A 66,924-nucleotide genomic window follows, 5' to 3' on the forward strand; every position below is an offset into this window, starting at 1 on the left:
TTTGTTGAACAATTATATTTTGTTTTTTGAAATGTATATTTTTTGTATTAGGAATGCATATTGGTGTTTTTTTGTCAGAAACTAATTAGTCAAAAGTATTTATTCTGTCCCCAGTCCTACAGAAAACTGCATTTGTTCTCTTTATTATTTTATACACATATCTTTATTGAAAATCGGTATTTAATTAATTTTTTCACATTTTTTAAAATTGAAAAAGTTGAAAACGCATCATTTTCTTCATTATGTGCTAATAATTATTCAGGTGAAATTTAGGGAGAAATAAGTTTTCCATCAACGATAACATCATAATGAATCTACTATCATTTGAATTTCTACACTAAGAACCTAAGCTCATAATCCTCTCGTATTTTATAAGTTTTTAATACCTCGTATACTAACATTCTCCAAAATCAAAAAAAAAAGGGTTTTCCATTATTTTCATTCAAAAAAGTAGGAATTAGTATGTAATATCTTTCTTTACAAAATGATATCTTTTGATCTATGACATCTTATCAATTACTTATTTTAAATTATATTCTTTTAATTTTACAAAAGTTATTCCCATTTTCCAAAATTATTCAGTTTATTCTGCAATTTATAAAAGAACTTCAATAATTTTAACATAAGATTTTCCTTGATTGATGCACACTAAAATATTTTTCTAATTTTTCTGAATAGAAAATCCCTCTTACCCACTGGCAAAACTGGGTCAATGTTCATTTTACTGACTGTAAAATATGAATTTGAAAGTCAAAAGACTGCTGTACAAAAATGCACAATGTAATCAAGATATACGACATTTAATTCATCATCAAAATATCTTTTAAAAAAATTGTTTGTTATCTCCCAGAACTGAACATATATGATAAATTTTGATATACGTACTATCTACATGGCTATCTCTTCTACCTGTCAAAATAGTAAAAAAACATTTCAGGAAGTTATTTTAAAAGTCTGGGATATATTGATGATATATTAAAAGATTGAATTATCATGAAAAGAAGCCTTTTGAGTATTTAAAGGAATTTGATTTTGTATTGAAATCGGAATTATCATGGGGTTCTAAAATCTTTTAATGTGAGCAATGCCCATTATAATCATTCTTTGCTTGTTTTAAAATGAATATCACCATTGGAGAAAATATCATGAGAGAAAGAGCTGATCGGTACTTCGGATTACAAAACTATTTAAATTTTAGATATTTAATCAATCACAATTATATGCACGCATGAAGTCTCTAGAATGAGACAATTTGTTGAACAATTATATTTCATTTTTTGAATTGTATATTTTTTATATTAGGAATGCATCTAGGTGTTTTTTTTTTGTCAGAAACTTATTAGTCAAAAGTATTTATTCTGTTCCCAGTCCTACAGAAAACTGCATTTGTTCTCTTTCTTATTTTATACACATATCTTTATTGAAAATCGGTATTTAATTAATTTTTTCACATTTTTTTAAATTGAAAAAGTTGAAAACGCATCATTTTCTTCATTATGTGCTAATAATTATTCAGGTAAAATTTAGGGAGAAATAAGTTTTTCATCAATGATAACATCATAATGAATCTACCATCATTTGAATTTCTACACTAAGAACCTAAGCTCATAATCCTCTCTTATTTTATAAGTTTTTAATACCTCGTATACTAACATTCTGGAAAATCAAAAAAAAAAAAGTTTTCCATTATTTTCATTCAAAAAAAGTAAGAAATTCAATTAGTATGTAATATCTTTCTTTACAAATTGATATCTTTTGATCTTTGACATCTTATCAATTACTTATTTTAAATTATATACTTTTAATTTACAAAAGTTATTCCCATTTTCCAAAATTATTCAGTTTATTCTGCAATTTAAAAAAGAACTTCAATAATTTTAACATAAGACTCTCCTTGATTGATGCACACTTAAATATTTTTTCTAATTTTTCTGAATAGAAAATCCCTCTTACCCACTGGCAAAACTGGGTCAATGTTCGTTTTACTGACTGTAAAATATAAATTTGAAAGTCAAAAGACTGCTGTGCAAAAATGCAAAATATAATCGAGATATACGACATTTAATTCATCATCAAAATATCTTAAAATAAAAAAAATGGTTCGTTATCTCCCAGGACTGAACATATATGATAAATTTTGATATACGTACTATCTACATGGCTATCTCTTCTACCTGTCAAAACAGTAAAAAAACATTTCATGAAGTTATTTCAAAACTCAGGGATATATTGATGATATATTAAAAGATTGAATTATCATGAAAAGAAGCCTTTTGAGTATTTAAAGGAATTTGATTTTGTATTGAAATCGGAATTATCATGGGGTTCTAAAATCTTTTAATGTGAGCAATGCCCATTATAATCATTCTTTGCTTGTTTTAAAATGAATATCACCATTGGAGAAAATATCATGAGAGAAAGAGCTGATCGGTACTTCGGATTACAAAACTATTTAAATTTTAGATATTTAATCAATCACAATTATATGCACGCATGAAGTCTCTAGAATGAGACAATTTGTTGAACAATTATATTTCATTTTTTGAATTGTATATTTTTTATATTAGGAATGCATCTAGGTGTTTTTTTTTTTGTCAGAAACTTATTAGTCAAAAGTATTTATTCTGTTCCCAGTCCTACAGAAAACTGCATTTGTTCTCTTTCTTATTTTATACACATATCTTTATTGAAAATCGGTATTTAATTAATTTTTTCACATTTTTTTAAATTGAAAAAGTTGAAAACGCATCATTTTCTTCATTATGTGCTAATAATTATTCAGGTAAAATTTAGGGAGAAATAAGTTTTTCATCAATGATAACATCATAATGAATCTACCATCATTTGAATTTCTACACTAAGAACCTAAGCTCATAATCCTCTCTTATTTTATAAGTTTTTAATACCTCGTATACTAACATTCTGGAAAATCAAAAAAAAAAAGTTTTCCATTATTTTCATTCAAAAAAAGTAAGAAATTCAATTAGTATGTAATATCTTTCTTTACAAATTGATATCTTTTGATCTTTGACATCTTATCAATTACTTATTTTAAATTATATACTTTTAATTTACAAAAGTTATTCCCATTTTCCAAAATTATTCAGTTTATTCTGCAATTTAAAAAAGAACTTCAATAATTTTAACATAAGACTCTCCTTGATTGATGCACACTTAAATATTTTTCTAATTTTTCTGAATAGAAAATCCCTCTTACCCACTGGCAAAACTGGGTCAATGTTCGTTTTACTGACTGTAAAATATAAATTTGAAAGTCAAAAGACTGCTGTGCAAAAATGCAAAATATAATCGAGATATACGACATTTAATTCATCATCAAAATATCTTAAAATAAAAAAAATGGTTCGTTATCTCCCAGGACTGAACATATATGATAAATTTTGATATACGTACTATCTACATGGCTATCTCTTCTACCTGTCAAAACAGTAAAAAAACATTTCATGAAGTTATTTCAAAACTCAGGGATATATTGATGATATATTAAAAGATTGAATTATCATGAAAAGAAGCCTTTTGAGTATTTAAAGGAATTTGATTTTGTATTGAAATCGGAATTATCATGGGGTTCTAAAATCTTTTAATGTGAGCAATGCCCATTATAATCATTCTTTGCTTGTTTTAAAATGAATATCACCATTGGAGAAAATATCATGAGAGAAAGAGCTGATCGGTACTTCGGATTAAAAAACTATTTAAATTTTAGATATTTAATCAATCACAATTATATGCATGCATGAAGTATCTAGAATAAGACAATTTGTTGAACAATTATATTTTGTTTTTTGAATGTATATTTTTTATATTAGGAATGCATCTAGGTGTTTTTTTTGTCAGAAACTAATTAGTCAAAAGTATTTATTCTGTCCCCAGTCCTACAGAAAACTGCATTTGTTCTCTTTATTATTTTATACACATATCTTTATTGAAAATCGGTATTTAATTAATTTTTTCACATTTTTTAAATTGAAAAAGTTGAAAACGCATCATTTTCCTCATTATGTGCTAATAATTATTCAGGTAAAATTAAGGGAGAAATAAGTTTTTGTCAATGATAACATCATAATGAATCTACCATCATTTGAATTTCTACACTAAGATCCTAAGCTCATAATCCTCTCGTATTTTATAAGTTTTTAATACCTCGTATACAAACATTCTCCAAAATAAAAAAAAAAGTTTTCCATTATTTTCATTCAAACAAGAGGCCCATGGGTCACATCGCTCACCTGTAGGACTACAGGTAGTATTAAAAGGCTTTTTATTGTAAAGTTTAAATCCAAAAGTAGTCCCATGACCAATCATGGATTTGCTATTTTTTAAAAAATGATTGAGAAGAAGATTTTTAAAGAATTTTCCTATATATTTGTATGTAAAACTTTGGTCGGCCATTTTGGCCCTACCCTCGGGGGTCACGATTTGAACAAACTTGAATCTACACTACCGGGGCATGTTTCCATATTAATATGATGAATTATGGCTTTGTCATTCTTGAGAAGAAGATTTTTAAAGAAATTTCCTATATATTTCTATGTAAAACTTTGGTCGGCCATTTTGGCCCCGCCCTACCCTCGGGGGTCACGATTTGAACAAACTTGAATCTACACTACCGGAGCATGTTTCCATATAAATATGATGAATTTTGGCTTTGTCATTCTTGAGAAGAAGATATTTAAAGAATTTTCCTATATATTTCTATGTAAAACTTTGGTCGGCAATTTTGGCCCCGCTCTACCACTTGGGGTCATGATTTGAACAAAACTGAATCTACACTACGTGAACATGCTTCCATATAAATATGATGAATAATGGCTTTGTCATTCTTGAGAAAAAGATTTTTAAAGAATTTTCCTATATATTTCTATGTAAAACTTTGGTCGGCCATTTTGGCCCCGCCCTACTCCCGGGGGTCATGATTTGAACAAACTTGAATCTACACTACCTGAGCATGCTTCCATATAGATATGATGAATTATGGCTTTGTCATTCTTGTGATGTAGATTTTTATAGAATTTTCCTATATATTTCTATGTAAAACTTTGGTCGGACATTTTGGCCCCGCCCTACCCCCGGGGGTCACGATTTGAACAAACTTGAATCTACACTACCTGAGCATGCTCCCATATAAATATGATGAATTATGGCTTTGTCATTCTTGAGAAGAAGATTTTTAAAGAAATTTCCTATATATTTCTATGTAAAACTTTGGTCGGCCATTTTGGCCCCGCCCTACCCCCGGGGGTCATGATTTGAACAAACTTGAATCTACACTACCTGAGGATGTTTCCCCATAAGTTTCATCTTTCCTGGCACGGTGGTTCTTGAGAAGAAGATTTTTAAAATATACCACTAAATTTTCATTAATTTCGAATTATATCCCCTTGAATAAGGGCGTGGCCCTTCATTTGAACAAACTTGGATCCCCTTCACCCAAGGATACTTTGTGGCAAGTTTGGTTGAAATTGGCCCAGTGGTTCTTGAGAAGAAGTCGAAAATGTGAAAAGTTTACAGACAGACAGACGGACAGACGGACAGACATACAGTTGAGAGGTACATTGTGCATTTTACGGAAGGTGCAGGGTTATCATTTTGCTTTGTGGGGTTATTAATAGTACAGTGGTGACTTGAGAGGTTTCATTAGGAATTCAAACAAATGGTATATTGTGGGGTTAAAGGTCTATATTTGTGGGGTTAAAGATCTATATTTGTGGGGTTAAAGATCTATATTTGTGGGGTTAAAAATTAATTATTTAATATCAAGTCAACTTTACAGGCAACTGATTATAAGTACTTAAAATTGTTACTGTTTATCTGAAGAACTTAGAACGGATATAGCAATAACATTTTTCAACTACTGCATAGCAGTAACAATGCAAAAAAAATGTTTTTATTTGAGGATAACTGTTGCATCAAAGTAAATTAACCCATCATGTTTTCACATGAAGATGATAGACAAGAATATCCCAGAAAGTGTTAAACAAACAACCCCACTATTCTATATAGATATCAGACAACACTAACCCCACAAATTATAAGACAAACAACCCCACTATGTACTCTCATAAAGATAATAGACAACACTAACCCCATTAAGCGCTTGGATAGCAACCCCACTATGTACTCTCATAAAGATAATAGACAACACTAACCCCATAAAGTGTTTGGACAGCAACCACACTATGTACTCTCATAAACAAAATAGACAACACTAACCCCATAAAGTGTTTGGACAGCAACCCCACTATGTACTCTCATAAAGATAATAGGCAACACTAATCCCATAAAGCGTTAGGACAACTACCCCACTATGTACTCTCATAAAGATAATAGACAACACTAACCCCATAAAGTGTAACAACCCCATTATGTTCTTATATAGATAAATGATAACATTAACCCAACAAAGTGTTAGACAAGAACCACAATATGTTCTAATAGAAAATATAAGACATCTTAGTAACCTCAGAGTGTTAAACAAACAACCCCGCTGTGTTCTCATATAACAGATACCAGTAACCATATGAATTTAAGTGTTTGAAAACCCCAGTATGTTCTAATATCAAAAAACTCTACCAGGGACTGGTAATAAAAGAACAAGTACCCCCACTATGTTCAATCGCAACTTCTCGAGCCTTTCTGACTAGCTGACAAACGACCTCGAATGTATTAGGTAGACGCCATGGCAACAACCCCCCTTTTCATGATCTTCGAAATAAATGCACGAAGACCTTTTATATGTGGAATATGGAGTTTAACTTTATTCAATGCTATGATATTACATAAAATATACAATAAAAAGGACTTCTTACTTCCTCTATCCTATATTTGAAAAAAACAAGAAAAGCATAACCTTTAACATCAGGTGATGTTAATACATTCGAGGTTGTTTTTCCGAACTCTGACGGAAAGACCCTGAGTGAGATGATGCAATTGCCAGTACGTCATATCCTTTTTTTTTACTATTAAAAATACCAAACAATACTCATAATACTTTTTCCTATTTTGATAACATACTCGAAAATTTGTTTTAAATATTTTTCAAACTATTTTTAATTGGATAATCTCTTTATCTTTACTGCTTATTTCTAATGAGAATTTTTCCTTTGAATCTGCTGGTGCATGAATTTGAAGTGTACATTATGCATCAAAAGCATACATGATTTCATTGTAAATTAAAGATAATAAATAAAAGCGATAATCCTGATTTTTAAAAAAAAAAATTAATTAAACTTTTCAGTTACTCGACAAGTTGAACACAGATAAGAAACATGTCAATAAATGTAGAACACAGAAAAAAACCCTAAAAATTTGAGACAATCTTCATAGATGTAAAAAAAAAAAACCAAAGTATATAGTGAGTTGTCAAATAACTCTAAAACTTGAATGTTATTGCTACTTATTTTAAACAAAATATATAAATTCAAATGAAGTCTAAAAAAAAAAGTGTAGTCTAGTATCTCATCATTTTGCATTTTAAAATTGATCTTAAAACAAAAATAACGATGTACATCCTTTTGGAAAATATACTCAAACTTACACCTGCACCCCCACTCCCATCCCTTAAAATAAAAAAAAAAAAAAACCAACAAGCAATTGATTTTTAATTTTCAAAAAAATAAAAATCAAACAACATAAATGTACATTTCGGTTTAATAATTAATTCTCACATTTAAAATGAGATCGCTAATTAAAAAAGACGAAAACTATGACAGTTAATAAATAGAAATTCGCCATACCGAATGCAATGTTCATAAAAGATCCTTTTGTCTTAAACATGTTAAAGCTGAACACTACTCAGAAACATAAGTAATCAGAGATTACATAGCTCAATTCAAAAAATGATTACTTCAAGTAAGACACGGTCTCACATTTAACTAATAATCAAGAAGTTAATTTAAGGTTTGCAGTAACTTGAGAATAGACATCCAAATACTTGAAACTCGTTGCCCATCAAGAAAATGTAATTCAAATCCACGACCCATGTAAATGTTATCTTTTTTAGATCAACTTTCAAAAATCGATTCATCTTCTTTTTCTGAAAAGTAAGTCAGGCCTGGGGGCCATAAAACTTAAATGAGCTCACTTTTGATCTAAGTCTCACTTTTCCACTATATATTCCTTTTGTAAAAGTGAGACTGAGATCAAAAGTGAGCTCGTCTAAGTTCTATGGCCCCCAGGCCAGGTCCTGAATGTCGCCGTCTGGAGAAGGCAATGGCAAGAATGAATCGGGATTGTGCTTGTTCTTCTGAAAAGTCTTTAACTCATACTTCATGTATACCTGTCAAAAAAAATACAGTAAAATATATTTTTTAATGATAATGTAGAATTTTTTTAAAGGTTATGTTTTAATTTATTGTAAAATAATATTGTTGTCTTGATTTTATGGCACTTATAACATGTACTAACCATTGATCTGGATGTCTTTAATAGTTGCTTTCCTTAAATTTGTGAACTATATTCAGATCACAAATTGTGTGTTCAAGTCATAGGTTTGTTCTTTCAACTTTATGAATGTCCGACGCCTGCTGGTGTTGCTGCAACAATAGAGTGGCCTAGATCATCAAAGTTCCACTGATGTTCACTTTCAGTGGTATCTGAACTCTACAAAGGAATACAGAAGCAAATGTTTATTTATAACACATACAAAAATTCCGAGTTACTAATTAAAATTCATCGAAATTTATTTATAGCATAGTTGTCATGTACTTTGAACTACTTTCTTATATTGGTAAAAGGTGAAAAAGTACAGTCAAACTTGTTTTAAGCTTTGGGAAGTCCGGAAACTAGTTACTTAAGACAGGTGGCCTCTTATTCCAGTTTGCCCAAGAAGTAGCCAGTCGGTCAATAAATAAACAGCAATAACCACTAGAGTTCATTTAATTAAACATGTCAATTTCACAAAACCTTTGTATGTGTGTATATATATATTAATCCATGCTTATTTAAAAAAATATCAAATTAAAGAATTCCAAAGCTTTAAGGTTTTGTGCATGTTTCTGTTCCTACAAAACATTTAAACTTCATACATTCATGAGTGTTCTTTTGTTACATTCAAATATATGATAATTGAATTACAGTATCATTCAAGAAGAAATACATGTGCCTTACTACTATCTATTTTTTTAATAAGAAAAAATACACAAGCTTTAATTAAAAGACAGTTTAATGGTGAATTAAATAAAGTAAAAAAAAATATTTCAGTAAGTGTCAATAAAATCCATCTAATAACTTCACTATCATATGTTCAGGTAATGATCAGCAGTGTAACCCCCCCCCCTTCAATTAATCCTCGATCAACTAGTTTGCTGAAGTTTTTAAAGTCTGGTAAATTTTTGATATTATTTTTAGCTGTCAGAATTTCTATCTAACATTCAGACACACACAAAAAATTATTCAATTGACCGAAGATTTGTATTTACGCAGTTTAAAATCATTCTACTACAACACAGGTGTAAAGTGCAGTAGAGCGTAACTAATCCCTATCGATCGTCTCCTGATAGTGAAATTCACGAAATAATCATGCTATACAAAACATTTGTTTTGACAAGAGTTGCAATTAGAGCTTCTACACGGAATCAAAATCTAACAGGTGTGAAAATACTGATAGCCCTGTATTAGCTAAGTCACATACTCTCACTGTAAATATTCAAAGTAATGATGAATTAATATAGTAAATTACAAAATGTAGCTTTAAGCTTGAATTTCTTTAAGTTTAGGTATGGAAAAACTATTAATTGTGATTCAATTCTTTTAAATTTTCAATCGTCGATCTTGAAAAATAAGTACAAATTGATCTTACGGGACAATTATATTTTTTTCATTAAAACAAACAGAGTTATATATACGTATCTAAAGGTAATTTGTTTAATTTCTTTAATAGGTGAATTTAATTATCGGGCACATAATTATACAAGCGAATGTGTAAAAAATGTGACATATTGGGTAATTTAACAACTGGTTAAAATGGCCTGCACTCATTTATAAACATTGATTGTCATTTATCAAATTGATATACATGTACCACTAAATTTTACAACCCCATGTTGATTCCTACGAAGCCTACTTGCTGTGAAAATTTATTGCAGTGACATTGTTAATTCCATTTTTCCATTCTGATTTTCTCTCTGTAGATTAAGGTACAATTACAAGTACATGTAAACAAATGTGTGAAGAGTAGATAAACAATTGGTACGTATCTAGAATGAATTCAAAGAGAGAGAGAGAGAGAGAGAGAGAGAGAGAGAGAGCAATTATGCAATTATACTACGAAACAGGATAAAATTAAAGCCAAAAATATTCAATTTGAAAAAAATTAAACACGGAAGATTTAAAAATTAATTGGGAGGGGTGGAAGAGGGGTGAAAAATCCAGAGATTTTGTCTACCGTAGGAAGAATCACATGTATTTATGTTATGAGATATCTGCACATATTTACCATATGTATAGAGAAAATTCAAATTAAGAAAAAAACACTATCGTTTTTGGAAGTAAATAAGCGAAGTAGTACTCCAACACGCATTAAATTATGGAGATTTTTTGACAGTTGGAGCATGTTATATAGAAAATTTAAATGGTTTGGATTTTTTTAGCAAAAAACGAGTGAAAATACGTACCAGGTGTGCTTTGCATGTATTGCATGTGTATAAATAATATAATCTTTTTTACTGGCCAATGGGGCGACCTACTTGCAGAAAACCACTAGCCCGACCCCCGGGTATCGGTCGATTTTCATTGCAGACCTCTGATTAAAAAAAGAACTATCAGTGCATTCATTATTATTTTTTTTTTTTTTACAAAAGCCCGTTTTCAATAGGTATGTGTTTATGTGGATTACAGATTTCCTTTCCTTGACTTTAAATAAATTCTACAACTGCATAATGTACGTATGAAGCATGTCAAACAACTTACAAAGATTTTTCTCAATGTGGTGCAACAAAATAGTAAGACTTCAGGTATTCGGAACTCCTCGATTCAATTACCGAACTCCTCTAAACAGCAGATTTCTGAATGTCTGAGCGTTTTGGGCTAAGGACATGTCCAAAATTTGGACAAAGTCTTTGTGAGGTTAAATCTAATTTTAGGTTTTTCGACCTCATAGAGTAATTTTGAACGTTAATAGATCTCTTCATCATGGGGTTAACCCCACAGTACCAAAAAAACCCACACTGCTGGAAAATACGTTCATTTTACCCCACAATGTACCTCTCGTAAGAACAGACGGACAGACAGACGGACAGACGGATCAAAAAAAAAAGTTTTCACTTATTTTCATTCAAAAAAAAAAAAAAAGAAATTCAATTAGTATGTAATATCTTTCTTTACAAAATGATAACTTTTGATCTATGACATCTTATCAATTACTTATTTTAAATTATATTCTTTAAATTTACAAATGTTTTTCCCATTTTCCAAAATTATTCAGTTTATTCTGCAATTTAAAAAAGAACTTCAATAATTTTAACATAAGATTCTCCTTGATTGATGCACACTTAAATATTTTTCTAATTTTTCTGAATAGAAAATCCCTCTTACCCACTGGCAAAACTGGGTCGATGTTTGTTTTACTGACTGTAAAATATAAATTTGAAAGTCAAAAGACTGCTGTGCAAAAATGCACAATAAAATCGAGATATACGACATTTAATTCATCATCAAAATATCTTTAAAAAAATGGTTTGTTATCTCCCAGAACTGAACATATATGATAAATTTTGATATACGTACTATCTACATGGCTATCTCTTCTACCTGTCAAAACAGTAAAAAAAAAAAAAACATTTCATGAAGTTATTTCAAAACTCAGGGATATATTGATGATATATTAAAAGATTGAATTATCATGAAAAGAAGCCTTTTGAGTATTTAAAGGAATTTGATTTTGTATTGAAATCGGAATTATCATGGGGTTCTAAAATCTTTTAGTGTGATTAATTAACATTATAATCATTCTTTGCTTGTTTTAAAATGAATATCACCATTGGAGAAGATATCACGAGAGAAAGAGCCGGTCGGTACTTCGGATTAAAAAACTATTTAAATTTTAGATATTTAATCAATCACAATTATATGCTTTCATGAAGTATCTAGAATAAGACAATTTGTTGAACAATTATATATTTTTTTTCAATTGTATATTTTTTATATTAAGAATGCATCTAGGTGTTTTTTTCTTTTGTCAGAAACTAATTAGTCAAAAGTATTTATTCTGTCCCAAGTCCTACAGAAAACTGCATTTTCCTCTTTGTTATTTTATACATATATCTTTATTGAAAATCGATATTTAATTAATATTTTCACATTTATCAAAATTGAAAAAGTTGAAAACGCATCATTTTCTTCATTATGTGCTAATAATTATTCAGGTGAAATTAAGGGAGAAAGGTTTTTCATCATTGATAACATCATAATGAATCTACCATCATTTGAATTTCTACAGTAAGAACCTTAGCTCATAATCCTCTCGTATTTTATAAGATTTTAATACCTCGTATACTAACATTCTCCAAAATCAAAAAAAAAAAAGTGTTCCATTATTTTCATTCAAAAAAGTAAGAAATTCAATTAGTATGTAATATCTTTCTTTACAAATTGATATCTTTTGATCTATGACATCTTATCAATTACTTATTTTAAATTATATTCTTTAAATTTACAATTGTTATTCCCATTTTCCAAAATTATTCAGTTTATTCTGCAATTTAAAAAAGAACTTCAATAATTTTAACATAAGATTCTCCTTGATTGATGCACACTTAAATATTTTTCTAATTTTTCTGAATAGAAAATCCCTCTTACCCACTGGCAAAACTGGGTCAATGTTCGTTTTACTGACTGTAAAATATAAATTTGAAAGTCAAAAGACTGCTGTGCAAAAATGCACAATATAATCGAGATATACGACATTTAATTCATCATCAAAATATCTTTATAATAAAAAAAATGGTTTGTTACCTCCCAGAACTGAACATATATGATAAATTTTGATATACGTACTATCTACATGGCTATCTCTTCTACCTGTCAAAACAGTAAAAAAACATTTCATGAAGTTATTTCAAAACTCAGGGATATATTGATGATATATTAAAAGATTGAATTATCATGAAAAGAAGCCTTTTGAGTATTTAAAGGAATTTGATTTTGTATTGAAATCGGAATTATCATGGGGTTCTAAAATCTTTTAATGTGAGCAATGCCCATTATAATCATTCTTTGCTTGTTTTAAAATGAATATCACCATTGGAGAAAATATCATGAGAGAAAGAGCTGATCGGTACTTCGGATTAAAAAACTATTTAAATTTTAGATATTTAATCAATCACAATTATATGCACGCATGAAGTCTCTAGAATGAGACAATTTGTTGAACAATTATATTTCATTTTTTGAATTGTATATTTTTTATATTAGGAATGCATCGAGGTGTTTTTTTTTTTTTTTTGTCAGAAACTTATTAGTCAAAAGTATTTATTCTGTCCCCAGTCCAACAGAAAATTGCATTTGTTCTCTTTATTATTTTATACACATATCTTTATTGAAAATCGGTATTTAATTAATTTTTTCACATTTTTTTAAATTGAAAAAGTTGAAAACGCATCATTTTCTTCATTATGTGCTAATAATTATTCAGGTAAAATTTAGGGAGAAATAAGTTTTTCATCAATGATAACATCATAATGAATCTACCATCATTTGAATTTCTACACTAAGAACCTAAGCTCATAATCCTCTCGTATTTTATAAGTTTTTAATACCTCGTATACTAACATTCTCCAAAATGAAAAAAAAAGTTTTCCATTATTTTCATTCAAAAAAAGTAAGAAATTCAATTAGTATGTAATATCTTTCTTTACAAATTGATATCTTTTGATCTTTGACATCTTATCAATTACTTATTTTAAATTATATACTTTTAATTTACAAAAGTTATTCCCATTTTCCAAAATTATTCAGTTTATTCTGCAATTTAAAAAAGAACTTCAATAATTTTAACATAAGACTCTCCTTGATTGATGCACACTTAAATATTTTTCTAATTTTTCTGAATAGAAAATCCCTCTTACCCACTGGCAAAACTGGGTCAATGTTCGTTTTACTGACTGTAAAATATAAATTTGAAAGTCAAAAGACTGCTGTGCAAAAATGCAAAATATAATCGAGATATACGACATTTAATTCATCATCAAAATATCTTAAAATAAAAAAAATGGTTTGTTATCTCCCAGAACTGAACATATATGATAAATTTTGATATACGTACTATCTACATGGCTATCTCTTCTACCTGTCAAAACAGTAAAAAAACATTTCATGAAGTTATTTCAAAACTCAGGGATATATTGATGATATATTAAAAGATTGAATTATCATGAAAAGAAGCCTTTTGAGTATTTAAAGGAATTTGATTTTGTATTGAAATCGGAATTATCATGGGGTTCTAAAATCTTTTAATGTGAGCAATGCCCATTATAATCATTCTTTGCTTGTTTTAAAATGAATATCACCATTGGAGAAAATATCATGAGAGAAAGAGCTGATCGGTACTTCGGATTACAAAACTATTTAAATTTTAGATATTTAATCAATCACAATTATATGCACGCATGAAGTCTCTAGAATGAGACAATTTGTTGAACAATTATATTTCATTTTTTGAATTGTATATTTTTTATATTAGGAATGCATCTAGGTGTTTTTTTTTTTGTCAGAAACTTATTAGTCAAAAGTATTTATTCTGTTCCCAGTCCTACAGAAAACTGCATTTGTTCTCTTTCTTATTTTATACACATATCTTTATTGAAAATCGGTATTTAATTAATTTTTTCACATTTTTTTAAATTGAAAAAGTTGAAAACGCATCATTTTCTTCATTATGTGCTAATAATTATTCAGGTAAAATTTAGGGAGAAATAAGTTTTTCATCAATGATAACATCATAATGAATCTACCATCATTTGAATTTCTACACTAAGAACCTAAGCTCATAATCCTCTCTTATTTTATAAGTTTTTAATACCTCGTATACTAACATTCTGGAAAATCAAAAAAAAAAAGTTTTCCATTATTTTCATTCAAAAAAAGTAAGAAATTCAATTAGTATGTAATATCTTTCTTTACAAATTGATATCTTTTGATCTTTGACATCTTATCAATTACTTATTTTAAATTATATACTTTTAATTTACAAAAGTTATTCCCATTTTCCAAAATTATTCAGTTTATTCTGCAATTTAAAAAAGAACTTCAATAATTTTAACATAAGACTCTCCTTGATTGATGCACACTTAAATATTTTTCTAATTTTTCTGAATAGAAAATCCCTCTTACCCACTGGCAAAACTGGGTCAATGTTCGTTTTACTGACTGTAAAATATAAATTTGAAAGTCAAAAGACTGCTGTGCAAAAATGCAAAATATAATCGAGATATACGACATTTAATTCATCATCAAAATATCTTAAAATAAAAAAAATGGTTTGTTATCTCCCAGAACTGAACATATATGATAAATTTTGATATACGTACTATCTACATGGCTATCTCTTCTACCTGTCAAAACAGTAAAAAAACATTTCATGAAGTTATTTCAAAACTCAGGGATATATTGATGATATATTAAAAGATTGAATTATCATGAAAAGAAGCCTTTTGAGTATTTAAAGGAATTTGATTTTGTATTGAAATCGGAATTATCATGGGGTTCTAAAATCTTTTAATGTGAGCAATGCCCATTATAATCATTCTTTGCTTGTTTTAAAATGAATATCACCATTGGAGAAAATATCATGAGAGAAAGAGCTGATCGGTACTTCGGATTAAAAAACTATTTAAATTTTAGATATTTAATCAATCACAATTATATGCACGCATGAAGTCTCTAGAATGAGACAATTTGTTGAACAATTATATTTCATTTTTTGAATTGTATATTTTTTATATTAGGAATGCATCTAGGTGTTTTTTTTTGTCAGAAACTTATTAGTCAAAAGTATTTATTCTGTTCCCAGTCCTACAGAAAACTGCATTTGTTCTCTTTCTTATTTTATACACATATCTTTATTGAAAATCGGTATTTAATTAATTTTTTCACATTTTTTTAAATTGAAAAAGTTGAAAACGCATCATTTTCTTCATTATGTGCTAATAATTATTCAGGTAAAATTTAGGGAGAAATAAGTTTTTCATCAATGATAACATCATAATGAATCTACCATCATTTGAATTTCTACACTAAGAACCTAAGCTCATAATCCTCTCTTATTTTATAAGTTTTTAATACCTCGTATACTAACATTCTGGAAAATCAAAAAAAAAAAAGTTTTCCATTATTTTCATTCAAAAAAAGTAAGAAATTCAATTAGTAATGTAATATCTTTCTTTACAAATTGATATCTTTTGATCTTTGACATCTTATCAATTACTTATTTTAAATTATATACTTTTAATTTACAAAAGTTATTCCCATTTTCCAAAATTATTCAGTTTATTCTGCAATTTAAAAAAGAACTTCAATAATTTTAACATAAGACTCTCCTTGATTGATGCACACTTAAATATTTTTCTAATTTTTCTGAATAGAAAATCCCTCTTACCCACTGGCAAAACTGGGTCAATGTTCGTTTTACTGACTGTAAAATATAAATTTGAAAGTCAAAAGACTGCTGTGCAAAAATGCAAAATATAATCGAGATATACGACATTTAATTCATCATCAAAATATCTTAAAATAAAAAAAATGGCTCGTTATCTCCCAGAACTGAACATATATGATAAATTTTGATATACGTACTATCTACATCGCTACCTCTTCTACTTGTCAAAACAGTAAAAAAACATTTGATGAAGTTATTTCAAAACTCAGAAATCGGAATTATCATTATCGCCTCTACAGAGATTGATGATATATTAAAAGATTGAATTAAAAGAAGCCTTTTGAGTATTTAAAGGAATTTGATTTTGTATTGAAATCGGAATTCAGGGGTTCTTGTTTTAGGGTGGGGCTCTAATGATTATATAGTGAATTGCATGAATTCTTTGAACATCTTATCCTTTGCTCCTGGTTAATATGCTAATGATCTAATTACATATCTAAGGCCAGGATTTATTTTATTTTCAGTTGTACAAAGCCTCTGCTCAAGGTTTTGAATTTTCAGAAAAAAATAAAAAAAATTTCTTTTCGATGTCAAATATGAGTCGGGATCGAGATTTCAAATTTACGAACTCGCACTTCCGGCTTAAAGATGAAACGGCGGGTAAATAAAGCTACATCTGAGAAGATAGCTCGGTTTAGTGTAAAATTCATCGATACCAGTGCCATTCAAAACGTTTCACCAGTTCAAAGGACAAATAAAATGCTGACAACTTTGTTGCACAATGACATGCTGGTGAGATAATTATGTATTCGTTTCAAAAGTTTCTGTCTGTAAATTGTTTTCCTCCCCCAGGTTTTAAACTGCCCGTGGTAGCTATTGCATATTGCCAGGGACATTGTTTAGGTCTTTGTTATAGCTTACATTCTAAGCATCATTCTTCAGATAAGGGTTGCTTATGCATCAGAGGTAATGAATAAAACTATGGGAGAAGTTAAGTCCATTTGAGGAAGAAATGAACAATAACCTGAAGAAATAAAAAAAAAAATTAACTATTAAAAGGCAAGAATATACAAATATATACAGGCATGTAGTATCATTTGTATCAGCCAGAGAAATTATTTTACACTTAATTGAAAAAATGTTCACCGTACTCCCCAATACTCCCTGTCTGTTTTATGATAGGAATTATAATTTTAGGCATCAATTAAATTTTAGAACAATGTCTACACATTCACCTAACACATATTAAAAAAATGAAGATATATTGAAAGACTTTTAAAGAATTGATTTTTTAAAATATGTTTTGACCAACATCACAAAATTTATATAACTGGCCCAAACTGGCAGATGATGAAATAAGCAATTAAATGTTCTACTTTCCTATTTGTAAGCATTATGTGTCCAGTGGTAAGGAGCCTATTAGAATAGCATAAAAAAGAATGTACAATTGATTTATCAATTATTTTTTTTATTTCCTTTTCCTTCGGGACTTTTTTATTCTCATGTTCATAACTAAACCTAAACAAAAAAAAAATGCTGGCCTTATAATGAAGAGAGGGGCCTCTTTCAAAATAGATAATTTCAGGGCCACTGGGTCAGGGGTACCATGGGGGTACTTTGACTAAAAATAAATTAATGCTTTGAAATCTGCCCTTTGATAAGCAATGGTGCCTCTTTCAAAATGTGTGAATTTCCTGACTTTTTGATTTAAACACTAACCAAATACGATCGCTGGAAAGTTGTTACATGATACTCAGGTGACCTATAAGGCCCGTGGGCCTCTTGTTTTATAGATAGGTTTTACAATGCCTATTAGCCATTCTCTGGTTCTATCCCAGAGTCAAAGATAAAATTAAATAATTTCTTGTATTTAGACAGGAACAAAGAAATGGTGGTACTAATATGTTCATTTAGAATATGATCGCTTCCGGGAATTTTGTTGTGAAGTCTCTAGAGTAGGACAATTTGTTGAACAATTATGTTTGATTTTTGGAATTGTATTTTTATATTAGGCATGAATCTAGGTGTTTTCGTCTGAAATAAATAAGTTAAAATTATTCATTCTATCCCCAGTCTTTCAGAAAACTGCATTTCTTTTCTTTATTATTTTATACAATATATCTTAATTCAAAATTGGTATCTAACTTATTTTTTCACCTGATTTAGAATTTAGATAATTAAAGCGAATTATTTTCTTTTTTATGTGCTGATAATTAGTGTAATTAAGGGAGAAATAAGTTTTTATCTATGATAACTTCATAATAAATCTTCCATCTTTTGAATCTCTTTACTATGAAATAAAGCTCATTATCCTCTCGTATTTTTGGAGTTTTAATATTATATATACCAGAATTCTCCAAATACAAATTACGCTTTCCCTTATTTTCATGTAAAAAAGTAGAAATTAATATGTGATAATATTTTTTTCTACAAAATGATATCTTTTGATCTGTGAAATCTTATCAATTGATTATTTTAATTGTATTCATTAAATTTACAAATATTATTTCCAATTTCCAAAATTAATCAGTGTATTCTGCACTTTGAAAGGAACATCAATTATTTTAGCATAAATTTCCCCTTGACTGATGTCAACATTAATACTTTTCTTAATATTTTCCAGGGTTTTCCAATAGGGGTTTTACCATGGTGACCCACCATGATAAGGTTAATCGAGCTGCACCATGGTTTAAATCAGCAGCCTCCATGATTAAAATCTATTGAAATTCAGACCTAAGCCAGTTTTTTCATGAATTGAGTACATGTAGTTAATGGTCTTTATACTAAGACTACCATACACCTTGAGTGAAAGTCGGGTCGTGCTTAAACAAACAGTGTCGTTAATTGGCGGTTATGATGTGAAGTGTGACAATAGAGAGTCAATCAGCTGATGATTTAATTTTTGAGAGTTAATTTTCCTCTACATACGAGGGTTGTCCAAATGACGTTTTAGTAAAAATAAATTGTTCTATATGCATCTATTATTTATCAAAATATTTCTTACGAAAAATCATGTTAGAAAGGTTTAATTTTTATTGATGGAACTTAATATTTTTTGTAAAAATCAAGGTCTTTAAACATCGCAAATTGCGCGTACGGACCAGTCTGACGTTAAGCTAATTTCATTATAACGTCAAACATTTGGATTTTGGCTTAACACATGTTCATGGACACACACTAAATTTCTTTTTTAAGGCGCAATGCACTTCCAAGTGCTAGCGTTAGTCATAATGTATAGATTATAATTTATTTAATTTTTAAAAATAAAAAAATAAAAAAAATTACAAAAAATTACGAGCGTCATCTTAATTAACAGTTCGTTTACTCAAACTGCACAGCCAACTCCGACGCTGCGCTAGCTTTATAACAACGTCATAGATTTTCAGTATATTTCACGTGGTTTTAAATTCTTGTAGTGTCATCGAATTTGTACACACCCTTGAAAAATCGTATATACCAAACTGAAATTGATCCACTAAATATATTTCAATAATTTTGATTTGTTTTAAGAAATATTTTGTCTTTTACGTCGTTTCAAAGGTATAAAAACTTATTTTTTTTAATCGGACGCTGCCCCATGCGAACGGCTGACGTCACTTTTTTGTCGAGTTTTGACACATATTTGTTAGGGTTTTTGTTTAGTATTTGTACTGTCCATATAGTAAGCGATACTGGAGATATCATAAAATGATTATAGACTCTTTATTTGTGTTACATTTAATTTTGTATTAATTTTTGACTTGTCTTTTATAGAAAAAAATCATTTTAATCCGAACACTTTATATCAGAGTTTATGTCGTTTTAACCTTGGTCCGTGCGCACTATCCCCGACCTTTAAAGAACCTATTTTTTAAAAAAAAAATATTAAGTTCCATCAATAAAATTATGTCATTTTGATTTGTTTTTTCATCAGAAATGTTTTAATATATAACAGATTTATAGAACCATTTATTTTCACAAAAACGTCATTGTCCACGAACTTTTTGGACAACCCTCGTAAGTAAATATTTTTGGGAAACGTCAACATGTTCACTTCATGATTAGGTTTTGATAACGAGTGTATAAAAGACATGCATCCGATTCAAGTTTGTGTGCCAGAAAAAAAAATACTCTTTAAAAATTTCACATTCCTCTGTATTTGATTAATTTCCTATGCTCTGGTTTTAAAGTTTGTAATACTTGGGTACGCCCTAGATATTGCGAAACACTCAAGAACACATGTGTACTCTGGATGCTGATATTTCTATTCTGTAAGATGATATTCATACGCATACACAAAGCATGTGGAATAACGGCGGGAAATTAGAAAGTTATTAGGTTGAACATTACACAATAAGAAGTAGTTCCATTAGAATAGTAACAATACTGTAAATTAATAATATGAAGTTATTACAAAGTTGAACTAATTATCTTTCTGATAAAATGTGCACACTGTACATAAGTGTCAATCGCACTTACATGTAGTTTTCGAGTTACTTCCTGATTTTAGGAAACGTTGCGTGGTGCTTTTTTAGCTATAGGGAGGTGGAGAAGTAAACAAAGTGGTAATTTTGGTGAAAATGTAATATTTAGAAAAACAGAACGTTTAAAAAAAGGAACACTGGTCCAAATCTTCGTATGTGTCTTTATAAAATACTAATAATTAATGACATTTTGTGATACCTAAAAAGAACGTAGCAAGCTAACAGCTTTAAAATTAATAGTTTATGAAACATATTGCCATGGTTACTGTTTCAAAAGCTTTTCTATAAATTCCTCTAAAAAGTTATAAAAGTTTTGGTTAATTTTTTTTGTACATCTATAAAGTAAGACACATAATCCTTAAAATTTTTATCTCAATTTAATATTTTTTTTTTTTTTTTTTGCTTTAAAAATGTTGATTATTCAATATTATTATACTTCTGTTAAAATGTTTCCTTTATAAAGTTCAAAAGGTAAAATAACTATCTTTTATAGTTCAAGCATAGCAAAGCTATATCCCGGGGTTAGTTTTTGCTATCCACCTTCGGAAACTTTTCATGCAATTCTTGCCTCCAATTTTGATTTCCAGCGATAAATCTATTGACTGATGATGTCATAATGACTTCAGTAGAATTGTGACGTCATCAGGATTTCAGATTATTCTTGCAGTATTATCTTACTCCAAAAATTCAAACCTCAGAAATTATATTATACATCAGTATAATAAAACGCTTATCCACTGGTTGTGAGTGGGATAGCTCTTTTATCAAACCCTTGACAGGAACTATTCCCCTCGGGCAAGCCCTTGGGGAATAGTTCCCTGTCGCGGGTTTGATAAAAGAGCTATCCCACTCACAACCAGTAGATAAGAGTATACTGTATTTGACTATTTTTTACTGCGGAGATAAAACAGATACCCTATGATACAAATAGTCGCAATATTCACATCTTTAGATGATATAAAATTCCAAAAGTCTCTTGGTATTTAGAGCCTCCCTAAGGCAAGCGTTTTGGATAATTCTGCGCATTTTAATTTTTCATACCAGGTATGGATTTAGAAGTTTTTGTCCATATAAAATTAATCAAATGTATCTTATCTGTCTTTAGATTTTTCATATTTTTCACTTAATTAACTTACTGTGTTTTTTCCCAAGAAGTCCGTCGGTAAGTTTCAAACACCTGTGCCCTATATAGATAAAAAATACAATGCATGTTCTTATTAGAAGAAAATGGATGATTATGTAAATTTTATTTTGATTTCATGAACATTTAATTATGGCTTTACAAAAAGTTGTTCTCGTCCTTATTTCAGTTCTTTCATATTTATTTTTTTGCTGTTAATATATTAATTTAAAAAACATCTGATTTACAATTCATTATGATTATACTGTAAAGACAGAAAAAAATATTATGCAAATGGTTTTACAAAGTTAAAAAAATCTTATGATTCTAAATTCATTATGAATGAAATCACCTGTGAATGCAATCGTAATCAACAGGATACTATACACTTTGACCTGCATTTTCCCTTTGAAAATAAAATAATTCAGATATAGTTATTTTGAAGATTATGTTCAAAACATATTTAGAAAAAATGCAGTATATAATGTTACACACGAAGAGTAATACATGGAAATATCTGTACCACACCCCATGTCAACCCGAGACTCCGATATTAAGCCGAGGACCAAATTTAAATAGTTTACAATGTGACATCGTTTATGATTATGAGAAATTTGTAATTGTGTGTTCAAATAAAAACAACATCTTGAATATGTTCTGGATAGTATATTTTATTTAAATAAACTTCATAATCAAAAAGAAAAGAAGATCCGAGTTACTCAGACTAAAGCAAAAAAAAAAAAAAAAAAAAAGAAAAGATGATCCAGAAAGGTCGATAAGGAGTTAAATAAAGTGTAAAATAAAGGTTGATGATACAGAGTGTCTGAGTTCCTATTAGGGATTATTATTCATCATATTATTATTCAAAAATACGGTATTATAAAACAAACGGATGATAAAAACAGGATATTTTTTGAAAGCTTCGTTTTACAATAGTGAAAACACAGCATATTTTTGACTGGATTTTCGTTAATAATGCTTTTTTCACTCATTATTCAGTCTTTTGGGATAACCTGATTAATCAATTGATTATTTTTGTAAAGTTTTTGTGTGATTTATTGGTGCGAGAATCACAAAGACTTGCACGTAGGCATATTTTTTTTTGAAGTGCTTGTGAGTTTCCTGAAATATGCCTACATGACAAGTATGCTTGATTCACACACCAACTACTTACACAAGATTTAAATCGTTCCATAATTACGTCTTCGTTTTTTTCTATGAGCATATGCAAAAAGAATAGTCTTCATCAGTTAAATCTACAAACTTCAAAAGAAAAAAAATGAAAATGAAGAATTAGAAAAGAAAAAAATAACATTGGAATCATACCTTTTATTACCTGTAAAGGACAGAGTTTCCTTCTTTTTCTTTTCTTATATATGTCTGCATTATACGAGGTTATCAAGATACAAGAGACATCAACTAACCTATGTCTGGGAATTTGCAATATGGAACAATAAAAACTGCACTGAGGTGACTCATCTATGTTAAGGATCGATGATAAAGATGTGTTCTTACCACCGTTTTGATATGTATTTCTTCATTTAAAATGCAACAATGTAACTGAATACATGTAGAAATTGTTAAATAGCTATCCATAATGGATAAGGATGGGCCCTACATAGTTTTAGTTATCTTTCATGCATCAACTGTTTTTCACGTGGCAGCTTAAAAAAAAACGAATGTTAAGCTGAATGAAGAAAATGAGGATAGAGATAGGACATACAGTATCGACCGGTGTAACGTTGAATGTTGACCCCAGTTGAAAATAGACCCTGTTAAATATTGACTCCACCAAAGAGTTTGAACATTTTTTAAACTTGGAAGTTGTTTTACGTGATGTATCAGTATCTCTATATTTATATTTCGGTTACATATTTTTTTACCTTTTCAAGAAAAATACAATGTAGAAATAAATCTATCATCCCGTGTATATATGTACATTTTGATACACGATTTCAGTTATCTTCAAGCATGACAACTTTATTTTTTACAATATTTTATAAAATCCACATCTATAAATAACTACATGGCATTGTACAAAACCATGAAAAGGGCATAAAACAAAAATCCTGGAAGGCTTGTTTCTAGAAAGTGAACCTAAATAATTTTAAAGTGATCAGGTGGGCAGAACATCCCATCTATTAAACTTCATTTTAAAAATCAACAAAATCAAAAGCCTAAAAATTAGAAAACACATCGGTCAAAATAAATCCAATAATAGTTTATATTTGTGAAAAGATCAATATAGCGACCATAACATGTAAGTAATGCTGACTTTTAACAAGGTTGGTGAAATCCTTGTAACAAACTTATCTGTCAGTAGCCTGCCTAGGTCTAAAAATAGATCGTTTTCGGAGCATAACCTTGAGAATGAGAACTAGAGTTAGAATAGATCTGGAATGGACTAGAAGCTGCACTTCCCACCATCTTTGATATCAACAATTTAAAAAAGTCGTCCCTGCAACTTCTTTTGATATAAACAACTAAAAGGTTCATTCCTCTTCAAAGAAAGAGAGAAAGATCCAAAAGTTTTCTCGGAAGCGGGGATATGGTGTTAAAAATACTCTGAAATATTGTGACGAAAAACATAAACAAAATAAATAAACGAAACGCAATAAATAAACAAGCAAACAAAAAATGGGAAGGGAAACTAGCCAGTGTTGAAAACCAAATCATGTTTCTCTACTTGGATGGAAGGGCCGCTTCAAAAATTCCTCACAAACTATCCTGTGTTTCCCCGATTCGGGGGGGGGGGGGGGGTGAGGGGGTGTTCAATGTTTTATTTTGGCTACTATATTACAAATATTAAATAATGCTGAAAGTTAGAGTTGTGTACATGTATCTAAGGCAAACAAATTTTGATTAAAAGAACTACAAAAATGAAGAAAATAGCCCAGTCACAAATACAAAAAAAAAATTCTTTAAATATACATGGTACTTATCCCATAAAGGGGAGATTATCCCCCCTTTTACATCCTCTACTTAAAAAAATAAATATGTATTTATTGTTAAGTTCGTTTTTGAACTGTTTGCAACTATGCAAAAACAGATCACTAAACCTTTTATTTTGAAAAAAATCTGTATTTCTATTTCAACATTATAGGTTATTAATGTTGCGCATAACTAAATAAACACGTGCATCAGTGCATCATGCATAAAACTCACCATTTTCCTAATTCTAATATTAGGAATTTTAAAATTAAAATAAATGAAGTGTTGTAAGCAAAAAAAAAAAAAAAAAAAGAGCAAATTTATGAACTAAATTGTATATTGTTTAACTATGTTTACTAATATTCTGGATATACATTAACAAATGTACATCTTTTAAATAAATATTATACGAAATATTGCAATATTAAGCTACATGAAACTTTGAAATATATGATATTTTAAAAATATTTCATTTTAAGAATATAACTGAATTACAGAATTAAGTGTGCATTGTTTATATTGGTGTCGGAAGCAAATTGAAAGTGCGGGGGGGAGGGGGGGGGTAATTGAAAAGTAAGAAAAATTCAAATCTGAAAAAAAATTGACAAGAAAAAAAAATAATTCCATTGTCCAAACTAGTAGTCCAAAACCAAAAATCCTATTGAGGGGGGTCTGGTGGATCCAATAACTGTTTTAAAAAGACACTACCACTTACTCTTCTTTTTTACTATACTGTAACGTGCCTGATGAAAGCAGGGGGGGGGGGGACTAACCCAACTTCACATTGTGCAATGCCTATATTATGTCTATCTTTGCAAAAAAGGGGGTAAGCATCCCTAACCCCAGCACCCCATTACCAACGCTATGATTTAAAACACAATTGTGAAAACCAAGTCATAAATATGTGTTTTTATGCTGTTGAATTTTGAACCGGTTTCATATTCAAAATTCCACGACCCGGCTCAGTTTTCAACGTACTAGGGTCTAAATTCAACACCTTTGGTGTCACTATTCAACGTTGAAAAATGACCCCCGAGTCAATTTTCAACCCGGGTCAAAATTCAACGTTACACCGGATCCAACCTGAAAAAAAAACAGGTAAAAGGAGGGACAAATAGATAGACAGAAGGAGGGCCTGGAGGAATTAAGAGCATATGAGGAAAAGATGTCATTTTTTTCCAATTTCATTACAGTGATCAATTGATTGACTTGCATGATAATATCATGTATAATGGCCAAAGATGTTTATACAAATAAACACGAAAACAAATCTATTGATCAAATCATGAAATAAAAAAATAAGGCAGTTGTTTCTTAAATAAACAGAGTATTATAGAGTTAGAGAAATTAATGATAATTACATTGACATTTCAGTTAAATAATCTTGACTGAAAAATTATACTCGACAAATTCAATAAAGAATTCTTCAAAAGCCCCAATACTTACTAAAATGCCCTAAGAGCATCCTGATAGTTTGGAAATTGACAATAATCTATAATAAGATCTTTTCAAAGCTAAATCTGGTGGAAAATAATTAAGTTTAATTTTCAGCTTTAAAAAATAAAAAATATGGGAACCAGTATCAATCACAGAAATAAATTATTAATGTACCAAAAAAATATTCTTGTTCAATGTAATTCATTTTTGTAGGTGTGAAGCCTTATTCCTTCAATAAATATTATTCCAAATTGTTTCTATGTGCGTACTGTTCATAAATAACCTTCGAATGCATGTAAGGTTTCCTGGTATACTATACTCAGAATCAATCTCAACTGTCTTTTACAGTCCCATTGTATATTGGATTTTTATTCTGAAAACTGTCCTTGCACTTTCGATGGGAATCACGGATACGTTTATCCATGTGTAACCACACCACTATGATAAATAAATATCTTATATACAAATATATAATTAATTATTTTCTTTTAGTTTTAATGATAAGGTTAAAATATAAGTTATGATTTCATACTTTTTAAATATTTTCAATATCATTAATTAGTGAATCTAATCCCCTGGATCTCTTATGCAGTGTTATGTTAAGGATGGTGACGTCATATTTGATGGGAGACTTTCTACATCTTATTTTCTACAGTATTGTTATCAAATTTTGTAATTTTACAAGATATATATAAATATTTTTCGAAATAAATGAATTCAAGTTGTTATAAATATGTCATCATTTCGCTAATTTGATCTTCGTTGCTTGCTTAAATATTCATAACAGCAAAATTAAACTTCAAATGCGGTGTACTACGAATGCGAAGTCGCACTTTTCTTAAGATAGCTGAAGAGACAGTATATTGCTTAATGGGTTATCTGTTGTTTTACTTTCCTATTAACATAATGAATGAATAAGAACTATGTACGAATTCTTTTAATGAAAGATTTCGGTATCCCACCGTTCCATAAACAGAAGTACCCTTTTACACGCCACAACAAACAAAAAAGCAAAGATATTCGGTTTTGAGTAAAAGCCACACAATCCCTTTTCCTAAAGTGTTAACACGTATCAAATATAAATTCTTATTGTTTATCAAAATATATTATCATCTTCTGTAATTAACATGTACCATTTGAGTGAAAGTTATGATCGTTTTCGTCTGCTCCAAATTACTTATTACACCTTTTTTACGTTTTGCAGTTCATCTTCTAAAACTAATACTGTATACAGGAAAATTTTCGCCCTGTTTAATTTTCCCCTTTCGCCTTCTTCGGAAGTGCGCGAATTTAAAACGGGGCAAATTCAAATTAAACAGTATGATATCTTAAGCAAAAATCTTTCTGGGCGAATCGAGGAAAACTTGTTTCCAAAAATGAAAGGGCGAAAATTACACGGGGCGAAAATAACCCCGTATACAGTACTGCAATCAAAGTTATCGATTGTAAAAGTAACAATGTTCATACAATTACAATACTTGTGTAGTAGAGAATTATAATGCCGTAATATGACGTCACGGTTTTCAGTCGAAATGACATGTCTTGGGTTTATCGTAGAAAACAAGATCAAATTCCCCTGTACTAGTCCAAATGCATTTGAAGGTACAGTTTGGGCATTATTGTGCCCTAAAAAATTTAATGCTCTTAAAAAATTATGAAATTTGCTTTATAAATAGTTGAGCAGGTGAATATGATAGATCATAAATGAATATGATATAAAGAAGGAAGATTTTGGAAATATAACGTCATTAGTTTGGTACATTTCTAAGTTTTATGCAGAATAGCCTCAGAATGACTTATTTTGTATTAGATAACAGTGTCTGCCACCGTCGCCCCTTTAGGTGTTGTATTCATTATGTGAAATGCTTTTAAAAAATCGCATATTTTATATTTTTTCAGGCGACGGCGGCAGAGTCTGTTTTCTGATAGAGGTTCCACTGAAAATTGATGTCTTCCGCAACTTTTTAAGAAATGCACGTTAATGACGTCGCAAATGAAGGTCAGATGAGAAAAATGATTTGTGTATTCTTCCTCCATGGAATTCCTATTATTCAGAAAAAAGATTATAATTTCTTGTATTACATTCATATTTTAGAAAAATACAGGACTTATTTTGTATTGAAAATGTCTTTGTTTTTAATTTTTTGCAGCGCATACTAGTATTCTAACACAGATCTGCTTACTATATCTCCCCTTGAATTATTTTGCAAACGGATCATATTTTCATTTTGATAGATAAACTTTAAAATAAGAAGAGACAACAACTGTTATATATATTCTATGATCCTTTGTTTATTTATATTTTTTCGCTTAACATGCACCTTATATAACTATACAGAGTGATTTAGGACAAAACCCATATTGGCGACCCGTGAGCGTATCTTATCATCCTTCGTGAGCATTGCTATGCACTTTTAACGTACATGCTATCTTAACCGAACACTAGTATTAATGACCATTCCATTTCGTATTTGCTAGCAAAACGGAACATGCACAATTTGAAATTCTCGTTGTTTACTCTTTGCCTCTGTTTGTTCATGGTCAATAGCAAAGAAACAGAACAACTCTTAAAGATTTCTGTACCAGTTACCGAAGTGGAGCATGTTGGTTTTCATGATTTTTTTTTAAATATGTGTATTTTTTATATAAGTTTATTTCTCCAAAAAGGGTACTAATTTGAATTTCTACCTTTTTTAGAGTGACCAGTATCTGTGTCATGCCTTTCGTCTCGATGAAGTAAAGGAAGCCTTTATAAGTATGTAAATTATTGATTTCTTTACAATTATTTTTTCGTAATTTATAAGTTCAGAATTTATCTGATAAAATTGTGTGATATATTACCAGATCAAAAATAATAAGAGAAAAAAATCTCGCGGTGACGGATATGAAAAATGTTTGGATGAATTTAATCTTGAATATTGTTCTTAATCTCCTCATGTTTCCGCCTCTCAAGTTCTTTCTTAAAATAGCCTACACTGGCTGTGCTATTGTTGACACACCAATCGTGTAGAATCGTTCGTGTATCGTGAGTGATCGTTCGTGTAATGTGCAAGATCGTTCGTGTATCAATCGTGTGCGTTTTTAATCGTGCGAGATCGTGCGTTTAGAATCTTGTAAATTCGTTTTGTAAGTTTTAATCGGAATGTTATTTGTAAAATAAGCATTACCTTAGTTTGTTTTTCTTAATTTATTAATTAAAATCCAAATAAAATGAAAAAGCGCAATTTACATAAAAGAATACAGAACGAACTAATTATCGCCCGTTAACAAGCAATATAGTAAGTCGTACAATATTAAGTTCTCTTCAAAAAGCGCGATGAATATTGTGATAAACCGTACTTAGATCTTTAACGCCTTTTTGACAAATCTGATTTTAATTATTATTAACTTCTTATTGTGGTCAAGATAATCTTGAAATCAATTCATTGAAAATAAATAAATATATATATATATATATATATATATTACAAAGAAATAAACATTTCTCAATGCTTACAATAAGCGTTAAGTGTAACTAGTTAGTCGACAAATATACATTTACACGGCATGATTTGCAGGAGTTTTGATTATCTGTGTTTATCTCTTGAGCCTATTTGTAATTAATTAATTTTAAATTTCTGTAAATAAAATTTAAATTCCATGACCCGACTCAGTTTTCAACGGACTGGGGGCTAAATTCAACTGCATAAAAACACGTTTATGACTTGGTTTTCACAACTGTGATTTAATTCATAGACGTTGGTACAGGGGAGGGGAGTTAGGGATGCTGACCTTTTTTTTTTGCAAAGATAGACATAATATATGTATCGAACAATGTGAAATTAGGTAAGTTTCTCACTGCTTTCAACTGGCACGTTACAGTGTGGTAAAACAAGAAGAGTAAGTTGAATAATTGGCAAGTTTATCAGACATTGAATCATTGGAAACATAAGGATAAAAATTGTAATTATAAATTAAGTCATTCCATAATGCCATTTTTGTTCAATCGTATCCCCCTTTCTGCATATCATGATATCCAATTCAATCAAATTATACGACCCACACACATGTACATCGTCTAATAGAATGAACAAAATCCGTTTTTTTATCGGAGAATTACCTTAGAAATAATTATTTTTAATCTAAAATATTAAGTCTTGCATATATTTAGTTACAGAAATATCATTTTCCGTTTTTTTTCTTCAAAGTCTATGAAATAATATTGATAATTTTTTGAAGTCTTAAATAAGTATTAAGCCGTATTTCGATTTGAAAATATAAAATTCCTAAATATTTTGAACTATTTTGAGTGAAGAATCGTGCGTTTGCGTTAACAATCGTGTAAGATCGTGTAACGTGTAGAATCGTGAACGTGAAAGATCGTTCGTGTAACAGGTTTAATCGTGCGTTAATCGTGCGGAATCGTTCGTGTAACGTGATCGTTCGTGTAAGTTGTCAACAATAACATTCCAGCCACTGTAGTTAAATTCCTTCACGAAGGCGATCCGCATTTAGCCTGCAAATGTTCACAGTGAAATATGGAATTCCTAGCATTATCAAAACTTTATTATTTGTAGATAGAGTAATGAACTGCATTGAAGCTTAACTTACTTATTCTGGGGGATAACACAACAAGGTTTAAAGAAGTCACATTGAACTTGTTGACATGATGTTATTATAAAAAAAATGAAGCATTAATACACAGCGAATAATTTTTCTACGATGGAAAAATGTGTTTCAATATTATAAGTAATGTCATTAACACACTTAGTATAGACCATAACTACTAAAGGTAGATGTTAAGTCAACTTCGCATTTACCCAAAATACTACTCTGCCCCTCTGAAACTTTTTGAAACTTATAATTAGTTTACTTAAGACGTCAAAGAAAATTCGTCTGTAGCTGAGTGTTGCTGAAAGCAAAGTCCTGAATGCAGGCATTATGATCAGCTGCCTTGCGATAAATAGCAGTTTAAAACCGTAAATTAAGAGCCTTACAACGTCCAAGCAGACTTTCCGAGAATAAAGATACAGTAAAACTCGGTTATATCGAGAACTCCGGGGCCTATGAAATTACTACTCTATATTCGTTATTCGTCATTTTCATATAAAGAAATCGTTAAATTTATTTATCTAGGGGCCCAGTTCGCAAGGCAACGTCTAGAGGAGGTTTCTATGAATTGACTAATTAAAACGCATAAGGGCTGAATTTATTGCACAGGAAAAATTAAAACTTGTTTTCTTACACAACCTTGCAATCCTTGACGTGCCCAAGCCAGTGCATGATTGAAGTCATATTATGAGGTCATAGTCCTGTACTTCACCAGTTTATAAGGAATATGAACAACATAATTTCCGCACAAGGGCATTCTCAACTTCGTTCTTCAGAAAGTTGAAACTGGGTAAACAATTACTGTCCGATTTGATTTACCTAAACTTTTATCAATTGAGAAAGCTCCCAGAATTTTATAAATTTTTATAACATTCATCTTTGCAGGTATGATAAGACTGTTCGAAGAATTAAAATACCTTAAAATATACATGTAACTTTGAGCTAGCTTTTAATTTCAGAATGTTATCCTTGTTTGAGATTACGGTCAACATGATATAATAGTTGAATCAGGTATTAAAATAAATCAATTTTGTGACGTCCAACTCTGTCTACAGATGTGTATGGGGAGTGTTTCACATATAATTTTTCTCTATCGTTTGTATTATGTGCATATTGGACAAGCGAAAGGAAAAAGCATATTTAAATTTCAAATGTTCAACTTCATAACAGCATAACGGAGCTTAAAAACAACCCTAACAATTGAATTTAACAACAAGGCCCCGATATAAATCTACATTCGATGTACAGATTATGACACTTTCCCCGTCATGTTAGCTCAAGTATGACTTGACGTCATATTCTATTATAACGTCATATCTAGGTAGTTCAGAGAAGTAACTACAGTCTGAACAGTTTGACATTTTTCGGACAGCTTTATCCTAGCTTTATGAGAATATATATAGGATATGCCCTTGCGTCGGCGTTATTTTGTTGATTTGTTTATTACATTTAATGACAAAGATCAATGTCGTCATGATATAGCGTCATTATCTGCAGTTGCTTTCTAATGCTGTATGTACTAAGTATATATATGAAAATAAGCTTGAACCTTCATTGTGTAAAAATTACACAAATTATGCATTTTCATAAGAAAAGCATCTACCTAGCCTCAACCTATCTGTGAAGATTACTTCGCTTTATCTGTTAATCTGCGATATCTGTGTACGTACTTACATCCCAGCAGGCATTTCAAATTTGATTCAACGTTGAATCAACGTTACACTTCAACGTTGAATCAACGTTGAATTTTGGTTGAATATGAAAGTTGAGCCAACGTTGAGACATAACGTTGTTTCAACGTATCAATTTTCAAAGTTGAATAAACCTTGAAAATGGGTTGAATTTTTGGTTGATTTATGGTTGATTTTTGGTTGCAAATGAAAGTTGAGGCAACGTTGAAGCTTCAACGTTGTTTCAACGTCAAATATCAACATTGAACAAAAGTGAACATTGGTTGAAATTAGGTTGAATTTGGTTGAAAATTTTTGGTTGTACAAACGTTGATATTTAGTTGAAATCACGTTGAATTCATATTACATTTTGCTTCATAAACAAATACATTTCAAATTCTAATAAAAAAATTATTCAAGTTGTGTAATATTTAGATAAGTTGTAATCCAGTATTATGATTGTGAGAGAATTTATTTTTCATGTATTCTTAAGACAAACACAAATTCGGATTCAATCACTGAATCTCAAAAATCACTGCTTTACAAAATTTATATTCCTGATAAAAAGCGGGTCACAGTAATCACATCCAGGTCCTTCAAAGTACGCGTCTGTCTTACACCACTATGTTCCACAAAGTGGCAGATCCATTGATTTTAATCACGCATATAGTTAAGTCCCACGAATGAAAGAAATGAACAGGAGAATCCACCCTCTAAAGCAAAAGCCTATTGATAAAAGAAATAAAAATGTTAAAGTCATTTGTTCGATAAAATGTACGTAACACGTTATTTCAAACGATAAAAATAAATATACATGAATGATTTAAAAAATCAGACAAAGGAATATATTCCGGTACTTGGATTTAATTAACATGATTAAAAGAATTATAGTTGACTTCATGTTAAAATTCGTATGAGTATGCTTATAAATAATTATTACTAAAGAAAAATGTTATAGACATACATATACAAAGTGTACTTACAAAATGTTGCATTCTGATACAATCAAGGCTGACTATAACCCTGCACCACTGGTTGATTTAACCTTACGACGAACTACAATTAGTTAACTTGTATGATATATTAGTATATTAGATTATATCTTATAACCAAATGAATATCAACAAAACACATATATAATACAAGAACCAATGATGTGCATTTCACGTAGATTTCAAATATACTTATAAAACAAGAATTAAATGATGAACAGATACTAAAAAAAACTTAATTTCTTAAATTCATGAAAAGGAAATAACACTTACTGAGCAGAAGTTGATATTCCAGCCTTAATTCTTTTGTATATAGCTTGAAAACACATTAGATATGAACAACAAGGAGAAGCGCACTTCTTGTCCATCAGTTGAATTCAAATTTTGACCTAGATAAGCTGCAAACAGCTATACTCTGCCCAGCAAGAAAATTGCATAACAAGGTTATCCTGACACTGAAACTGACCAACTAAGCGAGAGGCACTCCTTATCTGATATCTCGAAGGTTTTTGGGGAGTGGATCTTAAGTAATGCAACTTGACCGGGGTTAATTACCAGTGGGAAAATTCTTATGAATTTATTTGAATTTTTTTTTATATTTTGTGAAAAGAAAGACTATAGAATTATTACACACAACAAAAGCACAATCTAATAAAATAAGACTTCTTAGATTCGCTCTGTATACGTATTATCTGCGCAAGAGTATACGGCATGGATTCATAGGAGTCTAATTTTAAGAACATTAATTCGGAATAATTATTTTTTTTAATTCTATAGTAACATGGAATTACAGTGAGATGTTGTATAAAGATGTTATTATTTATTAAAAGCTTATATTTGACGTATTTTATAAATATGTAAAAAAAAAAATAGCATTCACAATTTATTAAAAATAATATCCTTTTTGAAACATAATTATAATGAAATGTTAAATGTAGATGCCATGCTTCATATTAACTCATATTTAAAATCTTATAATGGTACTAGCTATTGGCACAACTCTTTTGAGTGAATCAATTTATAATGCATGCGTTCATTTATTAAGTATAATTATTATATATATAATATTTTCTAACAATGCAAACAGCTGTGTGTATATTGCGAAAAATCGCATGGATTAGAAGTTTAAGACACCTTAATATTTTGAACTTAAAAAATAAAGTGCTCAATACTCGTTACCCGTTGTTTCAACGTTAAATTATCCTAACTTTCCTAAAGTTGAAAATATGTTGCATCTTCCACGTTGTTTCAACGTTGAAATCAAGAGACAGTCAACTTTGCATTTTTTAAACCTTGTTTTAACTCTACATAATCAGAAAATACTCAACGTTGAAAACATGTTGAATCTTCAACGTTGTTTCAACGTTTAATATCGACGAGCATTCAACATTGTTTCTACGTTGAAATATCAACGAACATCAAACGTTGAGAATATATGAAACAACGTTGAAATATAGTTGATCAACGTTGCAACCTATATTCCACCTCCTTTCAACGTTGAAACAACGTTGCGTGCCTCCTGGGATATAACGAGTTTTTCTTTAATCACATTTTGAGACGACGCTTAAACAAATATATTAACATCATTCTTTGGAGATGTCAATAATCAATATAGTTTTCCTTGAGAATTAAATTGAACGATGAATGAGACATTTGCTTTATTTAGATAATCGTGATAAAACAATTTGTGCAAAAACGCTTCTTAATGCCTATTGTCAATGTCCCTGTATTTCTACATGTAAATGACAATTAAGGTGTTGTTTGTTTGAAAAAAAAATCTCTCTTAAAATATGTACATTAGTTTACCTATGTCAAGACTTAATTTTTAAATTATATGAAGCACCTCTTTCTTCAATGGAAAATATGTTAGAATTCACTGGAAATATAACTTATTTAATTTCAAAAGCATAACATAACACAACACTGTATTTGTATTTTAAATGATTACTGTTTTTTTTTTTTTAAATATTGAATTTGACCATTTAGAAAATTCGGCTAAAACATTTAAATTACATGTAAAATATATTCAGAGAAATGTTATTTTACCATGACATTATTTCCTGTCATTTGATTATATCTTATGACGAAGTTTTTTTAAAAAAGAAATTGACATTTGATAAGAGAGCAGCGACTTTTTTTCTTTCTTATAGAATAACTTCGAACCAGAAAAATTATGATTGTTAATATTCAGTGTAAAGGTGATTTAAATAAAGTTTTCAAAAACGATTCTATCTGGTTTGTATTTTTAATAAAAACTTAATTTTGATGACTGGGAGAAAGCTTTGTACTTTGAAAAGCATGTTATATGAAACGAATATGAATGAAAAAATTTCATGTAAGTACATGTACATGCATATTGATCACGTATACTCATAACTGACCAATCAGCTTAGCATCAAAAGTGTTCATACTTACAAAATTTGATCCATTTTTTGACAATTGTTTAAAGCTTTGTTTCGTGAAAACTTTGTTCGAAACTTCTAAAATTGGATTTATCTTGTATGTTTTCCCAGATCACTCCATATTCAGAAACCACTTAGTCTGACACTTTTGTTTCATACATGTTGATTTGATATGCAAGAGCATGCTCTACGTATGAACAATTTCGAAAACGAGGTATATTATTGACAAGCAAGGTGATTAAACAAGAATATCAGCAGTCTCGTTTAAAGTCATCATTTCGTAAGTTCTAATGTCGATATAATTGAACTTGTCAGCAAATACAGTTTATCATTGAGTAAAATGCTGACTGACGTTTTTCATACCAATTGTTAGTCCATTATCTATACACTGAATTGACGACGGATTTTTCCGTTATTTCCTGATCATGACCAGGATCACACGGCGGATGTGATCGGTCAGCAGGGGATGCTCACTCCTCCATGGCACCTGATCCCACCTCTGATGTTTCGGGGGTCCGTGTTTGCTCTGCTCCTATTTTGTATTGTTTTATAGTTTTTGAGATTGAATACTGTTCGGTATCTCCACATCCTTCTTAAAAAACCAGTGTCCTCTGCAGGACCAGCTATAAAGTAAATGAACATGAGCACGAAGGGGGATTATGTACAGGTATTTATTATCCATGCTCCTTAGAGTTTTTCTGTAATTGTTTGGAAGCAATGACCTATTTATATTTGTAGGAAATGTAGGATGTAGTCTTTAACTTCAAATAGTGTTGAATATACGACTGGGTAATTTTGTCATTATGAATATTACTGTGATGTACCGAGTAAATTCCTTTGAAAGGATATTGAAGTTAAAAGAAAATAGACATTTTTTTAGCTACATTTGCTTCTGAAAAACGTGGCGGTATAAAAAACATTAGATTTGCATTATCCATAACCATGAGGAATAAATCAAAATACTCAAAAGCGGGATTTGATTATGATCTCTTTTTTAGTTTGTATACTATTTATTGTTTATATTAAGTTTATTATATATGTCATATGCCATTTATTTTGATAAATGTAAAAGGACCCCATTGGAAATGAGCCATAATGGCTTTCATGCTATCCTTGAGTTTAGGCATATTTAATATAATAAAATTATTTGAATTATATAAAAAAGATTTATAAGTCATTTTGATTCATAACTTTTCTCTTCAATTATGTATATTTATTTATTTATAAATGTTTATACTATGTTAATACTCACACCTACATGTTCTTGTACATTGCTCAATGCCTATGCCTGAATAAAGATTATTATTATTATTATTATTGCTTGGGTATATTGTCCAATCCGATTCAGTACAATATCCCAAATAATAGCATTCTAGCCATTGATGTTCTTATGGTTATGATCAATATTCAGTCTAGAAACGAATAAAAATTAATAACCATTCTCTGTAACCACTTAAACATGGTCACCGATTTTGATGAAACTTCACCCATGCTTAGTACTTGACACCAGAACCAAATGTAAAAAAAAAATTCGTTGTTATGTGTCTCGATTGCTATGGCAACAGCCGGAAAAGTTTTAAAAATCGAAATTTTCAGACACTTTTAATCTTGACTGTGGCTTCATAAAAACTAGAAAAAGCAAACAACCATTCTCATAAAAACATGAAACCTTGATGTCAATTATACTGTAAAGAAACTGTTTAGAATATATTTTTAAGTAAGTGGTAACCAAGGGTACATTTGGAATACATTTAAAATGCTGAAATATGCTGAAAAACACTCCTAATTTACTAATGGTAGGTGTTACATGCTCAAACTCAATCAACGACTGAAGAAAAGCAAGGAAAATATTAGACCTAAAGTATACATGTATAAGTATAAGCAATATTATTCTATAAATAACTTAAATGGTTGCCATGGTAACACAGTGTAACCAAGCAAAACGAGTAACTAAGATTGGGTTAATGCTACTGTCTTGAGGAAAAACATGAAAATTCAAGACTGCCAAATCTGCATCCTAAGGACTAGGGCTGTGCAATATTACCGTTATATCGGTATATTGCGGTATTATCCTCCACGATAATATATCGCGATATGAAAATCAGATACCGGTATTTCACGATATTTATACAAATATATAAAAACCTCCTTTATTGTAGAAACTGCTGAAATAATACTTGTAACTTCCCCATGACTCTTCAATCTAGTAATAAAATTACTTCGTCGGCTTTCAGAGGGAGATAGAGAGAAGAGAGAGAGAAAGGGAGCTTTTCATTCACTGTCGCAAATTTAAATATATTACTTTAAAATAAAACTAATAATTAAATAAAAAGAATTTTAAATAAAATTATTAACAAAGAAAATATATAAAACATTTCTACAGGTTGTATACCATGTGTAATGCGGTTCTCAAAATCTCATTGAATCTACACGATCGACGATGAATGTTAAGTACAAGATACATATTAAACATAAATGGCCATCCATGTTTTCATTTGATACAGTGTTGCTTTTTATTATTTTTAACAAGTTTCCTGCCATTTTGAACACCTCCATGCTATAACAGGAGCATGTATATTAAAACAAAAGAAATAGGCCAATGAAGTTCCTGATTGTATCATAATGTGAAATTAGGTCGGGTCAGACTAAAACACTAAACGCCCGAAAATAGGTCACAATTTCTTTCTGGCTTTAATTTTATTCTGTGACCACATAAAATTTCTTTATAGCATGTATTGTTTTAATAATAATTAAATTACTTTTTATGCTATTTCAATAAAACACCCCCCCCCCCTAAAAAAACTATAAAGAATAAACTATGCATAAACTTTTTTTTCAATTTGAAAATACATCAAATGAGTACATTTTGTTTTAATTTTTTACCTGGTTTTTGATTGAAAGTTATTATAATTATGTGTGCGATTAATGTCTTATCCCCCGCCTCCTTTAAAATTTATAGATAAATTTAAATAGTATTTGAACTTGACAGCATTTTAAATTTTCTGTACAAATTTATTAATGATAATTAATCTACAATATTTCGCAATATATTGCAATATTCAACGTAAAATATTGCAATATATCGCAATATGGTTTTCACTCGCAATACCCATTTCTACTTAGGACCTTGCAACACCAAAACCATAAGAAAAATCGGGAATAATTGCTACTTTAAAGTGTTACCATGGAAACAAAGTACCAGTGCTTAAAAGTAAAGAATTTGTCGCTCTATTAAGAATTAAATTGCCATTTAATCAAGAAACAAATTAAAGGACTCGATCAGCTTGAATAGTACTTATCTGTTAGAACTGAAATTGAATATCATATATCGATAAAATTTGATGAATAAAACAACACTGTTGCTATGGTTACCAAGAGGGGAAAAAGTTCGATTTTGTGAACTTTATATCTGTATTAAACCCTGTGTGCCAATTTCTTGCATCCCTTTAGAGATCGGATGATAGTCAAAATTAAAAGTCACGTTAGCTGTTAATGAATGAAGAAGGATATGGAAATAACGAACAGTATTCAATCTCAACGTCCATTAAACAAATATACAAAATAAGAGCAGAGCAAACACGGACCTACGAAACATCAGAGGTTGGATCAGGTGCCATGCAGGAGTGAGCATCCCCTGCCAACCGGTCACACCCGCCGTGTGCTCGTTGTCATAATCAGGAAATAACGGAAAAAATCCGTGGTCAATTCAGTGTATAAATAATGGACTAACAATTGGTATGAAAAACGTCGGTCAGCATTTCATTCAATGATAAATTGTATTTGCTGACAAGTTCAATTATATCGACATTAGAATTTACGAAATGATGACTTTAAACGAGACTGTTGATATTCTTGTTTTATCAACTTGCTTGTCAATAATTTACCTCGTTTAAGAAATTGTTCATACGTAAAGCATGCTCTTGCGTATCGAATCAACTGAGATATAAATACTCCGTATGCAAGTGATGTAGGTATATTGCTGCATAAGTAAGGGAAGTGTAATATCAATCATTAAAGTTTTGGGATTCTACATTTAAGGGTACGTATCCAAGTACAGAATTTTTTTTTTTTAAGTTTTTTAAGCATATCTTTTCTGCTTATTTCCATAGGAACGCCTATTTAAAGAGTCTAATTTGAATGTTTTCAAATGGGAAAACTTGGAGCACACCAACATGTTATAAAATTGATCAATAGTTATGAGGAAATGTGTTTTTTTTTAAAAGGATCAGATTTAAACATACAGAGTGTTACTTTGAAGGCTCTCTGTGGTATAAAAACCTTGGCAACCATTGCCAACCAAAATGAAACATCATATTTTGTTCTTGGTATATGTTTCAAGGCTCTTTTTTCTATTATTTGGTCACATTTTATCCAAGAATTTTATCCTAGAATTGCTTTCTATATTTACTTGTATGACTTAATAACAATCAATGAATATTTTTTTTACTTTTGAATACTTTGTAACCATAGTAACGTATGTAATAGTTGATTTACCAAACACGTTTATCATGCATTTGAGACATCTGACCTTCAACTTTTGGAAACAGTCATTGCCAATTGTTTGCTTTGCCGAAAATGTTAACTATGGAGCTCTAAACCTAGACTTTTATCATCTAGAGTTTGAAGAAATTCTGAGACTATGAGTGCCACAGCTCCTATATGAAATTTCTAATCATTACAGAGAATGGCTCTTAATATTTAGGAACGTATTTTAAGACCCAAAAATAAACTTTACTTTACCGGTCCCCAGATCCGCAAGATCCTCTAGCATTTGAGATTTCTGTTGTCGTTGATTGTATAAAAATTATAACAAAATTTTTTATATAAAAAACACTGTAAAGCAGAGATGTAGGAGGATGATTTTCTTTTCCATGCACCACCATTACACCAAAACATATGTCCTGTACAGTGCTGCTCTCCTATAAGTTGACAATTCTATCCTATCCTATCGTGTATCCTGCATCCACAATCCTATCCTGTGATTTCAGTCTAATCCTTTCCTATCCTATCCTGCAACTCTCAGTTTTTTTAATATTTAGGAATTAACTTGACAAAACGAAAAAAAAAAAGAATAACCAGCAGAAAAAAATCAGATACAATTATGGTATTCATTTAAAAGTTATATATTTTAATGGAGAAAAATAATCGAGAAGGGCATTCCATAATTCCCGACTCACCGCACAAATTAAATTTACGATTATCATTACCATGTTAAAAATTAATGTAAACAAATAGATCGTTATTAAATGTGGGCACATACTGATTTTGCGAACATATGTAAAGAAATTGGGCTTCCAGAAGAGTTAAAGAAAAAATATAATCGGTGTTTTAATTTCCCTACTAACAATGATCGGGAGACAAAAATCGGGATCGCGACTTGCGTCCGGTGTGTTATAATTAATTATTTTTAAAAATCATAGGCCTATACGGTAATAATGTTAAAGAATATGTTTCATGTAAAATTTTATTTTTTCCTAAACTTAGCACTATGAACATATCATGCATGAACATGTATAGTCTAACTGTGCCTGTATAACAGGTTTTTCTGTATGCAATTCTAAAAAAGAAGATAAGACTAGACCATAAACCAAACAGACAAGTCAATATGTAGATCTAGAATATCTTGATTTTCACATATTAAACATTTTAAAAGTGAAATTGTAATGATTTTTTTTAATTTAAATTCATAAGTTATACTTATTTAAAGCTTCAGTTCATCATCTGTTGTGATATTTTTCAAACATGCAAAATATATAGTTGCTAAATAAAATTAAATATAATCGAAATGTTAATTCTTTTCATTTAACTTCATGTTTATTCTCAAGATTTTTGTTCAGCTCAGTGCCATACAAATGTATTTCAAATTCCAATTTTGTTTTATGTGTGAAAATTTAATAATTTATGTTTAATAGGGATATCGAATCGTTATCGTCTGACAGATTGACAGGAATAAATACTGTAGTGAGGTCACACATGTTCCTTAGATCTTATAAAACATGCATAAGAACTTAAGAATTCACAGTATTTTTAACTCATTCATGAGTAAGCCAGGTTTGTATTTGACCTTGGCATTTGATCTTGAATGTTAATCAGTGTCTGATTGAGAAATATTAAAATGCTCCACACATGTTCCTTATTAAATCTTTTAAAACATGCATAAGAATTCACAGCATGTACAGCATTTATAGCACATTCTTGAGTAAACCATGTATTTGACCTTGATATTTGATCTTAAAATTTCAGTGTATAAGGAGGAAAAATACTTTATCAAGTTCACAATATTTTTATTCGAGGTGATTCCTCAACAATGTTTAACAATTGAATATTTCATTACCATGAGACAAAGTCATTAAAAGTATCCACGTACATCATTTATGAATTTCAATGCAAAGATCACAGATACATGTACATGAACTTTTTTAAGTTTATCAATGTTTTATTACAGTTGTATAATGTTTTACATGCATATGAATTGGCTTCCTTATCCGTCGCTCAAATTGATATTCAAATGTCAGAGTTATTGTCAGAGAGATGGTCATAAACCGAACAGTTCCACAAATGTCAACAATGACCAGAAAACAAACACTGATCTCTTTAAGAAAAGCACCATGATTTCAGACTTGGGACTCTTTGACACTGGTTTGAACATCTTTTATCATTTACTCTAACAGCCTATGGCATGAGCTGCAGTCTTACAGCTGCAAATGTGCAGGGTTTCCTGAGAAAAAAATATAGGCATGTAGATTGTAAATTTTGTCATATACATTTTATACACATTTAAAATAAAAAAAAATTTGCTTGTACAATTGGCTTTAACTTCACCTTTTTCTCTCCCAAAAGTTATGCATTTAGAAATCATGAAAAATAAGATCTTATACTGCAACCTCCGTCATATAAGATTAAAAAATATCTTATTTAACATAATTTACTTGTACATTATAATTCATTTTTTCTCGTCAACTTGCCAACAAGTATGAATACATTTGTTTTAGTGACTTTTCTCTATATTCTGCCTGTATTTATCTATTTAATGTTTTTTCTTGGGTTTTTTTCTTTGTCTTGAAATTTGAATATGAAAAAGAAGAAGAAAATATCTATAAAACAACAACATGATGACCAGAAAAAATCAACTTTCTCTCAGTTTTATTCTCAAGATTTTTGAAAGAGGAAAATCACTTGTTTCGAGAAACTGCAGACCTTTCACCTCAACTTAGATAATAATGTATATGTATTTTAATGACCATGTAAAAATACATGATAAAAATAAAATCATGCATACTTTTTAGATTAAAATCCTTTATACTGTGATGACGCGTGAGTCCGGGCAAATCCATTCTCTGTAATGATGAATATTAAAAGATTAACTTATGTTTCATAACTCACAATACATCATACATACATGTACAATAGGTAAGTGCACTGCTGAGTGAGCTTATTAAACATTTAAGGCGGTAGCATTAGAAATGGTCATGATGATTCTACATTCATTTATTATAAATTACACCGAAATGAAAGAAACTATTTTCTGACCTTATTAGGGAAATGATAAGAGTAACAACCTGATTAAGGCATAATACATACATGTATGATTGTTTTAGTCTTAGAGCTCAATGATAGCTGATTGAATCATATGACAGAGTATTTGAAAATATTTATCTCCCTTCTGTCTACACTACTTCTTTTTTCCGCATCCAATTTGTGTTTATATTAAATAGAATAAAATGTTTATAGTTTAAGACATTAGAAAATTGTTTAAAGAGATAAATATGTATAAAAATGCAAACATGTTCAGTGTACAGTGTGTAGTATACATGTACTTACATGACCTCTCAAATCTTCTATTCAAGTCCAATGTTGACAGTTCCTGTGGAATTATCCAAATAAACAGAGCATATTTAACAGAAAAACATGTTATTACACTTTTACACAAGTAAGAATCGGTTAAATCGTCCAAACAAGCTGAAGAAGTACGGTCTTTCGATGCCTAGACTCTTCGTTGCTTATTTATGCAGTCGTTCCATGAAATTGTTTAGATAGTTCGATGGTGGAAATTTCGATACATGCATATCTCAAAAGACGCATGTAGTTTGTCACAGGAGGAAAATGAGCTTTTGTTTATCTTGTCTTTAGTATAATCCGTGCTTTCATCTTTGAACATGTCCGCTTCAGTTCTCTATAAAAATACCTTATTACTAGTATATAAATCTCACTGTTTTGTGTTGTGTATCAAAGATTAAGTCATGTTACATGTTATGGTTAAATAATTGATTGCTTATTTTCATAAAAATTGTATCTTGACATTGAATTACTAATACCTAAACATCAGGCACATGGTTAAATATTTTCCTTAGTTGCCTTGCTCTAAGTATTGTAAAAACTTATAATACGGTGCTGAGAAAAATGCAGTGAAAACAGAAAAAAATGTCTTATTCAAGTTCGCTTTTAATTCTTTATTGTGTAAATAGTTTTGTATGCTGCTGAAGTGTTATACTTCACTCATTTCCAACGATTATATTTTGAACCATATTACCTTATAAATAAGTTTGCATCTTCTTGTTTCTTTTCCCAGATGCTTTAGTTCAGACTTCCACCAATCAATTATGTAACAGTGTTAAGAAGAGAATCACTGTACATCAAATGGTTTGAGAAGCAATTAAAGATTTCAAGAACAGCAGGGGAATGGTCAGCATGTGTAACGCTCTGCCAAGATTGTTATCGCCAGGGTTAGGGTTATACGCGCCCATTAAGTGATCAAATATCTTCCCATTGATTTCATCATTTACAACCTTCATTATACCCCCCCCCCGCTTGAAAAGTGGGAGGGTATATAGTAATCGGTATTTCCGTCCGTCCGTCCGTCCGTCCGTCCGTCTGTTACGCTTTGGGGTACCCATCTCTTATCCGCAACTCCCCTCATACCACTGAAAGAAATTTAATGAAACTTTCACCATGTTCACAGAATCTTTATTACATATTAGTTGCCATTGTGCCTTCCTATTTTACTTTTTGATCTGACATATATTTTTGATTTTCCAGAGCAGCACATCAATACTGCCATTATATTCATATGGGAGGCAGGGGTATTATTTAGTGACCAAATCGCTCACAGTACCTCTAGTTTTATAATAAAATGTTGTAAAAGTCAAACAGACCAGAAGGGTTAGTGTTAGGGATATTTTTAACATTGTTTCACAGAGATGTTGTTATGTCAAATGAAGAAATAAATTCCATAATTAATAAATATTTTATCGGCGATTAAAAATTTGACTTAAGTCTTAGTTTGTTTCATGATCCTGGAGCCAGAAGCTTCAATTTAAAATTCTTTGTACATTATTGTACATACAATATTGAATACGCATGGTCTCTTGAAGATCGATTTATTATCGAACGAAAGAAATTATATAACATAATTTATTATTTCTTTCCGCTTTATGAATTTAAGCAAACCACGTCAGACAAGCTTTTTAGGAAAGCTAATACTTGTTTGGTTTACATTCCCAAAGTCTTCCGGTGATCGTACACGGTTAGATCGTACGCCATGTTACTCGAAGTTTATAATGTAAATCTGTTTTTAGAGAAAAAATGTTTTATTTCCTATTGAAATTTTATAAATATTTCTTTTGTAAACATTTTATATCGTATTTCGATTTTGTTATTTATTCTGAAATATGAATGAACCTTTGCTCGAATCTGATTGGCTGTTGGATACAGGATAGGATAGGATAGGATAGGATAGGATTGGATTAACTTCTATATGTTTCTATCGTGAATCCTCAATCCTGAATCCTATTCGATCCCATCCCATGTCAACTTGTGGGATAGCAGCACTGTAAGATATCAATAAAATTTTATCAAATATTGTTTATGTTGTATAATTCAGATACGGAAATAACCGTATGATCTTTTAGATTTCTTACATCAAAATATAAAAGACATAGAGGCAAACATAATTTAATTATTTTATTCAGTTCAACATTAGACAAGAATCTTAAGCAAGATACCAAAATACATGTACATATAGTTGTTTAACCTAAATTGCTGCACAAACTACAATCAGTTGTCCATTAGAGCAAGCAAAACTCATTTAATGTTTGTTTTACTAAATAAATATTTATGTTTGTTAATTTTCCTTCTGTGGTAAACTAAAGTGTTAACCCATTTGACAAAATAACAAGCATTAACATTTCATTACCATAAAAGATACAAATATTCGACATATATTCTAGTTAATTTAAAATTTGAATTATTTGACATTTCCCTAGGAAGGGTTTACGTAGATGTGAAGTCAGAAATGGTACACCATGTCACCCTTTCAATTTGCGAGTCCCCGATCACAAATAACAGTCTGTGGTGAGTATAAGGGAAATTGATTTCATATTAGTTTTATTTTTTTTCAAACCAAAATAATCCGTAAAAGCTAATGATAAAATGAATTATTAGAGAAAATCAATGTCTTTAACATAATGTTGTCATTCTTAAGTACATGTATATTCCTTTACAATAACATGGGTCAATATACAATTATGGACTAAACAGTCCATAATAGTTTTATTATCCTGAAGAATATACAATTATCAATTAGATAGAGTAGAAAATAGTTATCAAACCTCTTGTTTTCTTCTACTCTGCTCCGATTCCATACTTTCAAAATACATGTATGTCAACAGACAACTTCGACTTCATCGTTAGAATTTATTGTTCACCGATCCCGTATATTTAGCCATTGTACTAATGAATATAGGAGTTATCTCGCTTAAACCATTGTAGTTTTATTCAAAGGGCGACAACACAGGTGTAACCCTGCATGCTCGCCTACGCTCTTTCATTGTCATCTGAAGGGGGATCACAGTTGTCACCCTGCGCGAGAGGGAGACATCATGAGTGTTCTCCCTGCACGTAACCTGCTCTAAACCAATAAGATTGACTGTATAATTCTAAAGGATAATAATATGAAATATTTATTTATTACGACTTTTACAATATTGCGATTTTTATTTTGCAATCATAAACTCATCCTTTGTCACAATACACTCATATTTAGTCACTTTACACTCATAGTTAGTATATATATACGGAATTTCTATCACAATACACTCATACTTTGTCACAATACTTAGTGACTATACACTCATACTTTGTCACTATACACTCATACTTTGTCACTATACACTCATACTTTGTCACTATACACTCATACTTTGTCACTATACACTCATACCTTGTCACTATACACTCATACTACGTCACTATACACTCATACTACGTCACTATACACTCATACTTTGTCACTATACACTCATACTTTGTCACTATACACTCATACCTTGTCACTATACACTCATACTTTGTCACTATACACTCATACTACGTCACTATACACTCATACTTTGTCACTATACACTCATACTTTGTCACTATACACTCATACTTTGTCACTATACACTCATATTTTGTCACTATACACTCATACCTTGTCACTATACACTCATATTTTGTCACTATATACTCATACTTTGTCACTATACGCTCATACTTTGTCACTATACACTCATATTTTGTCACTATACACTCATACTACGTCACTATACACTCATACTTTGTCACTATACACTCATACTTTGTAACTACACACTCATACTACGTCACTATACACTCATACTTTGTCACTATACACTCATACTACGTCACTATACACTCATACTTTGTCACTATACACTCATACTTTGTCACTATATACTCATTCTTTGTCACTATACACTCATATTTTGTCACTATACACTCATACTACGTCACTATACACTCATACTTAGTGACTATACACTCATACTTTGTATCTATACACTCATATTTTGTCACTATACACTCATACTTTGTCACTATACACTCATATTTTGTCACTATACACTCATACTACGTCACTATACACTCATACTTTGTCACTATACACTCATATTTAGTGACTATACACTCATACTTTGTCACAATACACTCATATTTTGTCACTATACACTCATACATTGTCAATATACACTCATTCTTTGTCACTATACACTCATACTACGTCACTATACACTCATACTTAGTGAGTATACACTCATACTTTGTCACTATACACTCATTCTTTGTCACTATACACTCATCCTTCGTCACTATACACTCATACTTAGTGACTATACACTCATACTTTGTCACTATACACTCATACTTTGTCACTATATACTCATACTTTGTCACTATACACTCATACTTAGTGATTATACACTCATACTTTGTCACTATACACTCATATTTTGTCACTATACACTCATACTTTGTCACTATACACTCATACTTTGTCAATATACACTCATACTTTGTCACTATACACTCATACTTTGTCAATATACACTCATACTTTGTCACTATACACTCATACTACGTCACTATACACTCATACTTTATCACTATACACTCATACTACGTCACTATACACTCATACTTTGTCACTATACACTCATACTTTGTCAATATACATTCATACTCTGTCACTATACACTCATATTTTGTCACTATACACTCATACTACGTCACTATACACTCATACTTTGTCACTATACACTCATACTACGTCACTATACACTCATACTTTGTCACTATACACTCATACCTTGTCACTATACACTCATACTTTGTCACTAACACTCATACTTTGTCACTATACACTCATTCTTTGTCACAATACACTCATACTACGTCACTATACACTCATACTTAGTGACTATACACTCATACTTTGTCACTATACACTCATATTTTGTCACTATACACTCATACTTTGTCACTATACACTCATTCTTTGTCACTATACACTCATTCTTTGTCACTATACACTCATACCTTGTCACTATACACTTATACTTTGTCACTATACACTCATACTTTGTCACTATACACTCATACTTTGTCACAATACACTCATATTTTGTCACTATACACTCATACTTTGTCACTATACACTCATTCTTTGTCACTATACACTCATACTACGTCACGATACACTCATACTTAGTGACTATACACTCATACTTTGTCACTATACACTCATATTTTGTCACTATACACTCATTCTTTGTCACTATACACTCATTCTTTGTCACTTTACACTCATACTTTGTCACTATACACTCATACCTTGTCACTATACACTTATACTTTGTCACTATACACTCATACTTTGTCACTATACACTCATACTTTGTCACTATACACTCATAATTTGTCACTATACACTCATACTACGTCACTATACACTCATACTTAGTGACTATACACTCATACTTTGTCACTATACACTCATACATTGTCACTATACACTCATACTTTGTCACTATACACTCATACTTTGTCACAATACACTCATATTTTGTCACTATACACTCAATCTTTGTCACTATACACTCATTCTTTGTCACTATACACTCATACTACGTCACTATACACTCATACTTAGTGACCAAACACTCATACTTTGTCACTATACACTCATATTTTGTCACTATACACTCATACTTTGTCACTATACACTCATACTTAGTGACTATACACTCATACTTTGTCACAATACACTCATATTTTGTCACTATACACTCATACTTTGTCACTATACACTCATTCTTTGTCACTATACACTCATACTACGACACTATACACTCATACTTAGTGAATATACACTCATACTTTGTTACTATACACTCATACTTAGTGACTATACACTCATACTTTGTCACAATACACTCATATTTTGTCACTATGCACTCAATCTTTGTCACTATACACTCATTCTTTGTCACTATACACTCATACTACGTCACTATACACTCATACTTAGTGACTATACACTCATACTTTGTCACTATACACTCATATTTTGTCACTATACACTCATACTTTGTCACAATACACTCATACTTAGTGACTATACACTCATACTTTGTCACAATACACTCATATTTTGTCACTATACACTCATACTTTGTCACTATACACTCATTCTTTGTCACTATACACTCATACTACGTCACTATACACTCATACTTAGTGACTATACACTCATACTTTGTCACTATACACTCATATTTTGTCACTATACACTCATACTTTGTCACTATACACTCATTCTTTGTCACTTTACACTCATACTACGTCACTATACACTCATACTTAGTGACTATACACTCATACTTTGTCACTATACACTCATACTTTGTCACTATACACTCATACTTAGTGACTATACACTCATACTTTGTCACTATACACTCATATTTTGTCACTATACACTCATACTTTGTCACTATACACTCATACTTTGTCAATATACACTCATACTACGTCACTATACACTCATACTTTGTCACTATACATTCATACTTTGTCAATATACACTCGTACTTTGTCATTATACACTTATACTTTGTCACAATATTTAATGACTATACACTCATATTTTGTCACTATACACTCATACTTTGACACTATACACTCATTCTTTGTCACTATACACTCATTTGTCACTATACACTCACACTTAGTGACTATACACTCATACTTTGTCACTATAGACTCATACTTTGTCACAATACACTCATACTTAGTGACTATACACTCACACTACGTCACTATACACTCATACTTTGTGACTATACACTCATACCTTGTCACTATACACTCATATTTTGTCATTATACACTCATACTTTGTCACTATACACTCATATTTTGTCACTATACACTCATACTTTGTCACTATACACTCATACTTTGTCACTATACACTCATACTACCTCACTATACACTCATACTACGTCACTATACACTCATACTTTGTCACTATACACTCATATTTTGTCACTATACACTCATACTACGTCACTATACAATCATACTACGTCACTATACACTCATACTACGTCACTATACACTCATACTTTGTCACTATACACTCATACTTTGTCACTATACACTCATATTTTGTCACTATACACTCATACTTTGTCACTATACACTCATACTTTGTCACTATACACTCATACTACCTCACTATACACTCATACTACGTCACTATACACTCATACTTTGTCACTATACACTCATATTTTGTCACTATACACTCATACTACGTCACTATACAATCATATTACGTCACTATACACTCATACTACGTCACTATACACTCATACTTTGTCACTATACACTCATACTTTGTCAATATACACTCATACTTTGTCACAATACACTCATACTTTGTCACTATACACTTATACATTGTCACAATACTTAGTGACTCATACTCATACTACGTCACTATACACTCATACTTTGTCAATATACACTCATACTTTGTCACTATACACTCATATTTTGTCACTATACACTCCTACTTTGTCAATATACACTCATACTTTGTCACTATACACTCATACTTAGTGACTATACACTCATACTTTGTCACTATACACTCATACTACGTCACTATACACTCATACTACGGTCACTATACACTCATACTTTGTCACTATACACTCATACTTTGTCACTATATACTCATATTTTGTCACTATACACTCATTCTTTGTCACTATACACTCATACCTTGTCACTATACACTCATACTTTGTCACTATACACTCATACTTTGTCACTATACACTCACACTACGTCACTATACACTCATACTACGTCACTATACACTCATACTTTGTCACTATACACTCATACTACGTCACTATACACTCATACTTTGTCACAATACACTCATACTTTGTCACAATACACTCATACTTTGTCACTATACACTCATACTACGTCACTATACACTCATACTTTGTCACTATACACTCATACTTTGTCACTATACACTCATACTTTGTCACTATACACTCATACTACGTCACTATACACTCATACTTTGTCACAATACACTCATACTTTGTCACTATACACTCATACTACGTCACTATACACTCATACTACGTCACTATACACTCATACTTTGTCACTATACACTCATACTTTGTCACTATACACTCATACTTTGTCACAATACACTCATACTACGTCACTATACACTCATACTTTGTCACTATACACACATACTTTGTCACTATACACTCGTACTACGTCACTATACACTCATACTACGTCACTATACACTCACACTTATTCACAATACACTCATACTTTGTCACTATACACTCATACTTTGTCACTATACACTCATACTTTGTCACTATACACTCATACTACGTCACTATACACTTATACTTTGTCACTATACACTCGTACTACGTCACTATACACTCATACTACGTCACTATACACTCATACTTTGTCACAATACACTCATACTTTGTCACTATACACTCAAACTTTGTCACAATACACTCATACTACGTCACTATACACTCATACTTTGTCACTATACACTCATACTTTGTCACTATACACTCATACTTTGTCACTATACACTCATACTACGTCACTATACACTCATACTTTGTCACAATACACTCATACCTTGTCACTATACACTCATACTTAGTGACTATACACTCATACTACGTCACTATACACTCATATTTTGTCACTATACACTCATTCTTTGTCACTATACACTCATACTTTGTCACCATACACTCATTTTTTGTCACTATACACTCATATTTTGTCACTATACACTCATACTACGTCACTATACACTCATACTTAGTGACTATACACTCATACTACGTCACTATACACTCATACTTTGTCACTATACACTCGTACCTTGTCACTATACACTCATATTTTGTCACTATACACTCATACTACGTCACTATACACTCATACTTTGTCACTATACACTCATACTTTGTCAATATACACTCATACTTTGTCACTATACACTCATACTTAGTGACTATACACTCATACTTTGTCACTATACACTCATACTTTGTCACTATACACTCATACTACGTCACTATATACTCATACTCTGTCACTATACACTCATACTACGTCACTATACACTCATACTTTGTCACTATACACTCATACTTTGTCACTATACATTCATTCTTAGTGACTATACACTCATACTACGTCACTATACACTCATATTTTGTCACTATACACTCATTCTTTGTCACTATACACTCATACTTTGTCACTATACTCTCATACTTTGTCACTATACACTCAAACCTTGTCACTATACACTCATACTTTGTCACTATACACTCATACTTTGTCACTATACACTCGTACTGCGTCACTATACACTCATACTTTGTCAATATACACTCATATTTTGTCACTATACACTCATACCTTGTCTCTATACACTCATACTTTGTCACTATACACTCATACTTTGTCACTATACACTCATACCTTGTCACTATACACTCATACTTTGTCACTATACACTCATACTTTGTCACTATACACTCGTACTGCGTCACTATACACTCATACTTTGTCACTATACACTCATATTTTGTCACTATACACTCATACCTTGTCAATATACACTCATACTTTGTCACTATACACTCATACCTTGTCACTATACACTCGTACTGCGTCACTATACACTCATACTTTGTCAATATACACTCATACTTTGTCACTATACACTCATACTTTGTCACTATACACTCGTACTGCGTCACTATACACTCATACTTTGTCAATATACACTCATATGTTGTCACTATACACTCATACCTTGTCTCTATACACTCATACTTTGTCACTATACACTCATACTTAGTGACTATACACTCATACTTTGTCACTATACAGTCATACTTTGTCACAATACACTCATACTTAGTGACTATACACTCATACTACGTCACTATACACTCATACTTTGTGACTATACACTCATACTTTGTCACTATACACTCATATTTTGTCACTATGCACTCATACTTTTTCGCTATACACTCATATTTTGTCACTATACACTCATACTTTGTCACTATACACTCATACTTTGTCACTATACACTCATACTACGTCACTATACACTCATACTACGTCACTATACACTCATACTTTGTCACTATACACTCATACTACGTCACTATACACTCATACTTTGTCACTATACACTCATACTTTGTCACAATACACTCATACTTTGTCACTATACACTTATACATTGTCACAATACTTAGTGACTATACACTCATACTACGTCACTATACACTCATACTTTGTCAATATACACTCATACTTTGTCACTATACACTTATACTTTGTCACTATACACTCATACTTTGTCACTATACACTCGTACTTTGTCACTATACACTCATACTTTGTCACTATACACTCATACTACGTCACTATACACTCATACTTTGTCACTATACACTCATTATTTGTCACTATACACTCATACTTTGTCACTATACACTCATTCTTTGTCACTATACACTCATACCTTGTCACTATACACTCATACTTTGTCACTATACACTCATACTTTGTCACTATACACTCATACTACGTCACTATACACTCATACTTTGTCACTATACACTCATACTTTGTCACTATACACTCATACTACGTCACTATACACTCATATTTTGTCACAATACACTCATACTTTGTCACTATACACTCATACTTTATCACTATACACTCATACTACGTCACTATACACTCATACTTTGTCACTATACACTCATACTTTGTCACTATACACTCATACTTTGTCACTATACACTCATACTACGTCACTTTACACTCATACTTTGTCACAATACTCTCATACTTTGTCACTACACACTCGTACTACGTCACTATACACTCATACTACGTCACTATACACTCATACTTTGTCACAATACACTCATATTTTGTCACTATACACTCATACTTTGTCACAATACACTCATACTACGTCACTATACACTCATACTTTGTCACTATACACTCATACTTTGTCACTATACACTCGTACTACGTCACTATACACTCATACTACGTCACTATACACTCATACTTATTAACAATACACTTATACTTTGTCACTATACACTCATACTTTGTGACTATACACTCGTACTTCGTTACTATACACTCATACTTTGTCACTATACACTCATACTACGTCACTATACACTTATACTTTGTCACTATACACTCGTACTACGTCACTATACACTCATACTACGTCACTATACACTCATGCTTTGTCACAATACACTCATACTTTGTCACTATACACTCATACTTTGTCAGAATACACTCATCCTACGTCACTATACACTCATACTTTGTCACTATACACTCATACTTTGTCACTATACACTCATACTTTGTCACTATACACTCATACTTTGTCACTATACACTCATACTACGTCACTATACACTCATACTTTGTCACTATACACTCATACTTTGTCACTATACACTCATACTTTGTCACTATACACTCATACTTTGTCACTATACACTTATACTTTGTCACTATACACTCATATTACGTCACTATACACTCATACTACGTCACTATATACTCATACTTTGTCACTATACACTCATACTTTGTCACTATACACTCATACTACGTCACTATACACTCATACTTCGTCAATATACACTTATACTTTGTCACTATACACTCATACTTTGTCACTATACACTCATATTTTGTCACTATACACTCATACCTTGTCACGATACACTTATACTTTGTCACTATACACTTATACTTTGTCACTATACACTCATACTTTGTCACTATACACTCATACTACGTCACTATACACTCATACCTTGTCACTATACACTTATACTTTGTCACTATACACTCATACTTTGTCACTATACAGGGGAAAAGGAGCCAAATGTTGTCAACGTCATAATGAGTTATGAACGTTTGCTTCATAATCCAAAATAAAAATGAAAAAAAAAAAGAAAAAAAATATGCAGTTCACGGGCTTCTGAAAAAATCTCTGTCCCTTACTTTTAAATTGTAAATTATAAAATAGATGAAGGTGATGAATGTGACATCAAATTGACTTTTCAATTTCCAATATAGGACGTTTTATATTTATTTGAACACACTCTAAAATCACTTTTAATAAAATAAGATTAAACTGAAAACTTAGATTTTCATATTTAATATGAATATGCGTTTCTTTTTTTGTTGAGTAATAACAGAATTAACGTGATGTCTCTTCTGCATCCTGCTATCCCTAAGTAACCAGGAATCTATATACTTAAACTATGCATCACTGTTGTAATTTATTTTCTGCTTATAATTTTACATTTATTATGTTACATAAGTTTTATTATCAAACCCGTTTCAGGACATGTGCTCGGGATCAGGGCAAAACATGCACTGGGAATGCTGTGAATATCAACGGTTATGATTCAAAAACGAAGAACGTTGGACGATATGAATTTCCTAAAGGTAGCAATAGTCTTTGCAGAACTTATCATGTTTCCATTAAAAACAATATTATTGCTATATAAGAATGTATCACTTTATTGAGTTTTGATTCCTTTTACCTCCCCTCATCCTGCAAATAATTTGCAACAATACATTTTATGACAGGAACGATAAATTGGTTTTTGGCTTAGTGTTCTCACATGAGTAAAGCTGCAGATGTGTAGCGTTATGGTTTTATATATTTGTCTTTGATCATAACGCTTCAGATCCCGTAATGCAAAAAATGTGCAATTTACTGAGCAATATTTTTTTCGCGCTTCAGATCTGTGGCAAACATGAGTACACCTTGGTTATTTTTTTTTGCTGAATTTTATATTTATATCTTTAATCACGTTCTATCAAAGCATTTTTTCAAAGACCACGAATGGAGCGGGTGAAATTGCACAGGATTTATAGATGGCACTTTAAAGTGTGTCTTTAAATTTTTGTCTATATGTTGTTAGCAATGGACATAAAACAAATTAGTTAAAATATGATTTCGACTATTACATTGTCGATTGCAAGTCTTAATGTATTCATATTAAAATAATAAATACCCCATTAAAAAAAACGCTTTTCCCCCATTTACCAATTTCTAATTGTAATTATATAAAATAAACTGCCTTTTCGCCTGAATTTGCCTAGTATTTAAATGAATATTTAAAAACAAAGTTGTAGGGACTCTGTACTCCCCCTAGAAACCTCGAACTCCTGATCAAAAACGCGAATCCATGCACAAAACTGTTATGAAGCATTAAAAGTCAGACTAATATCCCCCACCCCAGACACAAACACACACATACTTAAATCAACCCATTTACCCGAGATAGCTTTTGCGAAGACGGGAAAAGACTTCAGGTGTTCAGCTCACCTGCACTGAAAGCTTAATTGAGCTTTTCTGAACATTCACCCACGTCCGTCAGTCCGTCTGCCTGTTAATCCGCCCATCTATCGCTGTCTTTTTTTCTTTTTGTAAACTTGTTTTCATGAACCATTGGACGAATTTCAAGGCAATAGAGGGTTAAATGAAGGGTTTTTTTTGTCAACATAAAAATACAAAATATTCAAAATAAGACAAATATAGGGTAAAGACATGTACAATCTTTTCTCAACTGTTAAAATTATGACCTTTAGCGTAGGATTGGATAACAACAGATTTAAGAAGGAAAAAAAGCATGGCCAACATCACCTTAATACTTATAGAAATAGCATAGTATAACCCACACTGTACTGTACGAAGTTTAGTCCTATCGATGGACAGTCACGTGATGAATGCATAGTTCGTGTACGCAGCACAGTTAAGGTTACAAATGGAAATATCGGCGATTTGTTAAGATAAAAAATACATACTTTATTAGGATATGCGTATCTTTTTAGGAATTCACTGATATCAAAAAAAGGTAATGTGGTTAAAATCTACATGTTGGGGACATTTAGATTTTTTATTTAGACTTGTCATTTGATGTCGACGTCAAATGACTTTGGCAATCATACTTGCAGTTTAGAGGTCATCTACTAATTTCAATATTGCAAGGGCATAACCAAGCTAAAATCTAAGTTTATCATCCTTTTCAACACTATATGTAAATTATGAAAAGTGCTGCGAACCTATATATTTTTTAATTGGTAAAATTTAATTTGTTGGACGGCAGGTTGAATATTTTGCTGGTCAACTACATTGAATATAGCTATAATTAATTCATTTGCAAGATTTCAAGAGGTTCGCAGCACTTTTCAAATATTTTTTATGCTTCTTGAGTTTATGTGTAAAATTTTGACAAGATACATTGAGGGTATGCCCTTGCAATAAATCGATTCATTACGGCCCTTCCATTTCTTTTTCAATGAATCTGCATACAAACACACGGCAGTATCGCTTGTCTGATAAATGCACGTACAGTTAATGAATAAAATACTAAAAAAAACATCGCATCCAAGTTAAAGGCTTTTTATTTTACCGCAAATAATATTTTTATTTGAGAATAAAAGGCATTTGTCATTGTAAAAAATGTGACTTGATCAGCCTCTGATTGTGTAAAAACTGCGTCATTTTTGCGAGATGACGTCACATTGACAAGTGCATTGCGATCGATGCATCGTTTATATACTGTTGTGTGGAATTTAACAAACGACAAAACTGCATGTAATAGTAAGTTTGTATGTAGTATACAGCTATCCAGCTGTCTGAAATAGCAAATAATTTCATTTTGTGGTATTTTGAAGACCTTATATTATGCGTGACGTCAAAGTAAACATTTCTCGTACAAATTAGGCTCCGCCTCCTTACTGTAACCTTAACTGTGCTGCGTACTGAATGTAGGTTATTAACAAATTTCAATATCACAAGGGCATACCCTAGTTGAAATTAAAAATTCAAGCTATTAATTTTTTTCTACATACTTTGTAGTTTCTGAAAAGTGCTGCTGTCACCAATATGATGTCATGTTTACAAGTTCATCGTGATCAGTGCTTTGTTTATAACCAGCTACATGGGATTTAACTAGCAACTTTTTAATGCATTGATAAGTTACATTGTTGTTTATTATGCTAATACAGTTAAAAGTTGCAAGTTATTTCATTTTTAGGTATTATATGAAAAATACATAAAAGTCATATTTTTGTGTGACGTCTCAGTAAACTTTTCCAGTATAAATTAGGCCCCACCCCCTTTTTCAAGCCTTAACAATGCTGCACAGGGAAATTGCGTGTCAAACTAGTTGTTGACATCATCTCAGTGAGTAAAGTGTGATCAAGGTGGCTTTTATTTTACATACAAATAGTGTAATGTCAGGATAATATTCTTTAGAAGGAATGAGATCTTTGTTTCGAGGATTTTTAAAAATATAGAGACACAAAAACATTTAGATCTACAATTACAATAAATCTTAAATGACAGCTCTGCGTTGGTGAAACATATGACGATTATGGATATCCCGAACATTCTTCAAGATTAAAATTCCATAAAACAATGCAAAATCTATTTTATTTATTGATTCCCTGTGTTTTGATTGGAAGAGAGCGAATCTAAGAAAAAAATTACATCTTGATGAATTCTTCATTCAGAACTTCTTTCTTCACCTAGCGTTTATTATTTTAAAAAAAGTACGTAAGGGTTGCCCGCAACCCTGTGTCTCGCCTGCTGTCGCTGTGGTTAGTAAGAAATGATTGTCTGATAAACTGAAGCATTTATTGACATTTCAGAAGGAATAACTCAAAAATACAATAATAAAGAAATGGAACAGCTGACTTAATATCTAATCCCTTGGCGATTATATTGGCATTTATATATATATACATATACCCTGTAAATTCACAAATTATTGTGATGTTTTTATTATTGCGAATATTGCAACGTGTTATGAGTCGCAATAATTTGAACTTGCATTTTGAAATCAAATCCACTGTATATGTATCAAGTCATTCATGCAGAAAATGTAGGTGAAGATTACCTAATTATGGTACTGATATTGTTGGTTACCCATGATGTGTAGACTGACAAATTATCATGCCACTATAAGTTATAGTTGCTGAGATATGGACCTCCACCATAAATTTATGCAAAGTCACTCATGCGGAAAAATGTAGGTCAAGATGACCTAATTCTGGTACAGGCGTTTGTGGTTACCCATGATGTATCCACTGACAAATTATCATGCCACTATAAGTTATAGTTGCTGAGATATGGACCTCCACCATAAATTTATGCAAAGTCACTCATGCGGAAAAATGTAGGTCAAGATGACCTAATTCTGGTACAGGCGTTTGTGGTTACCCATGATGTATCCACTGACTAACTATCATGCCACTATAAGTTATAGTTGCTGAAATATGAACCTCCATTATCAATTTAACCAAAGTCATTCATGCAGAAAAATGTAGGTCAAAATGACCTAATTCTGGTACTGATGTTGTTGGTTACTTATAACCTGTACAATGACAAATCATCATGCCATTATAAGTTATAGATGCTGAGATATGGACCTCCACCAAAAATTTAACCAAAGTCACTCATGCAGAAAAATGTAGGTCAAGATGACCTAATTCTGGTACTGACGTTTGTGGTTACCCATGATGTATCCACTGACTAATTATCATATCCCTATAACTTATAGTTGCTGGAATATAGGTCTTCACCATAAATTATCATGAAAAAACTAAGTCCAACTTAAGGAAAAAATACGGAAAAATTTGAATTTTTTTTTTCAAAATCATACTTGGGATATAAATTTTTATCCATACTGAATATTGTGTCCAAATTTCAAGAAGACTGAATAAAATTTGAGAAAGTTATTGCAGTTTATAAAACTTTGACATTTGGGTTAACCAAAAGTTGGACGCCGACGACGACGACGACGACGACGGAATCTATGGTCGCTATGTCTCGCTTCGCGACATTCGTCGCAGGCGAGACAAAAAGGAACAAACTGTTACTTCCAATCTGTTATGGCTTAATTATATGAACAAAAACAATAAATGACATGAAACAAAGCTGCCGACATAGAGGGCAACAGACGTAGATATTATATTTATGTCAGTGTAAGATTTTTGTTTGATATTAGAATTTCGACGTTCCTAATAGAGGAAACAAATCAACTCGATCAGTTCTCGGTAGCGTTGTGATAGAAAGACGGATATGGAAATAACGAACAGTATTTAATCTCAAAGTCCATAAAACAATACAAAATAGGAACAGAGCAAACACGGATCTCCGAAACCTCAGAGGTGGGATCAGGTGCCATAGAGGAGTGAGCATCCCCTGCTGACCGTCACATCTGCCGTTTGCTCACTCTCACTGTCATGATCGTAAACTAACGGGTAAAAATCCCTCCTCAATTCAGTTCATAAATAATGGACTACATTTGGACTGAAAAACGTCAGTCAGCATTTAACATTTAAATATTTAAGAAATTAACATACCACAGACATTTGCCTTATTGGCATTCAATTCGTATTTATACTTCTTATATTATTTCCTATCTTTAAACAAACAAGAGCAAATAAAGGCTGTCAGCTGTATGCCATTATCGCATGAAGCGTCGTCCCCCCGTTCTTTTAATTTTCAACAAGTTCACGGACGATACTTCTTAATTTCACTTGTATTGAAGAAATGTGTCGACTTATATAATATTCGAGACTTTTTATAAGTTTATATTATTGAATTTAAGTTTAACTTTATCGACACTCATCTCGATTACCTTATATTTCCATTTTGCGGTATATTTTTTCATACACTGTACAGAAATAACAATGGGTTGTATTAAGGCTTCAATGCGAAATCATTTTTGAAAAAAAAATGTAATTAGAATTAAAAAAAGATTTAACTTTGTTTGTGAGACATTTATCGATGTTGAATACTTGACATTTTACTCAAAAACTTAACATTTGCACTTTTATTTAGTTAATGAGAAAAAAGTCAAGAGTTTAAACATTATTTTTTTTTTTCAAAATGAACGTTTAATCCTATATAATAGGAGCTGAGCATAAAGAGAACTTGAAAACACCAGAGGTTGGATCAGTTGACATGGAGTAGTGAGCATGACCTGCCGATCTGTCACGCCTGCTTTGTGCTCTCATGATCGGGAAATAACAAAAAAAAGGTCCGCAACTCAGAGAAAAGATATCAAATCTTTTATATCATATATCATTAATATCTCAAACTTCATAGATCAAACATCTCAAACTTTAAATATCAACGTTTTTCATATTTCAAACCTGTGCGATGTAGTGCAGTTCTAAAGTATATATTACTGTCACCAAGAGTAAGCTTATTAGCGTAGTTTACACTAGCATTAGCATTTCAACAAGGTGACAGTTTATTACAAGTTTCACACAAACATTCAGTTATCAGTTGACTTTGTGTGCGCAGACGCTTCACACTAATGACTTCTCCTTGAAAAAGTGCCACGGTGGTTTCTTTCAGTTGACAATATCAATCCTATGACCAACTATATGCTACAGATTTGATTTTATAAACGATAGAAAGTTTCACAATTTTGCAACACTATTCGGTACGGATATTGCACAGAGACACTTAAGCTCATGTTAAGCACAATCCTTGAGGCTGGCAATGGACTTGATGTGGGTCATGTGGTAGATTCTTCACTTTAACTTCTCCTTAGACAGCACCAGGATATTTTTTTCTATGGGTATAAGGTATTCATCTCGGCAAGCAGATCAAAGCTGTTTCGCTGCAAACTAAAGCAAACAACCAAGCAGCAGAATTTCATTCTTTACTTAGAGAAAATGAAACATTCTAAAAATAAGGTGTCGGGAGGGCGGGTTTTTAAATTAACAAAACAAAATTTCATGTATTTTATTGCAAGCAATTGTTATGCGTCTTTACCTTCGAAAGGTTCAGGAGAAAGGAATGTGAAGATCAAACCCGACCTTTTATATACTACACTTTATGTGTCAACCAAACCCGACCCTTAAAAGCCAACGTTCAAATAACAAATACTTGGGACCTATAAACAAGTTTATAGGTCCCTTTGATATACTTTTCTCGTAAAATAAAGGCATCTATTTTGTATACACAAATAGATGCTATTATTTATACAGAGAAAATTGACACAAAGCTGAATATAGAATTTATATTTATTTATTGTGGCGAGTATTGGCAGTGGAACAATACAAAATTGTGGGAAACCATTTCAATTGGGCGTACCCACCAAATTCAAACATCAACAATGTGTGTTTCTTTTTTCCAACCGTCCCGGGTTAACTGCGGAGGGTCAGCAGACATGCTGTTCAAATCAATCAATCAATCAATCATTCAATCAATCAATAAGTCATATCTCAAATTCCAAATATCAAACATATCAACTTATTCTATCAAATATTGTATATCATATATCATTAATATCTCAAACTTCATAGATCAAACATCTCAAACTTTAAATATCAACATTTTTCATATTTCAAACCTGTACGATGTAGTACAGTTCTAAAGTATATATTACTGTCACCAAGAGTAAGCTTATTAGCTTAGTTTACATTAGCATTAGCATTTCAACAAGATGACAGTTTATTACAAATTTCACACAAACATTCAGTTATCAGTTGACTTGGTGTGCACAGACGCCACATGGCTGCAAGTTGGCACAGCTTGCAGTCACCCCACACATTGGGGGGAAGCAAAGCAAGTCAACTGGACCACGACCAATACTGCCAAGATCCCCCTTCCCAGCTTGACCCTTGCACACACCTTGATTCCTAGATGTGCAAATCCTTCAGCAGACTTAGACTAAAGTATTTTGAATTTCCCTTAATTTAGAAAAGATTTTACAACACATTAGGCAATCAAATCTTACCAAATGTGATGTTTCTCACCTAATTCATCAATACCTACAGTCCCTGAAACGTTCTACTTTCCCATTTTTCCGTTCGCTCACCGTTCGTTCAGCGTGCGTTCACCGTTCGCTCTTCGTTCACAAAATTGCGTTCATCGTTCACCGTGCGCTCGCGTTCACCGTTCACAAAACGTTCACCGATCGCTCTTCGTTCCGTTTACTTTGCGTTCACCGTTCACTTATCGTTCAGTCTTCATTGTCATTCGGAACTCCGAAGTGAAAGGACTTATCTTTTTGATGGTAAGGATTTACATGTTTTTTTTAATTAAATAACTTAGATATCGTGTTTAAAGAGTAATTATTTCGTTGCAAAAATTATCTATGATATTTATATTTCGATTAATATTACTCAGCTGTAACGTATTTCATGAATTTTCCCTGGAAAATAATTAATACATAAGTACCTACATGTATGTAGAACGATGCTAAAATATTAAATTCAAAAAAGGGCAATGTACAAATACTTCACGCACGGCATCAATTTGATGTTATTTTAAAGAGGACAAATTATTAATGGATGTATAATAATTAATCCAAGTCTTTTACAGGACAGGAAAACATAAAAAAAATATTTCTACAGTAACACGTATTTAAACTACATGTAGGTTTGGGAATTATGAACAGTACTGCAAATATTCAGTTAATTAAATATCTTTAGAGCTAATTAAGTTGATGGTGTGGTTTTAAATTTTAGAAAAGACCAACTGTTTAAAATAGTCTATTATTCCTTCCTTCTCCGTACCTAAACATGTTTGAAAATATCTTTTTTGCTATTCAGTATAATTAAGACCCCCCCCCCCTTTTTCTCCCGAAAAAAAATTCTTACTGAGTTTTTTCAGTATATTTAATTAATATTTAATTTTCATTGTAACACTAGAAAATCAGTCTTTAAACTAACATCACACAGTCATTAAACAATAGTATTTTAGTATAAACTTGTGCCGACAGTAGTATTTTAAATTGGCAGGGAATATGTTTCCCATTCAATTTAAAACTTAATCCTTCCAAGTATATATTCGAATTATTTTTTTTTCTGCAGAAATACAAAAATCAGATCTAGAAATGATAGGGAAAAATATTAAAATTTCTTGTAATACTAAGTGGCTCCTTGCCTTCGGCATGTTCGGTGAAACGCGATTTCCACACCTCAACTGTGTCGAATTATTTTGATTGACAGCACAAGCACGCTACTACAAATATAGCACGGACTTCCTGTGAACTTTGTGAAATTGATGATGGAAAATAAAAGCCAATGATTACTGTCAAATGGATTTGTTAATCTAAAAAAAAGATTACCTTTATTACCTTTATTGCTTGGAATATTTAGGAAAAATAATTAGAATTTTTATTTGATACAACATATATCTGAGAATCGAGGGGGTTATCTCTCTCTCTCTCTCTCTCTCTCTCTCTCTCTCTCTCTCTCTCGAACATTTCTCTGTTCAATAAAAACTATGACAACACATTACTTATTTAGTTTTGAAAATTTAATCTACACATGTATTACAAAAAATTTAAATGCCTCTTTCCAACATCTTGACGGTACTTGACCAAGTATAATCACGGCCGGGAAATGTCTACAGATACATGAAGAAGTTAGCTGAAATAATCGTCATAAAAGAATAAAAAGGCACATAAATATAGAATATTTTGCAGTAGAATTTAAATAAAACGAGATTTTTTATGCAGTACGATAACAGTCAATGTCAACAGATATTTGTGAATTTTAAAAAAAATCCGTTATTTTACTCAGAATCGCTTTGACACGGAAATACATATACGGTTGTTTCAACCGCGTACAATGTAATTAATTCATTCTATAAGTAGCAGTTTTATCTTCAGAAGTCCACATTATATATTAGTGAAAAGAATAAGCATAATTATTAACTATATACTTAGATTAATTTATTTTTTAAGTACCAGCGGTAACAAATACCGATTTAAACACTGTCAGATAGGTATGTGCAGAAAAAATGTTTTTATTTATTGATTGATTAATTAATGAATTTATTCATTAATTTATCTATTGTTTATCTCAGTAGTAATTTTATCTTCTAAAGTCCACATTATTTCATTACTTAAAAGAATAAGCTTAATTAAGCATAATTATTTACTATATAAGATTAATTTATTTTTTAACTACACGCGGAAACAAATCCACGTTTTACGGCGATAAAAATCATGTTATTAAAATATCGATTTAAACATACGTATGTTTAGAATTTCTTTTTATTATTTATTTATTCATCTATTTATTTCTCTTTTGTGTATTTATATTTATTTTTGACATTTGAATAATAGAAAAAAAGAATAATTTCAATACAAGGAAAAGACCGAAGGCATTCCGAATAAATCGTTCATCTTGCGTTCACCGTTCGTTCACCGTTCACATTGCGCTCGCGTTCGCGCTCCGTTCGCGTTCTGCGTTCACTCACCGTTCACCGTTCACACATCGTTCACCAAGTTGCGTTCACCGTTCACACATCGTTCACTCACCGTTCGCTCTGCGTTCGTTCACCGTTCGTTCATCGTTCAGGTGGGAAAGTAGAACGTTTCAGGGACTGTAACAAAGCTTTGTCTTGTACAAACTTACCTGTCTATTAATTCCTTCTAAATTTCTGAGCAACTTGTAATGCTCTTTGCCACCATAATTTTTTCTCTCTCCATTATTCAAGGCAAGTTAGATGTAAATGGTTTTAGTTAATCAAAAGATCTGGGTTTTTTAAAAATTAAATAGGGGGGAGTTTCACTCAAGAGAACAACCTATATCATAATTCCTGATTTAAAAATTGCTAGGAAAGCCATGTCCTGCTGTTTGAAAAAAAAAAACAATTTTTTTATCTCCGAAGGCGACTCATTCACTCTCTAATTAGCCAAT

At 31.0% G+C, this 66,924-nt stretch overlaps 1 protein-coding gene and 1 long non-coding RNA gene across 2 annotated transcripts; one reads left to right on the forward strand and one right to left on the reverse strand.

Annotated features, from left to right (window-relative positions):
* Nucleotides 1-8,201: 8,201 nt before the first annotated feature.
* Nucleotides 8,202-10,930, reverse strand: LOC134282269 (uncharacterized). Its single transcript, XR_009995256.1, has 3 exons — nt 10,635-10,930; nt 8,428-8,622; nt 8,202-8,299 (listed from the first exon to the last, which is right to left on the reverse strand). It is a non-coding gene; the product is annotated as an uncharacterized LOC134282269 (long non-coding RNA).
* Nucleotides 10,931-29,012: 18,082 nt separating this feature from the next.
* On the forward strand, nt 29,013-56,679 carry LOC134282270 (peptidyl-glycine alpha-amidating monooxygenase-like; the record flags this gene model as incomplete). Its single annotated transcript, XM_062764683.1, has 4 exons — nt 29,013-29,166; nt 29,261-29,318; nt 46,480-46,567; nt 56,576-56,679. Coding segments are annotated over exons 1-4 (364 nt in total), but the record flags the coding sequence as incomplete, so codon positions are not given.
* Between the last annotated feature and the right edge of the window lie 10,245 nt (nt 56,680-66,924).

This window comes from Saccostrea cucullata, unplaced genomic scaffold, assembly GCF_032062105.1.
Source record: "Saccostrea cucullata isolate Sc308-1 unplaced genomic scaffold, CSIRO_AGI_Scuc_v1 ctg3123, whole genome shotgun sequence".
Classification (NCBI taxonomy): domain Eukaryota; kingdom Metazoa; phylum Mollusca; class Bivalvia; order Ostreida; family Ostreidae; genus Saccostrea; species Saccostrea cuccullata.